We start from the raw sequence: 72,089 nt of genomic DNA, 5'->3' as shown, positions 1-72,089 counted from the left end.
AAATGTAGAGCTCAGTAAAATCAATTTAAAAAATGTAAAAAAAAGAGAGAAACTCCTTTGCATTTTTTTTTGTTATTAAGCCATGTTAATAATTCTGAGGATATCTAGTAAATAAATGATTATTTCACTAAAATAGTAAAATCTTCATGTCACAAAACTGGAGAACTTGACTTGATAATATACTATCCAAACAACAGCCATAATATAAGGGAACATGATTAAATCCATTGTGAATATCCAATTGCCAGCTCTCCTCTATGCAACACATGAACCACTCCCACAGATACTATTCTACCTGGCTTTGAAAGAATATTCTTGTCAATAGGACATAATTTGAGCTCTAAACCTTTGTAGCTGTTGCAACCAATGTAATCATATAATGGATATAAAAAGGTGATAGAATCAGAAAACTGCAATAATAAAAAAATTGAAATAGACGGCTATAGAATTTTAACTGAGTGCCTAGAGAGTGGTAGGGATAATAGGAAATGGTTTTACAGAATAGAAGGCAAGAGAATTATCAAACTGGTAGAAATGTGAGCCAGGAATGAGATAGATACAAAATAGCCAAAAAATAACAAAATAAAAAATAAAAAATAAAGCAGACAACTCACACAGAGTAGAGAATCAGAAAAAATCATAATTTATTATTTTTCTTTTTAAATGTCATCATAAACAGTAAAAATGTTTTCAGAGTCTTTGAAGAATATTGTAAGACTACAAATTGTTAAGGAAATGGAAAGGAAAATTAGAGCCGTATTCACAACCTGTCATTCTGTCGTCCATGACAGCATCGCTTCCTATTTTATTATAGCTCCAGATCATTTAATGTGAATCAATAAACAAGGAGGTGCTGCATAAGTTAAAATTAAAATGTAATTAAAATTGCACTGAAAGAATTGTAATCAGCTCAATGGTATATAAAATTTACAAAAATGTTATAACTGACGAATATTTCCCATAATAAAATTGACAGGATGGAATCTTCTCTATATATTTAATTAGTATTTTATTCACTGTAGAGCGAGTTAACTGATCACCATGTAAAAACTCATAGTACGTTACAATGACACTAATATTAGAGTGTAGAGGTAAATTCCAGGGAGGACAACTAAAGTCTATTTTCATCTTGGAAATGAGTCAGAATAGAAAAGTCTTGGGCAATTTTAGATACTTTTACCTTAAAATACAAAAGTAAAATTTGTATTATATACTTATAACTATGATACATGGTGTCAATTGAAATGTGTCCCATCCAGTCATTAACTCAAACTCTTGTGATAACCCATTTAATGGTAATTGTGGAGGAGAACTTTGAAAGGAAGTTTGGTGATGGGGATGGAACACTGTATTAGTGACTTTCCCATTTCTGTGATAGAACCGCAATGAGCAGGGCTACCACCTAGAAGAAAGTGTTTATTCTGGTCTTATGGTGCTAGAGGGTTAGAGTTCATGATGGGGACTGTAAGTTCAAAGTAGTGGGTGGCTGGAGCAGTAATTTAAAACTTATATCATGAACCACAAACAGAAAACCAGATCACACGTTCGATGGTAGAAAGCTTTCAAAATCTCAAAGCCTGCCCCAGTGAGGTACCTCCTCCATCAAGGTTATGCTGCCTAATGCTTCTTAAACTGTTCCAGCGACAGGGGGCCAAGTATTAAACATAGGAACTTATGAGGGCCATTTTTATTCAAACTGTAAGCACTGTAGCTTGGACGGAAAGGTATCCTGGAAGACAGGTGCCAAGGAATAGCACAAAGTCTCTGTAAATTTCTAAGGGAAGGGATTCCCAATGCAAATGTAGCAACTCTGCTCCAGCAAAGGTGGGGACTGGGGGTATTTTCCCAGTGAGTTGTTACAGCTCTGCTCTCTTTCAGCAAAGTGTTAAGAGATCTGTTCAGCTAGAGTAATGCATTCTAAGCAAAAGTACTATACTTCTGCTCTACTCCTTTCCAAGTTGTTACAGATGGTCTTCACTCTGGTAAAAGTGTCACACTGCACAACAAACCTCACTCAAGAGATTTATTGGGAAGGAAAAGTCTACATATAGGGTGAGAAGCAGCAGCAAACTGAACAGAGTATATACAGGGCTTCTTGGAAGGAGGTACAGAGAGTTTACAGGGTGATTTGGGATTGGGATTAGTCAGTATTTGTAGCCTGACTAGGTAGGGCAAGCTCTGGGATTGGTAGAATTTCAAGCCCTGACCCTAGGGTCAAGTTAGGGTCAGGACGTTCTTTCTTTAGCCCCTTATACTCTGCACAAACCATTACAAATACTTAAAATGGGTTCAATATTTTGTGGTACCACGAGAAAATAATGTGGAATTAGTCACTAGGTGTTTGCCACTTTTCCATTCCCGTCACCAAACACATAATAGAAACTATTTGTAAAGGAATAGAGAGAAAACATGCAGGAGAAAAGGCATTGCCTTCAAAGGGCACTCCTGATGACTTACTGCTACTAACTAGGTATTGCTTTTAATAATCTATTTAGTGGTTAGCTCAGCAGAGGAGCAGTCTGTTGGAAAAAGTAGGATCCTCATGATAAAATTGCATCTCAGTAGCACCAGCAGTGGGGAAATGAGCCTTTAAGTGGGATAAGTTAATTTGTATCCAAATAGTAATAATATTTCACTCAAGAAGAACATTCCCCCCAGAATCCAGACATGCATACATTGTTCTTGGAATTTTGGTTCATAGAACTGTGAGAAAACAAATATGTGTAATGTAAATTGCTTAGATTAGGATATTTTATTATACCCACTGGAGATTATTAAAACAACATAATTATTTAGGGTATGATGCAAGCCTATGTAACAGGGAATAAATCTTGACAAAAATTCATGGAAAGGCACCGGGAAATAAACAAAATTAACAATAATTTGATGTCCTCATGGGTTCAGAGCATAGCAGCAAAAGACTTTTAGATATAGTAGGATTTAGTTAATCATTTTTTTTAAAAAAATCCATTCTAATATTAATACTTGTGAAAGAAAAGACATGAAGATGTGATGGGTCATAGGAATTACTACAACTGCAGAAGAAATTATTGGTCATGTCAGTGGGAAGTTCTATATCAAATTGTGACTTTTAAATAAAATTCAATTCTAGATAAAATGACTGAATCGGTGTACCTGCATTGTTCAGTTTCCAAATAGAGGCTTCTTTAGCACAAATGTCATGAAGTTGTGAAATGTCTCTAAGCAAACAAGAGGATATTTGTTCATATTGTACATGACTAGAGAGCCAGTCTTTCATACAAACTTTAAAAAACTTATCTCTAATTAATCCACATTTCATCTTGCAAAAATAATATATACACTTCTCTATATATTGATGGATTACTGAATTCTAAATTTTTCCCTAATAGTTTAACTATTATGAGTACCATGGTCTCTCAATTTCTTTCTTTGCAAGATGGATAGATGTATTTTCAGCACAGTAGAACAAGGTGTTACCAAGAGGCATTCATGCAATGCAGAAACTGTATGTTTCATATGCTTCCAAACTTGGAATTTTCTTCCTTCCTTCCTTGTGATCAATGATAATTATCACTGCTAAGAGTGTACATTTATTTCTTGACCCTAACTGTCAAACACAAGATGCCAAGAGAGGACAGGTAGTAATTAATCAATTTTTATTTGTGAGTATGATTGTTCTTTTGTGTGAGTACATGTGTTTGTGCATGCACAGGTAGAGGTCAGGGGAGAACTTCTGGTTTTATTCCTTAGGCACCATCTACCATTTTTTTTTGAGATAGCATTATCTTATTATTTTACATTATCCTGAACCTGGCCCATAGGCTGGACTGGTTGTCCAGCACACTCCAGAGATCTGTTTCTGTTTCCACAGTAGTGTGCTTATAAACACTTCTTTGTCAAATTATAGGGATCAAATCATGGGGATCAAATTTGGGTCTTCATCTTTTCAAGACAATCACATTAGTGACTGAGCTGTTCTTCATCCCCATTTATGATTTATTAATATTCCTGCTATACATTTGCGAGCATAACTTCTGATACTACAAAGTTGACGATAGTGTGATCATTTCTGTTCCCACTAATTGACATTTTTGTGTATTTTATATACTGATCCAATGGATATGTAAGTCAAGGCTAGATACTTTCTTCCTTTTCTTGTATGCAGGAATGTGCAGATTAAAGTGTGCAGATCTAACCATGGATCTACCCTGCCTAGTTATTCATTTCATTTGTTCTGCTGGTACTTGCCTCTACATGTTTATACCTTCATTGACTGGGGTGTAGAAGGAATCTGACTTTTTTTTGTCAGACCTTCTTTATAATAGGGAAATCGTCTAGGGGTCTTCAATTCTCCATAGTTAGGTGGGGACTATTTATTTTGGAGCAGCCCAATATGGTACTTTTAAAAATGTGTACAATTCCCTACTAGGCAGTTGATTTTGTTCCAGCCTCCCCTCACTGTGAGTACCTTTAAAAATTTCCAGAAACTCTGTACAGCATCTGTTCTCAACAATGATCCCTCAAGATTACATTTTATAGGATCACATTGATCACTTGGCAAAGGTTCTTTTACTAGATTTGGGGGCTGCAAAACATCTTTTCCTGGTTCCAAATCTCAATATACACACATAATCTTTTTATCTTGTTATTTGCTTTAGGAACTGAAGGTTTTAATGATTGAAGGAAATGCCCTGTCATTCCCTGACTTTCAGGTGGCTGCACTTTTATGGATTTACAGGTTTTTCAAGCCTTTATTGGGTTTACATTTTACCATTGTAAACACATGCACTCTTTTATGTTCTTCAGGCTATTATTACCTCTATCATTGTTTACAATGGACATATTTATTTTGATTAAATAAATCAAATGTGATATTAGGAAACTTTCTGACCAGTTCCTATTTATTTCAAATGTGATATTAAAAAGAAGTTTTGATACAACACAGATTCCCAAGTTAGTAGATACTCTTTAAAAACGAAAATGGATTCTAATTCTAATATTACTTTTATATTGTGACAGGTATTAAAAGATTTTTCCAATCAATTTCTGTGTACCTGTACCTTGTACCTGGGGCCTTACTGAGCACATATACACATCACAGCAGTATTGCCTGCTGCACTGGCCGACCTCTAGATAGTATATGGGACTTCCCTGGACCTGCTTTTCTTTTTAGAGATCATATTTGTCTATTAAATCAAAAATATAATGAGTCTAATATCTTTGTATGACTCTTCAAGGTTGGCAATTATTTTCCATCATTATTTCAGAAAATTCCATTGTTGTGTTAATCATCTCTCTGCTGTTATGATGAAATAACTAAGGAAATCCGTTGAAATGATGAGTGTTTTTGTCTCATACTTTTGAAGAACTCACTTAAGTTCATCTGCTACTACATTTTTGAGCTTGCAGTGTGGAAATTTTCATGGTTTTCTTAGCTGTGGTAGATGAATTTCTTCACCCAAGGATAACCATAAACAAAAAGGGGGAAAAAAGGCTGGAGAATGACTTGCTTTCATGACATACTTCTTTCAACTAGGTTCTATCTCCTGCTCACCCACTCAGGTGTGGACTCACCACTAAGCTAAGCTATTGGCATACTTATAAGCACTCGAAATGAAGCATGGGATATATGCAAACCATAATTTAAAATTTCTCATTTGGTTAACATTGGTGGCTTTTACTTGGAATTTCCCACAATTACTGTCAAAGGAGAAAATTTATGAAATGATCATGTCAGTTGAAATGCTTTATTGTTTAAGCCTACAGTGAGATCGTCTATATAACATCCTAGGATATAGTAGCTCAGTCGCTCAGGAATGAGACCTGCAATTGACAAATGTGATCTCATGAACCAAAAAAAAAAAAACAATAAAAAATAAAAATAAAAACTTGCGTTCATCAAAAGTTATGGTGACTTAAGTGAAAGGGCAATGCCATAGAATGGGAGAAAGATCTTTACCAGCAATACAACTGAGAAAGTAATATTGTTAGAAATGCACGAAGACTCAACTAAATAGCAATCAGATTAAAATGTTAAGACAGTGATAAACTGGAAAGAATGTTCTCCAAACCAGTGTAAGGAATAAGTAACTTTTTTAAAAGCTCAGTGTTCTTAATCATTGGGAAAATGCTGATTAAAGCTACATTAAGATCCTACGTCTTTTCTAGTCAGAGAGGTCATCATCATGATTATTAATGACATCAAATGTTGGCATAGATGTAGGTTAAGGGTATACTTACATACCCTTGGTGACAGTGTAAACTAGGGCAACAACTCTTGAAATCATTTTGAAAATTTCTCAAAGGACTAGAAATTTACTAGCTGTTATGACTTACTATATTAAGTACCCCTATCAATACTGGGCATATACAAAAAGGATGTTATAACTTTGTACAGAGATACTTTTAAATATGTGCTTATTGCTACTCTAGTCCTAAAAAATGAAATCAATCTACATGTCCATAAACTGAGAATTTCAAGGACACATAAAAGAAATCCCACACTAGCTCAATATTGAGAATAATAGATGATTATTTATTTACGGGTAGACTCACAAATCAGAATTCTCTGCTGGAATGGAGAACAGCAACTGAATCCTGCAGCCAGAAAAGAGGCCAGAAGCATGCTTTATATCAGCATAAATAGTTTGAGGCCCCGCCCCAGTGGACGGGTAACTTAAAGTTTACTGGTTGTAGGTTTTCCCACAGCTCCTCCCTCTTTTGTTTAAATAAGTGAGTTCTAAGCCTAATACAAAATTATATACAAAAAGAACAAGTATATACAATAATTATTTTTTCTTATTGAGTTTAATTCTTGTATAATAAATAACTTGACCAAGTCATGAGAAGAAATTAACTACAACTATCTAGTCTTCAACCCCATCGAAGATCTGATAAGGGAAATAATATTACTTGAGTAAGCAGGAAGTGCGACTTACAAAATCAAGCAACTTACAAAATGTGCAACAAATGACAGAGACAACTGACTACCTGGGCAATAACCCAAAGTTTCACTTGCAATGTTGAAGCAACCAACTTTGGCTAAGGTCTAGAGCAACTGACAGACCATTTTCAGAGACAAGAAAATTTTCAAAACTGTCTTACCCTGTCTTGGCAAGATTTGACAGGCTTTTACCTTGTGTCCTGCTTATCCATTTCTGGATACCATGTACCTTGTCAGTGGTTGAGGCATGGGTAGTTCCTTGCCTACAGGCCAGTTTTGCCAAGAATAAAACAAGTTCCAAGTTCCAAGTGGAGTGTCTTTGGTGCTCAACATTCTCTCGGGAATAGATCAGTGCTGCCAGCAGCAATCCTGTCTCACTTCAATAGGACCCTAAGTTACCCAAGGTCTAAAGTTTCTCCTTTAAAGATGACACCTCATCCTTGGACATTAATTGGATAGCATGCAGATTGCCATCCTGGAGAGATCCATCTGCTAACCTATCATAACTTTTTAACAAATTTTGATTGTCAAATTCAACAGTATGAATTCTTTCAGAAAATTTCTCAGTACCTTTAGATATTGATTCAATTTTGTCTGTCAAATTAAAGTTATCCTTTTAAATAGTATTAATTTTTTCAGGTAATTTTGATTTTATATAGTATTAATCCTGTCAACTATCTGTTCATTATTAGTCTGTAAAGACTGTATCATTCCTAAAAGTTCCACATTCTTTCTTAATGATAAAATATGAAGAAAAAAACTGAGTCCTAATATCCAATAAATTGAAATATCACCATAACCATATAAGCCTTGCAGAATACAATCCATAGTGTTAGCAAAAAAAAGTTACTAAAAGTTTCAATATTAATGTATACTGCCATGTTGATTTATTAATTACCTGTTATGAGATCCAGTAAATTGTTTAAGGTGTAATAATCTTTATTTTCTAGCAGATGTCGTGGATGCAGAGTGGCGACTAGCAGCAATGCAAATGGTGGCAACAGAAATGGTCCTGAGCCACTTTAGTTTCCCTCCTTGGTACTGGCTAAATACTGAGAAATATGCTTTGATTGACAAACTAAAAGCAATTAAGTCAATTCTATACACGGAGCAAGAAACCCAGAACTCACAGGCAAGAGCACAAACCGGAAGCTACACAAGTCATGGTAAGGACCCGCCCCAGGGAACGTAGTAGTTGTGCATGCGCTTGGGAAATTTCCAGTTTGCCATGTGCAGTAAGCTCTGCTGTGGTGGGGGTTCTACAAAAAAACAAAACACACACACACACACACACACACACACACACAAACACACAAACCCACGCTTAAGTAAAAGAAGCAAGCCAAGCCAACCAGGCAGGGTTGGGAGTCTTTCTGGGCTACGGACCAGCTAGGCTTTTAGGCCATCCACCTGTTAGGTGTGGAGTCTGAATCCATGTGGGCGCCAGATGAAGAAGGACACTTAAAAGAAATCCCATACTAGCTAAGAATTGAGAATAAGAGATACATATTTATTTAGGGATATTCACACAAATCAGAATCCTCTGCTGGAACAGAGAACAGCAACCAAATCCTACAGTTGGAAAAGAGGCCAGATACCTGATTTACGTTGGCATAAATAGTATAAGGCCACGCCCATGGTTACTTAAAGGCTACTGTCTGTAGGAAGAAGGAAGGTGGACAGAGAGAAGCTATAGAGCCACTGGAGACAGATGTGCTGAAACTTTGCTGGTAGGCTACAACCTCGTGGTGCTATACAGATTAATGGAGATGGGTTAAGTTAAGATGTAAGAATTAGTCAATAAGAAGCTAGAGCTAATGGGTCCAGCAGTGATTTAATTAATACAATTTCTGTGTGATTATTTCCATCCCGGGAGGCCGAGACCAGTGAGCAGCTCCCTACCCTAAACAAGAATTAGATAATAAAAAAGGTTAATATCTACAATCAAATTCTGTTCAGCTATAAATAAAAAGGAAATCATGAAATTTGCAGGTAAATGGATAGAAATGGGGAAAACAATTATACGGAGTATATCTATCCTAGCCACCAGAGACAAATACTGCATGTCCTTTTTCTCATGAAGGCCGTAGTTTTAAATTGTTTTGGCATGTTTAACATGGAGTAAAGGCAGAAGATCACAAATGAGAAATAGCAACAGGACTACTCTCTTAAGGACTGGGAATAATAGAATGTTAGTGAAATAAAAATAGAGAGGGGTGTGACTGGTATGGAATGGTTCAGTCAGGCAGTGAAGTGGTGGCGTGATAAAATAAGAGGTCACTTGAAGGCATAAACCAAACGAAGTATAAATAAAGGCACTACCTGGAAACCTATAATCTTGCAGTCAAAGCAAAAATAACCTCGCCCCCACAAAAAAAAATGAAACAACTAAACCAAAAACCAAACAATACAGCACATGGGGTATAAATGAATAGAGGAAAATATTGGGAGATAACAGTTTAAGTGAGAATGGAAAAAAGTGAGGTGGATGGGGTGGTGAGCTAAGCAAAACTAAGTACTCGTGAAAAAGGCTCATAAAATTCCACTAATTGGTAGGCGAATTAAAGTGCAACTTGTTAAAGGAGTTTAATCAGAAGTTCCCTACAATAGTGAATGATACTACTCCCACAAGACCGAGTTATTAAATGAAATTTTCAAAGCTAGGCATAAGTTACTGTCTTAAGAATTATTAGACAGAGAGACCCATAGATACCCAAAACACTACAGGCTATTGCCAGTGCTCTTGGATGCTCACTGTAACTAGACAGGAAGACTCTGTTGCTTTGGATGCAGTGCGCAGTGGAATCAAGACTAAACTTATCAAACAACTTTCGCTGTAAATTCTGGCTTTTGTATCACTAGGTTGTGCTACGCAGATAGCTTAGTGAGAAAAAAAATCAATATTCTTACCTAAAACGAGGTCCTGTATGCTACAATATCAAGCAGACAAGCAAGACATACTTACTGGTGCAATAGGGACAAGATTGTTTATGGGGGTGTCTTGTGGTTGCTACTGTTATGAAGGGACACCATGAACACAGCAACTCTTCTAAAGGAAAAAGCCACATTCACTCCAACAAAGCCCTATCCCCTAGTAGTGCCACACCTTTTGGGGCCATTTTATTCATATCACCACTGTGGAGAATCAAATACTCTCTTTACTTGAGTCCTGCTCCAAAGGGGAGAATTCACATGTGTAAACATAAAATGTCCCCAGCTAGAGAAATCCTAAGCTCTAAACAAAAGCTTATTGATGTTGTTTTTTTTTCTAAATGGCCACGCTGTCAAACTGCCTTCTAAATATTTGTTTATATCCATAGATTTATGCAATTCCAAATTAGTGACAGAGAAGATGGTTATAGTGGGTAGTGATTAAGTCAGAGATGCAAAACTGTCCCAGAGTACCAAAACCAAGCAAGCAACTGTGAGTACTCAACTGTAGCTATTACATCTATACTAATCCTGTCCCCCAAAACAAAGTTCAAATAATATGGTAGAATGGGGAGAAGCAGAAATATGTAAGAGACAGAGGATAAGAAGAAGTGCTGTGAAATTTGTCCTTTGTACATGATGTGACTGTATTTGACATGAACTCAAAGTAGCTGTTGTTGCCAATATAAGACTGTGTAAAACTGAATCAGTTCAAAACTGCAGGAAGGATCTGAAAGGAGTTCCCTAGACCCTATCTTTGGCTGAGGAGCTTTGGCAGCTGATGACAGTGGAAAAGGGGAGTAACTATTCTTTTTTTAAAAAAAAAATGTTATTATTTTTATTTAAAAAGTCTTTTTTTTTTATTTTGCACACCATCCACAGTCTTCCTTATTCCCCTCCTCCTACTCCCCCTTCTACCATTCCTCCCATCCACTCCTCAAAAAGGATAAGTCTTCTTATGGGGAGTCAACCAACTATTCTTTAAGAATAGATTTCCAATTACTCAGGGGTAACATTTTGCCCATGGACATATCGACAACATTAGCTGGAAAAGTTGTGTTTGAATAAACAGTCAGAGAAGCAACAAACAAAAACAACAAATAGATAGACAGGCAATGGTGACACACATCTTTAATCCCAGAACTTAGGGAAGAAGAAGGAGGTGGAAATCTGTGAATTTGAGTACAGCGTGATCTACAGAGTGAGTTCCAGAACAGCCAGAGCTACATAGAAAAAAAAAACCTTTCTCAAAAAGCAAACAAATAAAACAACAAAAACAAACAGATAAATAATAAAATGAGAACATGATGTCAGTAGAAAGATATGATGGGGCATCCTAGGTGGATCTAGAGGTAGAGAGTATGGGATGAGTATGATCAATATCTGTTGCATGCAAGTGCAAAAATCTTAAAGAAATAAAATCAAAAATTTTAAATGCATAAATCCATGATTTGAGAAGTAGAGAGGAAAACAAAAAATCTTTTTATACATTCAAATTTATATTAATGGCATCATGGGATATGGTTCTCAAAATTGGAAGAAAATTTTTGTTGCTATTTAATAACAAATGCCCATGATAGACAATAGTGTTCTGAAGAAAAACAAAACTGGAAAGTTGGCAATGCTTCATATTATAATTATCTACAAAATAATGGCAACGGGCAGTTATTACATTCTAAAAGTAAAATCAAAGGAACAGAATATATGACAATTGCTAAGGTTTAGTCTGAGTTATCACCTTGCCTGAATTGCTGTTGTTCTTAAGTGTGCTTCCGGAGAAGGCCTGTGGCATAGTGAGTAGGAAACACTATCTTCCCACAGTAGCAGTGGAATCTACCAGTGAAAAGGCTGCCATGATGAAGAAAACTGTCAGAAAGGCAGAACCTCAGATGCTGATAGTATTGCTGCTGCCACCAGCTGACGTAGACTCCCGCTTCTTCCCCTTTCAGTTCCAGAAAATCTTCAGACAGTTTTCAAATTTCAGTTCAGGATTGGAACTGCTTGAATATCCTGCTTCCAGTATTAGGAACTTGTTTCTATATTTTCCTAGCATGAAGAAATTCCCTAAGGCATATTCAATAGAATAAATCTTCCGTTACTATATACAAACTGATATTCTATTGGTACTGTACTCCAGAGAATTCTGCATAATAGACTAATAAATTTATGATATTTTTAATAATTCAATACAGCAATGAGAACATGATTTTTCAAACTAATGATATTAGGAAAGTTCACGTCAACATGGAAAAAGAATTTTGGGCCTTACCTACTCAACTGTAGGACATTATCACATTTGTTATAGAATTAACATTAAAATATAGCAATATTTTATGAATAAATCACTTTATAACAATAAAACAGTTGTTATATAAAACAATAACTTTATAACAATGATTTCAGAAAATATTTCTATGTACTTGGATTTGACAGAATATTTTAACATCAATGTGTCAATTTACTAATACAATCCTACCAAAAAAGCTTTTAAAAGGACAATAGAGATTACCACTGATACACAACTAGTTCTCAAATTCTGTTGGTCACTATATGAATTGCAATAGTTACTTTAAGAAACTGCTAGTAATGTTTAATGCAGCACATGTGTATATTTTCTGATCCAGTATTTAATCCACCAAAATTTATATAGTACAAACAAGTAGATTTGAACATATAAAAGAATGTATAATATGTTTATAATGTTTATAGCAGTAGCAATTTAACCTCTGAAAACTGGGCTCTAGGCATGTCTATTGGTTGTAATGAAGACTAAACTACTAAGAGCTATTGAATATTTACAGAGATCATATGATTATAGACAATAATGTATTATTGCAAATCACATGCAGTATATCACTATATACACCACACATAACAATGAAAAGAAAACTCAGCATGATTGTGATTTGATTTATGAACACCAGAAACACATAATGCTAGTATACAATTTTAGATGTCAGAATAATGGCTACCTATTCTCAAAGACAGGTTGACAGAATAGGAGAAAAGGGAAGACTTTAGAGCCCAAATAGCTTCATCTTTTCTTATTCTATGTGACTCTACAAGGATACAAAATTTGCAAACCTTTTTCCCACGCATGTATGATTTGTGCACTCTTTCAACCTTGAATAAAATATCTTACATTAGCATAAAATGTATTTAGATCTAGAATTGTTAGATTTTAAAATCAATAGTTGCCTAATTTATGATTCTACATTGTAGTACCTAATTGATAAAATCCCCAAAGAAGGAATTGTTAATCAAATTACTCATGTTCAATGACCCTGATCTGACAATTCTTTTGGAAAGATGATCATGGTATTCCCCAGTGCTCTTCCTTCCTGCTTATACTTTCAGCATTGATACAGAAATGTCCATATGTTCTTTATGGCATATTCTTCAAACTCATTTCTAGTAATATCTCGCTTTTCAGTTTTACACCTGAGTTATTTAGAGAAACAGAATTTAAGAACAGAAAAGAAAGATAGCAAATCTTTTTCTGACTCAAGAGCTCACAACAGGATAAAAACAAAGACATCAACATCATGTTGTGTTGAAGAACTTATCCAGGTCAAAAATTATACAGCTTTGCAGACTTACTTTATTTCTATCAAAAACAAAATAAGTGGAAGCAATGTTGCTTTTCGGGCATTTTCCTTCCTCCTTCCAAAGCCTGGGGCTTGATCATTATAATAGCAGTATACCAGCATGTAAGGAGAAGGCTAAATTCAGTCCCAAAGAAAGTATATAGGGTGTGTTTAGACTATAGGAACGTGTGGTTCAAGTATAAAGGAAAATGACTCTGCTCTGTTTGTCTATTTTGAGTATTTATCTTCCTCACACAGATCAGAAATTTCACCTGCCTGGATGTTGTTATGTAAGGTCCAATAAGTCTGTCATTGTGTACAGTAATTTGGTCAAGAAGGAGCCAAATTTTCCATATTTCAGAGGGAAAAGAACAGCATTCAAGTGACAACATTCAAATAAATATTATGGAAAATACAATATGATCAGGCACAACAGAATATGAGAAAACACTCCTCAGAATAAAAATAGTCTGTTTTTTAATCCTCTTTTTCCTTTGAACTTGCTTCTCAGATTTTTAACTAAAGTTCATATGTTCTAAAGAGACTCAGTGTTTTATGCTCTACTTGAAATTTCACCCAGTGATGTAGTCACCTTTTCCATGATGTGCAAGGTCTTATGAGCATGGTGCTGGGTACATAATGCTATCAACGGCCTTGGATCCATTAGCCTTTGGGACCTGTTGGCTCTTCACCACCATGGATCACTGTGTTTCTCTTGACCCTGCCTGCCCCTCTGCTCATCACCATAAATTCAACTTACCCTACATTTCCCTGTGTAAGCTTATTCAAATAGAAATATCAGCTGAATAATTGACCTTTAAAATCCAAATATAACTCTGGTTCACATCTACATTGGCACACCCTTCATTTCTCCTTATATCTATGGGTTATCATTTTGGAAGGAACCTCTGTCTGACTGTGATTTTTTTCTAGCTAAATACTATGTGGGATCTAACAAATGGGCCAATTGATAAGATTAACATGTACATTTATGTATTTGTTTGTGTAAGTCATCGTCCATTAATATTCAGAGATCCACAAGCTGACAGAGTAGAAAGCATCACTTGCCTGGATGTTACCTACAAAGAATAGGTTCTTAAGTTTCATATACTAAGACCTCCTATATTTCCTATTATTAAGCAGAAAAGGTAAAAGCCAGCAATAGAAGGTCATTTTGAGATATCAGGGAAATAACCTGATGAAACTCTCCGATTTATTCTGATGACCCTATACTATATAAACCAATAGCTTCAGAACAATGTTTGTGAATGCTTCTATTTTTTTATTGTATGTATACCTCACCACACAAGTCATATTTTTTTCTGTTTCACAGTAGTTGAGAATAAATTGAAAAGAGAAATGAATTCTTTGGTCTTATAATTTCTGCCCTTTCAGGCCATGATCACTTGTTGCTCTGGTTTTTTGACCTGTACATGGTGAGTGCAGATCATCATAGTGTGGGGCATATTGTCCAGAGGATTGTCATATGGTGGCCAGGGAGCAACTGGAAAAGGGAAGAATGAGTCCAGAGTCCAAAGACATGTTCCCAAGGCTGTATTTCTCTGAGTCAGACCTCATCATCTCCTTATTAAGCTGTGAGTCACCAACACATGAATTAGTTGGACCTAGAGCCTCATAATCCTACAAACTTAACAGTCCCACTGTGTTATGATCAGTCCATTTACCCACGAGCCTTTGGGAGATATATTTGTTATCTAACAGTCACACTCTTACTTTTTTGGGGGTTCTCATCAAGTCCACTGCGTGGAAACAGTATCATGTGGAAAGAACAGACCAAATGCCGGATTTAAAGTTGAGTGTGAGTTCTTGAACATTTATTACCCATACTTAAAAAGGACTTATTCCTTCTCTGTATACCAAGTTGACCTTGAACTCAGAGATCCATCTGCCTCTGTGTCTCAAGTCAAGGGATAAGAGGTATGCAATACCACAATTGGAGGTAGGGTGTCTCTGAATCTTTTCTTTGCTCTCAGGGCCCTTTTACTCCCACCGAGTTGCCTTGTCTAGGCTTTATATGAGGGTTTGTACCTAGTTTTATTGTATCTTGCTATGTTTCATTCAGTAGATATTCCTAGGAGGTATGCTTTTTTTCTGAATAGAAATGGAAGAGGAATAGGTCTGGGGAAGACGGGAAGTAGGCAGAGTGGCTGGAAGCAATAACTCGGGGACTGGGAGGTACAGAGAGAGGACAAACTGCTGTCTGGATATGTTAAAAATAAAAAGTAAACAAAAAGTCTTCTTTTCCTTTATGTAGGGGAGAGGAGCTTAGTCCTGCTTTAACTTAATGTTCAGTCTTTGCTGACTCCCATGGGAAGCTTTGCCCTTTGAGAGAAGAGGATTGGGGGGCGTCTGGGTGAGGGAGGGGAGTGCAGAAGGAAAGGTGGGAAGAACTGTGGTTGGAATATAAAATGAATAAAAATAAATACACACACAAGAAAAGACTTAATCTCATCAAATGGTTCTCTATCTGAAAAGTAAAAGGGACAGCTTACTATCTTTTTTTTTTTCCTCCTCCTCCCCACCTTCCTTTTCCCTCCCCCTCCCCACCTCACCCTCCCTCTCTAGTCCTAAGAGTAGTCAGGGTTCCCTGCCCTGTGAGAAGTCCAAGGTCCTCCCCACTCCATCCAGGTCTATAAAGGTGAGCATCCAAACAAACCAGGCTCCCACAGAGTCAGTCCATGCAGTAGAATCAACTTACTATCTTTTAAATCTTTTATGCTAAATAAATGAAATTAAAGAATAATGTCAAAATGTATGTCAACTTTTCAAGGGATGCCAAAATGCACTCTTAGGCTTATTGACTAATATTTTAAAACAACAACTTAAACATAACAAAGAAATAGAGCTATAAACAAAATAGTGAAGGTCTTCTAAAGACATTGGTGATCATTTTTAAATTTAAATAAAATAAGAAATATCTTGTGTCAGTAATGTTTTTCGGAATGTCTGACATATAGGACGATGTCAAATGTTCGAGCTCTTACTGATGGGGAGTCAACTCCAAATGACTTATGCTAAGTGGAGATTTTATTTTTTGTGTAGATAAAATCTAAGGTGGCATGGATAGAGAATAGTGTCAAGTCTCAGACTAAAGTTTGCCAAATTAACTGTCCTACAATGTCAGGAGCAGAAAGATGGCAGAGATTAATCACATCCAGGAAGACTGTCTACAAGTAGCCTTGGTCAGTGAAGTTCTGCTGCTGTTCTACCTCCCAGGCAGTTGCGAACCCATTGAGACTATCATCAAATCATCAGCTAGGACGCACAGTAGCCATGGACATGTGCAAGAAGACCCTAACCCATCAGGCTTCTCAGATGGAAACAGAAAGGAAGGTTAGACAGGCAATGCCTTTCTACCAAGAGAGTCTTTAAAAGCAAAGACTGAATTTTCATAAAGAAAAGTGGATACTGGTAAGAAAATGGAATAGTAAGAGCAAGCACAGGGCTAAAGAAGCTCTCCTCAGGTTAGTCACTATTTTCTCTGTCCTTGTGCGAAAATAAAATTTCTACCTAGGGGAATTTATAAACGTGAACACCATTGATAAAACTTGATGCTGGAGGACAGGAACTTGTTCCTGCTTCAGCTTGATATGCCATGTTGTAGATACCCTTGGGCAGCCTTACCCCATCTAAGTGGAGACTGAGGAGGAAGGAATGGGGGAAAGGTTAGGAAGAAATTAGGGGGAGGGAGCAAGGAAAGGAGGAAGGGGTAACTGTAGCTGGTATGTAAAATAAATTTAAAAATTGTGAAAAAAAAAAACAAAAACAAAAAGTAACAACAGAAACTCTGTATCAGCCCTATACTAGTAATAAGGGCATTGGAGTTTGCTTGTACTACATGTTTCTTGTTTAAGCGACAATAATTTGTTATTAAGATTAAATGCTAAAATAAACATTTTTCATCAATAATGTGGAAAGATTCCTACTGCTGATCAGCTTGAAGCAGTTTGTGAGTATTATGGAAAAAACTTCACAATACTGACTTTAGTTTTTAAAGGATACTATCTGAATATTCATATTTTACTTTCTGGAAATTTAATCTTATACAAATGTTCTCTATTAATCCCTAAATTTGACATATTGTTTCCTCTAGTTTTATCATAGAAAGATTATTGATTCACTAATATTTGGAGTGATTTTATAGCTTGATATTTCTTTAGATTGTTTTAAATTGACTTTTATAATATAAATGTTTATCATTTCCCTTTTCTGTTGAGTGGTAATGAAAGTCAGGAAAGGGAGGATTGATTATAATAGAATTATGTCAAGAAAAATTATGCTTATCACACAATTCTAAGCATCATAAAAACTATCAGAAATCAAAGGCATTCTCAAAAGTGATGACTAAATAAAAGATTTGCCATGATGGTAGTGGCTTCAAGGACATGGTAATGATGTGGGATTCCCCTTTGTATGCTGTGAATGCCACTGGTTAATGAAGAAACTGTCTTGAGCCTATGATAGGGTAGAATAGAGCTAGGCAGGGAAACTAAACTGAGTTCTGGGAGAAAAGAGGCAGAGTCAGGAGAGGCCATGGAGTCGCTGCCATGTGGCAATAAACAGATTAATGGAAATGGGTTAGATTGATATGTAAGAGTTAGCGAATAAGAAGCTAGAGCTAATAGGCCAAGCAGTGACTTAATTAATACAGTTTCTGTGTGGTTACTTTGGGAGTCTGGACTTCTGGGAAATGAATAAGCAGCCTCCCACAACATGATAGTGATACACTGAATAATCCATATTATTCTATTGATTAAATAAAAATCACATAGAGGAAATATACTGTAAGCTATGCATTTCAAAAGGCAAGCTATACATTTATAGATTTAGCAAAAACATAATTTTCTAATTTATAACACGGTTTATTAAAATTGTAAGATCTTTCTCCCAATCAACACAGCATTCTGAAGTCATACCTGAATATTTTTATGCTATGTCATATTTTGAGATTTTAGAAAACTAACAATCATCAAATCTGCTGAGGCTGATTTAAACTCTCTTTTTTACAACCTAATGTACAGTTATTTCTAGTGTTTTGCAAATTAAACAAAGTCATTGGTTTTGTTTATTTGTGATTTTTTTTTGTCTGATGTGTGTGTCTGTGTGGTTCTGGTTCACAAGGATGACAAAAAATTCTATGATTTGCTTAGACAGCTTAGAAAATAACAATTTAATAAATAAATAAATAAGGAAATAGTTGATTCAAAATCACTTTCAATTGGGCTTAGTGAGGAACGCATTGTTTTGTGAGAAATGATTATCAGTTATTTGTGGCTACTCATTTATCATGCAGTTCACCCGTATAATTGTCAGAATAGATGCTATGGTTTCCTGTTGGGAAAATGCTTCTGGTGGAACTAGGAAATAGTCACGTCAGGAGTCTGGAAAGAAATAAAAAACAATTGATAGCCGCCAACTAGCCTAGCAAAGTAATGGGGAGATAAAACATTAATATGTTTTATCACATATATACAATATACATTAATGTACTATTATATATAATGTTATCCAATTGTATGTAATTATACACAAAATGTATCAAATATATATAAATATATATTTATATTATATAAGTATAATATATAAAATATAGTATATACATATAATTATATATAAATATAAGTATATTTATATATAAATATATATAAGGTTATTTTATGTATATAATATATATATATTTGTGTATATATATTATATACATAAAAGAAGACAAAGTCATGAACTTGAGACAAGAGTACCATCAGAGGAACTGAAAGGGAGTGTATGGGGTGGAGATGATGTAAATATAGTACTCATGTATAATATTCTCAAAAAATTGTTTAAAAACGTTAAATATTTTCATAGGTATGAAAAAGAAAGTAACCATAAAACACAAAACTCACGTATGTATGTAGGTGTGTGTATAAGTCATTGCTTAAAATGCTGCCTTAATTATTGACGAGAATACTAAGTAACATAAGAAAGAGTAAGTAATAGACAGACTCAAACAACCTGTGGAAATAAACTTGGTCCTCTGTCTCTGTCCTTTTCTCTGTGTGTGCACGTGCATGCCTGCTCAGGGCAGTGAGCCTGTGGAGGACAGACGACAATTTTTCAGAGTCTATTTTCTCCTTTTATCGCATGGATTCCAGAGATGAAACATCAGGTTTGGTGGTAAGTGTCTTTACCACGAGAATCCTATTTCCAGCCTATTCATTAGCAGTTTCTTTGAGATATTGCATGTTTCAGTGGACATGCAATCAGATTGGCCCTGGTCATGTGGCAGTCTTCCTGTATCAACTCCCCAAGTGATGTGATTATCGAGGGAGCCATTGTGCCAGATTGAAATTCTTTTTAACTTATTAGAAAATTTGATCTAAGGGAATCAATCATATTTCTGAATTTCAGGCATCTAAAAATACATCTAATGATTGGAGTATTTCTAGAATTACTGTGTTTTAGTTTCTCTTTTTATTCACCACTGGCTTTCACTTTTTATTATAAAATGTTGTACTTCACAGTAACATGCAGAAAGACATTTTAAAATTAATTTTGGTAGAATAATCACATTACTATTTTTTAATGTTTCTCTTTAAAATGTAAATTTAGTTGCTCTCTAAAAAGCAGCATTATTCCGCATCCCTTACCATAATATATTTCATTTTTTCGAAAATGTTTGATTATTTAGTAGCATATCAAAGAGCTTTATGGGTGTATCTGTGTCATCTAACTTCATCTGCTCTTTTTCCTTCGTGTCTTGTATGACTTTAACTCATTAGTTGTAACTCACATAAAACTGTTATTCCTGTGCCACACTGCTGATACTAGGCTCTTGTAATTTCAGAAGATACTTTTATCCACCTCTTAAAAGGGTAATTTGATTTACCTTTTGGTAATTCCTTCTGACTTTAAAATTGGCTTTGCTTATTCCTAAAACTTTTTAAGTCCATTTATTCTCATTTTAGAAGTCAAAACAATGCACACTTTGTGGTTGACTTAATAGGTAAGCCAGTTCTGACCATTAGTCTGAGGATGCCGAGCTTTCTTCTGCTCCCATTACTTTTAGGTTTTGTGACACCATGTAACCATTTTCCATGAGGATATTCTTCCAGTTCCTGATTAAAACTGTAGGTCAGCATCATTAAAGTATTGAGAAAATTCCACCAGACTCTGGTTTGACATTAGGTCAATCAAATGTTGTAGCTCTGTTTGTGAAAAACTACCTCTCTGGGCAATTTGTCTGGTTTTCACTATTGAGACCAGAAGATCATTATCTAGATAGAAAAAGCCACCAGAGAAAGGAAAATTGGATCATTCAAAAATAAAAATGAGCATTTTGTTTCATCTAATGAGAAAGTATGACCACTTTAAATTTAAAAGTCTAAATAGGAAAAAAAATACAAAATACTCTTTTTGATTATTTTAAAATGGCCTTATCAATAGGTTAAAATGAGTTAGTAGCCAAAGTCTTAACATACTATTCTTCCCAGGTATCTTTTAGGAGGCCCTACATTCAATATAGGTTGTGATATTTTTACAAAATTTGCTACAGAGTCTATGGATACATATAAACTTCTTCACCTTTCAGTTAAACTTTATCCTTTATACTTGCCTATTAATATATTATTTTTTAAAAGTAAATATAACTGTTGCTATCATTAGATTTTGCCTTTGGTTTCTCTGGACATCATGCAAATATTAGAAAATCTGATGGGGAGTATTAGCAAGTATGCAAAGGAGATCACAGGAACTAGTTGATCAGCTAGTAGATCAAACATGGAAAACATGGAAGTAACTCATGGATTTACTGCATGAATGTACTTTTCTTATGAACAAGTTTTCATAATCAAAGCTGCATTTGGCATACTGCTTGTGTATATGCATGTGATATATTTGTCTATACATGTGTGTAGATTTGCATGTGTGCATTGTGCATCTGTACATAAATACACATGTGTATGGAAGTCAAATATTGATGTTGAATGTTTTCCTCCCTTGGTCTCCCACTTATTTGATGACTAGCAAGCTTGGTTGGTCTATCTGTCTCTGTGGGCTAGCATATTTTACTTGCCGTGATTGCATGCTTATAAAAATCTTGCATATGATCAAGGTTTATAGAATATATTTTGAAAAGTATTAAGAAGGTCATAACACATCCTGACTTCTCTTAGGACTGGAGGGCGGAGTGGGAGGGAAATGGGAGGAGGGGAGAAGGTAGAAATTTTTAATAAATAAATAAATTAAAAAACAAAAAACAAAAAGAAGGCTATAGTATTTTAATCTTTTATTATTTCTTTATGAAATTCATGGAATTTATTTTGATGATATTTTTCCCATTCCCTAACTCTTTTCAGATTCATGCCTCCTTCCCTACCCAATCAACTTTGTCTCCTCTTTTTGTTTGTTTGTTTAAATAAGAGCAATAAAACATTAAATCCATATAATAGTCTTATACGTTTAGGTGTGTGGTCATTCACTGGAGCATGACTGACCTAACTGAGCAACACTCTTAAAAAAACCTGACTCTCTCATTCAATTACTAACCAGGCCGGACCCTGCTTAGTTTCCAAGATCAGACAAGGTCAGGAGCATTCAAGAGGTTACAACTAATCTACATGGGAAGTTGAAAAAGATAAGATCTTCTGAGTAAATTTGGAGCATGGAGACCATGGGAGAGGGTTGAAGGGGAGGGGAGAGAAAAAAGAGAAAAATGTAGAGCTCAATAAAATCAATAAAAAAAAGAAATAAGAGAACTGACTTTCTTTTCCTTTTAGTTATTAATTTGTTCCACAAACCCATCTTGCTTGAGCTTGTGAAGAACTTTGTTTAAAACAGCAAGAAGTGACCGATGTGAGGGGATATGTTATCTGTTTTTTAGTTGTTGTTCCGTAAGTTCTCCTTTACTTCTAAATCTTACAAGCTATTCCCAGTGCTCTTGATCACCTTCCTGAACTTCGTGGAAGAACCCTATTGCTGAAAACTTGAGTCAGAGGACATAGAGAAATCAAGGCGTACTGACACCATCCTCACTGGCTAGTTCTCATAGTGCTACAAGTGCTATCCACGGGACTAGAATAGAAAAATAATCATCACTATTACTTAGCTGTGAACCCCAAGATCTAAAATAACAGTCCAGCAGGAAATTGTACAATAAAGGCAGAAATGTCATGGAATTAACTAACCATTTTTCTGATTGAATTTAGAGAATCCTCTACAAGATGATAGCCATACTTGGCATCATCATTGATACCTAGAATTTGTAATCACACATTATTTCTCCTAAGGGAGAAATTATTCTATTAAAGTGATCATTTTTAATACCACTTTATCAGGCAAGAGAACTGGCTCAGTGTATAAACACACTTGCCTTAAAAGCCAGAATAACTGAATTATATTCCCAAAAACTTCATATGGGTGAAAGAAAAGAACAGATTCCTCAAGTCTTGTGACCTCCACATGTACGTCCTGCCATGCATACTAGTGTGCATCATTCACACACTGGTATGTGAAATAACAATATGTAAATAAAAGTTAAAACCATTGCTGACCTGATGACACATGAATTTAAACACAGCACCAAGAACGCAAAATTCAAGGCTAGCATGGTTCACACTCAGTTTCAAGAAAGAAGTGTTGCATAGGGAGACAATAAATTTTTTAAAAATTTTCAGAATCACAGGTATACATATGAATATATGTTATATATAGAATATGGATGTGTATATTCAAATTTAGTTAAGAGTTACCATTAAAATTTGTAGAAGATTATGTAACTGAGAATCATTGAAAAATCTTAATATAAAATGTCTTTTTCTCATTTCTATTTATCTCATAGACACTGAATTAAGATTCTTGATTCACCTTTAGGAAGCAATTTACGTTCCTATAACATGATACCAACACTGATATTTTTGTTTAGTAGATAGAAGAAAAAAATTAGTTTTAAAATTCATCGACTCACCAATAACAAATAAATGCAAAGAGGATACATAAATCCCACCAGCAGATTGGCAATCAGTCACAGCACAGTATTGTAAACATAGATTGTTTACAAGATCACATTTTCCATATGTATGTCCTAATTTAGTTGACATTTTTCCAAATGCACAAACTTACTGTGTGTTTACCCCAAAGCAATATGTAGCATCATGTTTAATGAATTTCATCAACCAGAATTTTGATATGAATTTGTGTTTTTCACTCTCTCTATTTTACACTAGGTACATGGCTCTGTCTTCCTTTTAGAAAAGTCAGCACATTAATTTTATTATTTATAATAAACTCAAGTATATTGACAATGTATGTGAGTTTTGTGCTAAATTCAAATTTGTTGCTGCTTGGAATACGTTAAGTACAATTATCATTCAGAAAAAAAGTCTTATCAAACAAAGTATTTAATGTCATATATTAACAAGAGAAATAGCATTTGCAAGGGTTCATGTTCTATAAACACATGTCAAAGACAAAGTCTAGGTCCCAGGACACTACATTTTTAGCTTCTTTTTTGAGAGAGGCTTCTTGAGACAGGATTTCTCTTTGTAAGCCCTGGCTGTCCTAGACCTCACTCTGTAGATCAGATTACCTTGAGCTCACAGAGCTGATTCTGGGACTCTGACTCTGCTTCCCAAATATCCCAAATACTGGGATTAAAGATATGCACTACCACTGTTGGACTATTGTCAACATACTTTTTTTTTGAATTTTCTTTTTTTTTTGAAAGTAATTTTATTAAATTATAAGTTTCCATTTATGCCCCTCTTCCCAACACCCTCCCACTCTCCCCCTCCCTCTCCTCCTCCCTCTTTGTCCCTAAGGGCAGTCAGGGTTTCCAGCCCTGTGGGAAGTTCAAGTTCGTCCCCCCTCCCTCCAGGTCCAGGAAGGTGAGTATCCAAACAGACTGGATCCCAAAAATCCAGTATATGCAGAGGAAACTAGTCCCAGTGTCATTGTCAATGGCTTCTCAGAAAGACTCCGGGCCAGCCACATTCAGAGAATCCGGCCACATTCAGAGAATCTGGTTGGATCACATGCTCGTTCAGTCCAGACCAACTGCCCTTGGTAAACTCTCATTAGATCCGACCCCTTGTATCAGTGGGTGATAGCATCCCTCGCAGTCCTTCGTCATTTTCTTCGTCCTTCTGCTCCTCATTTGGACCTTGGGGGGCTCAGTCCGGTGCTCCAATGTGGGTCTCCGTCTGTATCGCCATCCATCGCCAGATGAAGGATCTATGGTGATAAGCAAAATATTCATCAGTATGGTTTTGGGCCAAGGCCGGTTCAGGCACCCTCTCCTCTGTCCAGAGAACAATCTGGGGATCTCTCCTTGGACCTGGGATCCCATATATAATCAAGTTTCCTATAAACCCTAAAATGACTCCCTTAGTTGAAATATATTCTTCCCTGATCCCATATTCATCCTTCCTCCCTTCCCCCCATCCCGGTCAACCTAGCTTTCTTCATTCCTCCCCTACTCCCTTCTCTCTAACCCTCTCTCCTTCCAACAACCCTCCAACCCCCCCCCATGCACCCACGGTTACCTGGGACTCTTGACTATTTCCTACCTCCTGGCGGATAGCTAAATAATCTTCATCAGGTTCGTCTTCTTATTTAGCTTCTCTAGGATCACGAATAATAGGCTCAAAGACCTTTAAATTATGGTTAGAATCCACTTATGAGTGAATATATACTGTGTTCCTCTTTTTGGGTCTGGCTTACCTCACTCAGTAAAGCATTTTCTATGTCCATCCATTTGCATGCAAAATTCAAGATGTCATTGTTTTTTACCGCTGAGTAAAACTCTAATGTGTATATGTTCCACACCTTTTTTAACCATTCTTCTATTGAGGGGCACCTAGGCTGTTTCCAGGTTCTGGCTATTACAAATAGTGCTGCTATGAACATAGTTGAACAAATGCTTTTGCAGTATGCTAGGGAATCTCTAGGGTATATTCCCAAGAGTGGAATTGCTGGGTCCTGAGGGAGGTTGACTCCCAGTTTCCTGAGAAACCGCCACACTGATTTCCACAGTGGCTGCACAAGTTTGCATTCCCACCAACAATGGATGAGTGTTCCCCTCACCCCACATCCTCTCCAGCATAGGCTATCGTTGGTGTTTTTGACTTTAGCTATTCTGACAGGTGTAAGATGGTATCTCAAAGTGGTTTTGATTTGCATTTCCCTGATCGTTAAGGAGGTTGAGCATGACCTTAAGTGTCTTCTGGCCATTCGAAGTTCATCTGTTGTGAATTCTCTGTTCAGTTCAGTACCCCATTTTTCAATTGGGTTAATTAGAGTTTTAGTGTCTAGTTTCTTGAGTTCTTTGTATATTTTGGAGATCAGACCTTTGTCTAATGAGGGGTTGGTGAAGATCTTTTCCCAGTCAGAAGGCAGCCTTTTTGTCTTACTGACAGTGTCCTTTGCTTTACAGAAGCTTCTCAGCTTCAGCTGATAAACACCTTTAGTGACGTGGCAGGATACAAGATCAACTCCAAAAAATCAGTGGCACTCCTATACACAAAGGATAAAGAAGCAGAGAGGGAAATCAGAGAAACATCACCTTTCACGATAGCCACAAATAGCATAAAATATCTTGGGGTTACTCTAACCAAGGAAGTGAAAGACCTATTTGACAAGAACTTTAAGTCTTTGAAGAAAGAAATTGAGGAGGATACCAGAAAATGGAAAGATCTCCCTTGTTCTTGGATTGGGAGGATCAACATAGTAAAAATGGCAATTCTACCAAAAGCAATCTATAGATTCAATGCAATCCCCATCAAAATCCCATCAAACTTCTTCACAGACCTTGAGAAAACAATAATCAAGTTTATATGGAAAAACAAAAAACCCAGGATAGCCAAAACAATCTTATACAATAAAGGAACTTCAGGAGGCATTACCATCCCTGACTTCAAACTCTATTATAGAGCTACAGTATTGAAAACAGCTTGGTATTGGCATAAGAACAGAGAAATCGACCTTTGGAATCGAATAGAAGACCCGGATATTAACCCACAAACCTATGAGCACCTAATTTTTGACAAGGGAGCTAAAGGTATACAATGGAAGAAGGAAAGCATCTTTAACAAATGGTGCTGGCATAATTGGATGTCAACCTGTAGAAGGATGAAAGTAGATCCAAACCTATCACCATGCACAAAACTCAGGTCCAAATGGATTAAAGACATCAACATTAATCCGTACACTTTGAACCTGATAGAAGAGAAAGTGGGAAGTAGTCTACAAGATATAGGCACAGGAGGCCTCTTCCTAAGTAGGACCCCAGCAGCACAGACAATAAGAGAAACAATGAATAAATGGGATCTACTGAAACTGAGAAGCTTCTGTCAACATTCTTTAGCTTGATCCTTTGGTGTTTTTTGGAATGCATCTGACAGAAAGTGATGAAGTACCTGTAGGTATGAGAATCACTATGTTAAAATTAAAATGTTTACTGATAAATCTTTATTGTATGTGATTTTATTTTAAATGACATGAAATTTTACATTTGTCAGAATCAGAATATTAACAGGGGTTTCCATGGGTCTCCTAGTCCAGTAACTCAATTGAATGTAACCCAGTTTCACCACTGTAAGTCTTGCCTAGCTACAAAAGACGGCCAATTCATACTATATCCTCCATTATTAGGAGTCCTCACTAGGGTCACCCTCATACATTCCAGGAAGTTATCACTGTACTAGGTTTCCACACACCACAAATTTCCCCAAATTTGATCTATCTTGCACTGCACTCTCTCCCTCAATGCCTCTACCTCCACCTGAACCCTGCTGCTCCTATTCATGACTGGCCACAGTCCATCTGCAGAATCTATTCTATTTCTCCTTCTTAGGGAGATCCTACATCCATCCTATAGGCCTCATCTTTACTTGAACTCTCTGGGTATACAGATTGTAGTTTGAGTATCCTTTACTTAACAGCTACTATCCACTTATAAGTGAATACATATCATATTTATCTTTATGGATCTGTATTACCTTACTGAGGATAATTTTTTTCATATTTGACAACATTTGTTTGTAAATTTTTTGAAGTAGTCTTATTTGACAACTGAATAATACTCTATAGTGTAATTGTATCACATTTTCTTTATCCACTCTTCAGTTGAGGCACATCTAGAGAGTTTTCAGTCAATACAGGCTGATGCTAGGCCATTGGCTCACTCTCTAAAAACTAACAGTGGTTCTCCTTGCTAAGGACAGCATTCACAAGACTCATTGAACATATAAAGGTCAAGCTGATGCAGACTTGGAGTCTTAACTCCTCCATTCTAGTGTTTTTACAGTGAGAAGATACTGTGCAGGCTACAGAATGAGAAACTTCAACCACATCCCAGTTACAAAACCATGTGTCTACAATCTGTCCTGTCTACAAGATATGTGGGGCCGCAGTAGGGTGATGTGGGATTCCCATCTGTATACTGTGAATACTGTTAATAAAGAAACTGTCTTTGGCCTGTGCAGATAATAGAGGTAGGTGGGAAAGCTAAACTGAATGCTGTGAGGAAGAAGGTGGAGTCAGAGAGAAGCCATGTAGTCTCACTGGAGACCAGATGTCAGAACTTTAGCCAGTAAGCCACAGCCAAGTGGCGATACACACATTAATAGAAATATTTTAAATTAATATATAAGAGTTATCCAATAAGAAGCTAGAGCTAATGGGCCAAGCAGTGATTTAATTAAAACAGTTTCTGTGTGATTATTTTGGGGCTAAGCAGTTGGGAACCAACAAGCAGACTTCCTTACAACAGTAGTACAGAATTTTTACAAGTGGTCAGCCAATGAATGACTGGTGCAACCATAGATTCAAGCCATGAGAGAGGGAGCCTTTGCTTGTCCTGGCCTGAGTGGCCAGGAACCGGAGACTGTATAGCCCAGAGACCTAGGGTAGAACAAAACACAACAGAAAAACACTGTGAAATGATTTCTAGTGGTATTCGATTATACTCATAGACAGGTGCCTTGTCCATTTGTAATCAGAGAGGTTTTGTTTCACAACAGGTTGGAGTGGTAGAGAAAAGACCCAGACAGATAATGTACAGAGAGAGTCTAAACTAGATGTCTCCATTGGGTACCTTTCCTTGGAGATTAGGGAATTCTGAGGGAAAGGGAAGGAACGACTATAGGAGTTAGAGGATATGGAAGACACCAAGAGAACATGGCCCACCAAATTAACTAAGTAAAGCTCTCATGTGCTTGCAGAGGTTGAAAGAGCAAACACAGCAAACATCAGGCCATCATGGGTCTATGGGTCTAGGGCAATTTTTCTGCATCTACGACTTTTAGCTTGGTGTTTTTGAGGGACTCCTAACAGTGGGAGCAGTTATGTATCTGACTCTTTTACCTCCTTGTGAGAAATTTTTCTCCTGTTGGATTGCCTTGTCCAGCCTCAGGGTGAGGGCTTTTGCTTGGTTTTATTATATCCTGTTGGCCTGTTTTGCTGTTGTCTCTTATAGACCTGCTCGTTTCTGACTAGGAAACAGAGGGAGAGTCCACCTGGGGAAGAGAGGAGGTGGGGGTGGGGATAGAAGGAATGATGGAATGGGAAACTGTGGTTGGAATGCATTGTAAGAGGGAAAAATCTATTTCCAATAAAAAATATTAACATATTTAAAAATGTTATATTTACTGACCTTTTTTGACAGGGCAGAAATGGATGGGCACTTTGTTAGAAACAACACCCCAAGTGTGATTAATAGAGTAACAATATTTTTTCACTTTGTAGTAAGAGCAATTAAATTATAGAAATTCTATCAGACGCAGATGTCCAAGCTTGTACTTTGCAGCCTTCAGCAGTATATGATAAAATAAACTACTAGTTTATAAATTTTATATTCTCAAATATTTCATTACAATGTTAGAAGATGAATTAGGGACAGCACAAGTAAAACATAGTAGGATTGAATAAGTAAAGATAGGTTACCTCTGACTTTGAAAAACACCAACAAACAAAGCAAAATTCAGAAAACTAAAATATAAAAGGGCATAAAACAGAGTAAGGTTATAAAAACATCTTATTAACTTGATTCCTGAGTTGGACTTATGTGTATATTTATACTGAATTTTTACTGTGTTTTGTTAGTCATACATGCAAATAAATATATGCATATATATTAAAAAGTACAATAAAATAATAATAAATTAAAAATATTAAAATTCACATATGTTTCTAAAAACAAAGTATTTTCTATAGGCAATTTTCTTACTTTTAATTACAGATAGTACAGGAATAAAAAAATCATAAAGTGGCAGTTTATTGAACTACAGAGCCATAACAGGGATGAAAATATAATCACTCAATTAATCAATGTTTTCTACTCAAGCATTGCTTTAATAATTCTCTGGAAAGTATATGTGTCTTATTCAGTGTGGAGTTAAGTTTCCTAAGCTCTCTTCTTTTTCCTTGTTCCATCATTTCTTGAAGAGTCAGCATCAGGATGGATCAATAATGTCTGGGACAAACCTAATGTGTTCCAACACGGGGTTTGTACAGTAATTTAAGACTGATGTATAGTAGTCAACTGCCCCTCTTTACTCATTCTTGCTCTTTGTGTAATGAATGACTAGATTATCAGGGTAAATAAAGCAAAGGAAGCCATCAAGCCCGACTCATCTAACATGCAAATGATGACAGATTAGAAAACTGAGTACAGTTCTTAGCCCAGTATTTATATTATTCCTAAGAAATAATATTTTCAAAGCAGAGAAATCCCCATTTTTTCATTAGTGTGTGTGTGGACACACACATATGTTTGAAGGTGTAACTGCTCATGAAAGTGTATATATGGAGCTGAGGGCCATTCCTGGGTGTCGTTTCCTTTCATTGCTTTGATTTGGAATCTGTCATTTGTCTAGATCTTACTATGAAGTGAGGCCACTCTACACTGAACTATGGGTTCCTTCCATTCTCACCTCCCATGCTCATGCCACGATACCCATCACTTTTATGCAGATTTTATTTCAAGATCTTGACATTAATTCACAATCTATTTTATTAATAACACTCAGAATATGATATATGGCATGGTTAAATATCAAATATTCTGTCTAGTTGTCTCTTGAGCTTACTCATATTTTATTGGTTTATTATCAAATAATCCACAATACTATTCATTATTCCTATTCTAGATATTTGCATTTCATTTTTGTCATGTTTTTGTTTATCTTTCTTACATTTCTTGGCAAGTCAGAATAAGTTCAATCAATTTCATATTGTATAAAATACTACTGTTGTATGAGATTCTTATAGCATATAAAAGTCATATTACTGAATGTGTTCAAAGCGGGACAGAATTTATAGTTTCACTGCAGAGGAAGATTGTTTGCTTCTCATTTTGTTTGTCAGCTTATTGGAAGAATCCTACACTTAGCGTTTGTTTTTTACATCCCAATCTTAGCTTCTATCGCATTGACCTATGTTCATATAAAATGTCCCACAGTTCTTTGTGCCCCATGCTCTGAATTAGTAGAAATGCAGCATGACTCCGGCCTCCAGAGGTCTAAGTCAGATGGAGTCCCAGTGCAGAGAGGAGACATGGACAAAGGACTTCATTCCCGTACCCTGAAGCTATCTTCAGTCAATAACTACTCACAAAGGGAAAAGTAATTTTTCCAAAGGAGTCTCATTCTGTAGCACGACTAATCAAAACCCAGAAACAGATATCGGGGCTCAAGCTGAAGATCAGAAAAGCAAAGCCGCCAAGCCACTAGGGAGTTCTTACCTCTACCAAGGCTCAGAAAAAGGCAACCCTACCTTAAGAATGACTGCAGACTACAGTGCTCTCCATCAGTCCTCAGACTGTAATGAACTCTTCTCTCCTCCCACCTTTATTCCTCTCTCCACCCACTCATATCACTCCTGTCTCCACCTCCAGAGTACAGGGATTAAAGGCCTGTGAGTTCTATTTCCCTTTTCAGACAGATTCCATCTCTCAAAACCCTGGTTGGCCTTGAGGCCTGGGATTAGAGGTGTGTGCCACCACTCCCTGGCCTCTAGTGACTTAGCTCTGCACTCTGATCTTCAGGCAAACTTTATTTTTTAAGACACAAATAAAATATCACTGTATCACTCAGTATAAAAATAACACTTAAGGGCCGGGCCCATGCCAACAGTAGATGACCAACACAAAATGAACTCAATGGTACTTTTGGAAGATTTTTTCCATGATGTTTTGTTTGGTCTTTGTTTGTTTGTTTGTTCTTTCCTTATAAATTTTCCATTTATGTTTTCAGATTTTCTGTTTTATTATAGTTTCTGATTTTGTGTTTTAATGGTATTATGTGTGGGCAGATGGGTGTGATTCTGAGTCTGTATGTTTTTCTTGTACTTTTTCTTCAGCTTTGTTTGCTTGCTTATTTTGTCTTATCCTGTTTGTTTGTTTTTATTCTACTCTATTTTATTTATTTACTTTTTTAGGTACCTGTTTGTTCCATAATGAGAGATAAAAAAGGTATGATTTTAGGTGGATCAGGGAGGTGGGAAGAATAAGAGAGAAGTTGAGGGAGGGAAAATCCTGATCAAAACATACAGTATATGAAAAAATATCTATTTTCAATTTTAAAATGTTGGAACAGTGAGTAGTAAAGGTTTTCTTGGAAAATTTTTATACAATGTGAAAGATGCATTTTAAACAAATAGAAAACAGAGATGAACTATGTAAGTATGGCTTTAAAACAACATTAATGGCATTTGTAGCTCAATATCTTTAGACAGATAGTAATAATACCCACTGCCATGAAAAAGTCATTGTACAAAGAAGAGAATGATGGAAATCATGCTGAAGGATGATACAGAGTATTTCACTAAAATTGCAAATGGTATAACAACAGAGCTATAGTAAAACCTTGCTAAATATTCCCTTATTACTATTGGGATTGAGACTCTAGACAGAGGATAATTGCATCCCTTAAGTTTAGGCATTACTCAAACTTAATCATATTTTGTGCTTCCTGGTTAAACTACATCTGGCTATTTTATACCAATTTGTAAAAAAAGTGATATATTCTTAACTTTTTTGTTTATGCAGAAGTGTAAATCTGCCTCTGTCTCTATGCCTTCCTAGGGACTTGCTTTCACTGTCAAAAACAAGAATTTGACATTTATATGTAGTACTGTTTGGAGCGATTTTTTTTTTTATTTGTGCACAATTTGTATTTCGAAGGAATCCAGGCCCATTTGTTTCTCAATTAAGCGGATGGGCTGTCCCCTCAGTATTGCACTGTACTCTTTCCTGTCACTCAAAGAAGACAGTGTGTAAATATCTTAGCATCAATGAGGACATGGAATACTAATCAAACCCAGAATAGTAGGGTAAATTTCAGAAATGAACTAGGGACTTTTTCAAACTTGCAAACAAGGTGTGATGGCAATTTTTCAAAGATATTTGAAAGATAATTTAGATAATGAGAAGCAAAACTCTTAGAAGGATTTTCAGTGTCACTTCTCAGAGCTCCATATTAATATGGTCATCAAATATTTTGATTATTTGTCAAAACAAGAAAAGAAGGAAGGAAGGAAGGAAGGAAGAAAAGAAGAAAGGAAGGAAGGAAAGAGGTGTGGGAAGTCCTTCTGTCTGTGTGTTGCTTTTATTGGTTCATGAAAAAAGAACTGGTGGCTTGGCCTATTAGCATTGGAGGGGGAAGACAGAGTCAGAGAGATGCGATGAAGCCACCAGAGGTAACTAAGACACAGAAAGACAATTATCACATGTACTCACTCATAAGTGGTTTTTAAACATAAAGGAAAGAAAACAAGTCCACAAATCACAATCCCAGAGAATTTAGACATCAATGAGGACCCTAGGAGAAACATCCATAGATCTAATATACATGGAAAGTAGAAAAAGACAAGATCTCCTGAGTAAATTGGGAGCATGGGGACCTTGGGCGAGGGTTGAAGGGGAGGGTAGAGTCAGGGAGGCAAACAGAGAGAAATGTAGAACTCAATACAAATCAATAAAAAAAGAAAAAAATGAAACAAATGAAAAATTTTCAGAGTACATGAATCCTTTTCTATTTCCAGGTGAACGCAATTGTGAAGGTGTGGAAAACAAAGCAGCAGAAGGGTCGAGATGACCTTGCATACAGAGCTAGAAGCAAACCCGAGGGATGTACCCAGCCGTCAAACTCTCTAAGGTCCAATATCATTTCTAATTAATTGAAACCAGTAGTAAAATATAGAAATGACTGCCCAGTGGTGTAAAAAGTCAAAATTCCCCGATGTTATTGTCATGCTGGCCTTGACCAATGGCTTGAAAGATGTACGTTTCCCACTGCGGCTCTGTCCTGATGGCCTCAGCAACGCTTTCTCTTCACAGGACACGATGCAGCATCCTCATCTGATGGATCTATGTGGGCTGTCCAGTACTTGGATCTGTCACACAGTTTCTTCAAGAATCAAAGCGTCCAAGGCATGCATCGATCTTCAGCATCTGGAAAATGCTTTGGCTCATAGAGTGACCAGCGAGACTCCTCGCTCTCAATCCATTTTCAAGGAAATTGGAAGAAAGAGGAGAAGCCTGAAGTTTTGATTTCATTTAGTGTTCTTTTGAATTGAATCCTGTTATTATTTTCTGAGTTTCTACATCTTTCCACGTGTGCATCACTGAAAGGGGGTGACATTCTTATCTATGGTAAAGCTATTTTTCTCTGATTAAATTTTCCTATACATATAAAGGATAAAATAAGTAAAGACTCCATCCCTGGATAATATTTATGTGATAATATCTTTAAAACAATTCTGTCTTCTTCAGACTCAAAGCTTTCATAAGAGAAAGCAGGAATAAATATGCCAGGCCTAGGCCAATGCATGGTTTTCAGAGTAAGGCTCTCTCTTTTACCTCCTCTACTCTTTCCCATAAGAGAAGGGAATTTCCTGCATACCAAGTACTTAACAAATATTTGTTAAATATTTTATTCCCTTTGTTTAAAAATTGATGTCTATAAACCCAGAAAGCTAACCATGAGAGGTCTGCATGTGGAAGGGATCGTTTCTGTTTTCTTACCTTGACAGATTTGATTTTCTAATCTCTGAAGAGATAAAATTTATAGTTCCCCTTTCCAACAAAAATGGCAGCAAAAATGTCCAAGTATCGTGGTTCATAATTGGGACACTGAAATCTTAGATTATGTATGAGTCTCCATGGTTTGAAAATTTTCATTGAATCTTTTTTTTTATTTGTATGAACGATCAACGGTCTCTATATGGAGACGCTTTTTAGTGACACAAGATTTTATGCCTCCTTCTTCTGAATGAAGGATGAGGAAAGCTAGAAAAAAACATGGAGGAAATGAAATAAACATAGTAAAAAGGCATAACACATTTGTCCTTATACTAGCTCTGTTTCTGTGTTTCACGCCGCTACTTAATCAATTAAGGGCTTAAGTATCTATAAAATACAGCGGTTCCAAACAATATCTTCCTATCATCTCTTAATTTGAAACTCTATATTTTAAGAAAAAAATCATATAGAACTGCAGCTAAAGCTACAGTTCTTGAAATTTATGAGTTTCCTAAACTTATATGTTATGTGGTTCCTAAACCACGGGCTAAAAGGAGGTGGAAAGCATTCCTTTGCTATTATCCTCTAAGGGGCAAGTAGTAAGTAATCTAACTGAAAATTCAAGTCATTGATAAGTACACAAATAGCAATGTACTGTCAATGAATGTATTAAATCATAAAAACAGACTGACAAGAGAGCCCAGAAGGTAAATGTGCTTGTTGCTAATGCAGACTACATAAGTTTGATTCTAGAAAAAGAACTAACTTGCAATTTGTTCTCTGATGTCCATATGACAACGGTGGCACAGGTGAGATCAAGTGAGCTGTATGTGAACGGTTAATAAATAACAGAAGCATTAAATTCTGAAAATGTAAATAATTAATAATGATCAGGTTTTTCAATATTTTATAAATTAATGTACTTTGTTGATTTCAAGAGTTGAGTGTTTTATACTCTTAATTGTTCTTAATGACCCAGTCAAAGATTCCAGTGGAAACTCAAAAAAAAAAATACTCAAGTGCTCATCATTTTTTTTTTTCTATCCATGTTGATTACTAAATGAGTAGTAGCCTGCTTTCCACATAAGTAAACATAAAACTACAGGTCAATCAAGTTATTGTCATCAGGAAAAAAGATGGATCTCATAAAACAGAAATCATAGATTATTTCCTTTGCCATATTTTTAAATTTGTAAACAAATATAGAAGAATATTGATATTGAGCATGGAATAACTTTCCCCATTTCAGTGAGTGTAATTTATTCTTTAATATGCACCAGGCTCCCTCTTGATGTGATTTTTTTTTAAGCTGGCTGGTCAGTTGAAGCACGGCAGGTTAGAATTTTGTGTTACCAGTTCCTAGAGGCGGCATGAGTAATGTTGTCGTGGGTACCTTCTTTAGTTCTATTTTCCTGTAATTTAATTTCTGGCTTCAATTATGAATAAATGCTAAAAGCAACTTTTAAAAGGCAAAGAAAAGAAAGTGAAAGTCTAAAGGAAAGGACATATCCTAGACTACATGTTTCTTAGATGTTGTGAATGTGGAATCTTTTCCTTCTCTTTTGTTATTTTAGGCAATGTTGGAGACCAGCTTCGACAAAAATACCACTTACCAGAGGAGCGGCATGGAGATTAGAAGAGTTAGTTAAGGTTACAAAGATGCAAATGAACAAAATAAAACAGCAGACATAGGGTAGTACCTGGAGGGAGTTCCAGTGAATACTAAAATTGCCCGCATTTTATTCCCAATTGCTTAAAATTCCCTGGAACCCAAAAGGTAGGAGTAAGATTTAAAAAAAAAAAACTGCATTATTTTGATACACAGAAGTGAACAGACCAGTTAAAGGTTTCTGGCTAAATTTTTAGTAAAACATTCTGTTGCTGGAATAAGACAAATCATGCTCACACCCTAGATCAAAACATTCTGTAGGCAAACCATTCTCTGGGTGGAAACCATTGTTATCTCCCTAAGGGAATAGAAACTTAATTGGATCCTTAGAAGTTTGTCTGGGGAAAAAACATATCTACTTCTCTTTTTCTGACATACAAGATCTGGATATTAGCCTTACCTGTTGACAATAACCTGGAGAGAGCAGAACTCTCTGTTCTAAACCTAGGTGAGACCTTTGAAGTAGAAACAGACAATAGCCTTGAAGGAACAGAAGTTCCAACTTTCTGACCTTTAGTCAAGGTGAAAATAGGCTCACATTTTTGGGCATCCACAAGGCAACAATGTATTTGAAATAATTGTGTCACCTTCCAAGAAAATCATTCCAGTGAAGTGAGGCCTGATTCAGTTTTCACAATGTACCGCTTACACATTCTGTATAATTAAATTCCTACAAGGTTTTTCAGCATTGGTCAGCACATTGGTACATTTCTTAGAACCCAAGATGCTTCAATCTACTTTCTTTTATTCATGATGAAGAAAAAAACTGGAGATAGTGCTTTGCTAATAATCTCTTGTTCTCAAATGTCCAAAGAACAAAAATTTTCTAGCATGTAAGGAATTAGATGACTTCTGAAAGTTTTACTATTATCTTCCATACAGTGGGAAATGTTCTCGTTGACCCAAAGACACTAAAACAGTGGATGTGATGATTTCAGGAAGTCAGGTGGCAGATTTGGGATTAAAGAAACACTTCCAAAGTCTTTTTCATGTCTACTTAGGAAACCAAAATGGAAAACAAGCTGTCAAAGGTTATATAAATTTAACTAAATCTATAAAAATACAGTTTTTATCATAGTTTCCAAATTAAATTTATTTTAATAAATCACATAAAGGAACAAAGGGAAGACACCAACAAAGTAAATCCACTTTCAAGCGTAATAATTGCTCTGAATAGAAAACAGCATGTTACCTCTTTAGTCTGAAATGGGAAGAAATCAGGAGGAATCAACCTATGATGAGGTGAACACAAACTCACTAGCCCACAGCTCAACACTGTTCATATCTGCAGTCTTGGACTGCAGTGAATACCACAGTAATGCTGATACATGCTTAAAATTTAATTTAGTACTTTTGATAAAATACCACACTTGTTATTCAGATTCTCTTATGCTTTGCATTAGGTTTGTGGCTTTAAATGATTCAATCTCTAACATCTAGCGGTATTTAAAACTGAATATAGTCAAAGCTATTATCATGACAAGTATCTTGAACAGAAATCTGAGGAGAAAAGAAAGTTCTACCTATTTCTTATAGAACCTTGTTGAAGTCAAGAGCACAGATTTGAGATGCTCATAAACGAAACACACCTGAGTTTTCTGAAGTATAATTTGAAATGCCCATCTTTCAATCAATGACCAGTGATGGTGCCGAAGGGAAAACACCAAAATGTATCCATAAAAGCATAGTTTAGAGATAAAAATTAAGTTTATACACAATGTAAACAATTCTTTTCATTAACTTAATATTTTTATATTAATCTCACATATTCTTTTATGTTATGACTTGGAATTCCATAGAATTCCTCAGCATCTGTCACTTGTTTGCTCTTTTGTATTACTTATTTGAGTGTGTACGTGTGTGTGTATGCCAGCAGGCATATGCTGTAGAATGCAGGTGGACAACCCAAAACAACTTGGCTAACTGGTTTTCACCTGTGTTTTCAGGAGTGAATTCAGTGTGCTAGACTTGCTAGTGAATACCTTTACTTACTGAAGCATCTTATCAGGTGCCTCATTTGTTTTTAAGACAGGTACCACCAGTTTCAATACTTTTCGCTTTGCTATATATTTAAATGAATGTACCCTGTTCTCGATATATTTCCATTATATAACACACAACCCATGATATAGTAACTTCTCATTCTATTTTTCAATTAATTGAATGTATCACCTGATAAAAGAAAACTTTATAATATGTTTTAAATCTTCAAAATAATATTTAAAAATTAGCAATAAAACAAATTTACCAAAAATGAGAAAATATTACTATGTGATCAATACATTTTTGTATATTAATATACACTTCTCAACATTATTTTCTGTGAAATGTAATTCAATTTAGACATTTCTGTATAATTATCTGTGGGTAATAGTATTAAAGAGATTTAATACTAGGTATTTTCTTATTGGACTACTGAATCTAATATTAAGAGAAGTTATTTATTAAAATTTAGACAAAGGTTGAAGAGATGTCTCAATGATTTATATCACATGTTGCTCTTGCAGAGGACCCAGGTTCAGTTATTAACATGAACTTAATTCACAACCCTCTCTTCCTCCAGTTCCAGGGAATCTGGTGTCCTGTGCTTTAGCTATGTGGACACTAGTTATACATACCATACACATACATAAATGTGATCAAAATTTCATGCAAATAAAATAGGTAATTCTATTTGCTTCAGTTGACCAAAAAGTTCACTCTGAGGCTATTAAGATTCAATGCATTTTTTGATATTGTCTTGGAATAGGAGGTCCTTCTGTTTATGAGTTTCTTCCATTGGTTACTCTGCCTTGGCCGAGTTGATTGGGGAGAACTTAGGTAGGCAGGGAAGACAGAACTGAATGCTGGAAGGAAAAGAGGCAGAGTAGGAGAGAGATGCCATGAAGCTGCCAGAGACAGATATGCCGAATCTTTCCCAGTAAGCCACTGCCACATGACTATATACAGATTAATAGAAATGAGTTAAATCAAGATGTGAGAGTTAGCCAATAAGAAGTTAAGAGCTAATCGGCCAATCAGTGTTTTAATTAATACAGTTTCTGTGTGGTTATTTCGCGTGTAAGCTAGTCAGGCGGGATGGACAAACAGGCCCCGTCCTTGCAACATTGTCTACACTTGAGAAATTTATTGTCCAGTGGGGTTCAGAACATTTATTACATATCAAATTATTTAGATTTGTGTCTTCCCTACCTTCATTAATTCTTTCATATGGCTGAGCCACAATAGTCTTTACCATTTTGATATTTAATTGAACTACTTTGTTTCCTTTCTAACTTAACATTTTTTTTCTGAAATTTAAATAATTTTGCCTTTTACCAAACAGTATAAAAGAAAGAGTTTAAATAAAATTGCTCTAGGAAACAAGATATGAAAATCAAACCTTTAGTTCTTCATACTTATTTGAAATTTTTGTCACAAATTTTCAAGATTTTCATAAACTTTTCTTTTCCAAGAGCATGTTTATATTCATATTAAGCAAAGATTCCCTTAATCATGTGCCATACCTTGAAAATGGGACTATTTTTGCATTCTATTTAAACCATTGTAATTTACTGGGTAGAAAATAAAATAGTTACATTTCAGTAATTGCAGGCAACTGCCATTTTCTCATTGGAAATCCCGCTTAATTAACAACTGACTACAACCACATAAGTTCTGTAATTTTTTGTTTGTTTTTCTTTAAATAAATTTCATTCTAGCTCTTAAAAGTTTGCTCCTTATTATTTAAAAATAATCTAACAGATATTTTATCTACACCTTCAACCTTCACTATAGATGAGATTTATAGGTATGTCCCTTTTTTAAGTTATTCTTTCTATCCCTTATCTATATTTATTGGAAAATACAAATAAAATAATTATATAAGCTGTTAACTGATCTCACAGGGTTAACTTGTTGGTTTGGTAGTAATGTTCATTGTTACCCATGATCTTGGTCTATGGTACCATTGGAACATAGTTAAGCACTTCATTGAGTCTCATGAGTGAAGATTAGGCTTTGATTCATTAAAACTCAGTGAACTTAGTAGCCATGTAGCTCATCTGGACACCTAAATGCCCACAGAGTTAAAGTCATATCTTTATTTGAAGTGACATAGGACTTAAAAATATTTTTACCTTTTACAAAATATTTTTGGCTCCAAGCTGTAGTATTCCCACACTAGAAGTAAGGGTCCAACTTTTAGCATATGGAAGTTGTTCACAAGGGTAAAATATAATTTGCCAAATTGACAGATCAGAAATTCAAATGCCTTATGTCTTAGAAGTTGTCCACTGCCATAGGTTCCTCTTTGTTGTACATTCAACTCGTTGTAATGACACAAGTGAAGAACTTTCAAAGAAGTTAATGAACATAAGATTTAGATTTATTTTCCCAAGAGAACATGAAACATTTCCTTTTTAAATATAGACTCAAAAGATACCCCATTTTGATAATTAAATACAATTGTCTCCCATGACCTCATAAGGAGTGACAATATTAGGAGGTATGTCTTTACTGGAGTATTTATGGCCTTGCTGGAGGAAGTGTGTCCCTGTGGAGGTAGGCTTTGAGGTCTCATATATTTGGAAGCCATACCCAATTTCTCAGTTCACTTCATGCTGCCTTCAAGTCAACATGTGTGATTCTGAGCTCCAGTACCATGTCTGGTGCATGCCTTCATGACTCACTGTTAAGTAGAGACTGCTCCCAGACAAAAGTAATCAATAGCAACTTTATTAATACAACATTGTTTGACCTATTAGCTCAAGTTTCTCATTAACTAGCTCTTACATCCTAAATTACCCCATTTCTATTATTTTATATTTTACCACAAGACTCATGGTTTGTTACCTCTTGCTTCTTGGGTGGCTACATGTCATCACCCTGATTCTATCTTCTTTCTCCCTGAATTCAGTTTAGTTTTCCTGCCTACCTATATTCTGCTCTACCATAGGTCAAAGCAGCTTCTTTATTAACAAATGGTAATAGAACATACTCAGATCATACAGAGTAGAATCCCACATCAACCCACCAACATGATAATGGACTAAACCTCTGAAAATGCAAGCAAATCACCACAATTAAATGTTTTCCTTTATAAGTTCAATAGAAGCCTGAACTAATATAGAAGTTAGTACCAGGGACTGGGGTTTGCTGTCATAAACCTGAGCATGTTTTTTGTTGGGATAAAGTTGGATTTTGTCACTTTGGGTTAGGAAAGCAGTGAAATGCTTTGAGCACTGCTTAATGACCAATGCTAGTAAGAGCACTGAAAAGAATGGTGCTGAAAATGACTGGAACTGGGGAGGGTCCATGAGGACTGGCTCAAGTGGTTTAAGAGGAGAAGAATTTTAGTATGTTGCCTAGAGATCATTCTTGTGATATTCTGATGAAGAATGTGGCTGCTTTTTGGCCTTTTCTGAAGAGTCTGCCTGAGGCTAAAGTGAAGAGTTTTGGATTAATATTGTTGGCAGAAGAAATCTCAAAACAGTTTAATATAGACACTGTTGTGTGGTTATTAGTGGTAACACTAATGAAGGTTGATAATGAAAAGGAACAAGCTGAGCAGGGTAAATTAGAAAATGTAAAATATGAAGAGAAAAGGAACACAGAAAGTGGACTGGAGTAAAACCTGTGCTCAAGAAGATAAACAAAAATTTGAAAAAAGGGAGTGGTAACCTCAGCACAAGATCCCACCCAGGTAAATTTCCAACTTGTGAAAAGAAATTAAAGAAACATTTAGAACTAGTTGTGGTGGTACATATCTTTAATCCCAGTTCTGGAAAGGTAAGAACTGGAGGATCTCAGAGGTTCTGCCCAGCCTGGTTAACAGAGCATGTTCAAGATCAGTCAAGTTTTGGCAGTGAAGGTAATCATCAAAACTAGAAAGTTGGTGAAGATGTAATTGAACAAGGAGGGCATGTTCCAACCCCAGTAAGCAACAGAACTTGGCAACTTCAGCATGTGAATCTGACTTTAGAATTAACCATATAGAAGAAATGGGGGTATGAAATTTTGCCTCTGCTAACTCAGGTTACCCAGCCTCTGAGGCCAGACATGCATCTGAAAGGAGGCCTAGTGAATGATATTTAAGTGAATTTTAGTTAGAAGAAATGATGAATTATATGCTTAAAAGGTTTGTATTCAGATTTTTTGGAAAAAATCTTACCTTTTTGTTGCTCTTGGTTTATAATTTCTGAGTTATTTCTTAAACTAATGTTTGTCAAAATATTTAAATGCTTTTAAATACATTAAATATCCAACAATAAGAAATGTTCTAATCATGTAATTAGGGTTTTTTTCACTCTTTTAACATTGAACACATGTCTGCTGAGGCCTCTTCTTAGTTTTCAATTTCATTTTTTCAAGAAACTAACAGTGAGCACTTTTTCTATGCTCATTCTCAATTATGACATATAGCTAGTAAATGTATGGTCAGATATTTGTCCATTTTCTTAGTTATACTGCTTATTTCATTGTTACTAATGTTTTACAACTATTTATTCTACATATAAGCTTTTTTTCCAATTGAATTTTTGAAATATAACAATAAGAGATATTTTAAAGTCCATGTGTTGTAGTTTTTCTATTTTCTAAAACAGACAACTTTACTTTTGATAGAATTCGCTCTATAATAAATTACCAAGCTTTAGTTTTCTAATATATCTTATGTACTTAGGAACATATGTTGTTTGAGTTAAATAGCATGAACATATTTTTCCAATAAGTGATGCTAATGTTTGGAAGGAGTCCAAACAGATAGTCAAATATAGTGATATACTCAAGAAGAGTTGCCTCCAAGAGAGTTGTGGCTTTATAGAATGTCCTTCAGTGAAAACCTGCTGCCTCTCCTCTGAAAATTTTATCATGTGAAATTTTCCCTTGTTATAATTACTGATTCACAGTATATTTCTGTAAAGAATGAGTAGACAAGATTTAAGGTATGTTTCAGATTTATCATTTTTATTAATGTGTATTTGTGTGTCTTTGTATATGTGTATCTCATGTATGTGGGTAACAGAAAAGGCTGAAAGACAGTGTACAGAGACCCTGCACCTGGAATTACAGGTTGATATGGGACAGAAAGAAATATGAGTTTAGAAAACATCTTTACTTTTCTTCATATCTATCATACCTTCATTAAATATATCTATCATGTCTCTCATTGAATATAGGTATTCATGTATATGTCTATATAATTAATGTTTAAGTTTCCACAATGAACAATGAGTTTTTCCTACAGTGACATTTGAAGTTTCCAGGAAGAAGATGGGGCCCCATAACAACAACTCCACCTGGTTGAGATGACATCATGATACTGATAGCGCTACTACAAGACCTGTTTTGGGTACCAGCTGCACAAGACGATGCCAACGTGGTTAGCTGAAATGATGCACATCTTGTACAACATTCTGGCCAGACCTCCACAAAATACTCAGAGACTATTTGCAATTTTAAAAGACATTGATCTTGAAATTTAACCATCATTTTACTTTCACAGGATCCCCCAGAAAGAACGTCGCCCCCATGACAGCTGGAAGTAATTCTAGAGAACGACATCCCCTTTCCCAGTAAAGTTTGTCCTTGGGTTTAGGGACATCATTTAGGGGTTGGTTATAATTAGTATAGGGTTGAGGGTTGGGGGAGGAATTTTATAAGTGCAGGAATCTAAAAAAAAAAAAAAAAAAAAAAAAAAAAAAAAAAAAAAAAAAAGGGATAATTGGATTATGGGATAATAGCTTTGTACTTGTGAGTTATTGTTTTTGACAAATGTATTGGTATTGATTCTTATATATTGATACAAAGTTAAATTATGTTGACTATTTTATGCATGCATGCTTCATGCTTCTACCTCTGTTTAAAACATTTTTATGTATTTGTATATATATATTGTACTGATATATGTATATTTACCATATTGCATTGTACACTTCTACCTCTGATTAAGATACTTATATATTGTTTATGTATTGATATATATTTACCATATTGTAATGTATACTTGCACATTGTTTATATTTGGAGGTCACATTGTCCTCATTTATTGCACAGTTGTTTATTATCTCAGTCTTTAAGTTAGACAGATATTGAGAATTATATAGATCAACAGTCATCTAAGTTTGTCATTTATAATTAGACTAATCAGGTTCTTTAGATATATAGAGATTATATTCAGTATAGATAGATAATCTTCAACCTCTTCAAAGAGCTGTAGAAAATGGCCTTTAATCTAATTCAGAGTTCTGTGGTAGGGAGACACAATCGCTCCTGGCAACACAGATCTATGCCCGAGAGAATGTTGAGCACCAAAGACACTCCACCTGGAGCCTTTCGTCTTGGCAGAACTGGCCTTTGGGTAAAGAAATGCCCATACCTCAACTACTGACAGAGTTACAGAATATCCGTAAATGGATAAAACAAGACTGCCATATCCTGGCAAGACAGGGTAAGATAGTTTTGAAGTTTCTTGCCTTTGAAAATGGTATGTCAGTTACATCAGGCCTTAGCCAAAGTTGGTTGCTTCAACGCTGCAAATGTGACTTTGGGTGTTTGTCCAGGTAGCCAGTCGTCTCTGCGATTTGTTATATGTTCTGGAAGTTGTTTGATTGCACTTCCTAATTACTCAGATAACATTATTTCCCTTCTCAGATCTTTGATGGGATTGAAGATTATATAAATGTAGTTACTTTCCTTTCATGACTTGGCCAAGTTATTTGTTATACAAGACTTAAGCTAGTTAGAATAGGATATTTGTATTTATTGTATATAATTTCGTAGGTTTGTACTTATTGTATATAATTGCGTAGTAGGCTTAGAACTCTCTTACTTAAACAAAAGGGGGAGATGCTGTGGGAGTTCCTTCAGCTCCTTCAGCCAATCGCCGCTGAGTTACCAGCCCATTGGGGCGTGGTCTCTCTCCCTTTAAAAAAAGCAGCGGCTGTCCTCCACTCTGTCTTTGTCTTCCGGCTCCGTTTCCGGCCCCTGGACTCCTTTCCTGTTCGCGTGGAGGGGCTGTTGTCTGGGACGGTAATCTGTAAGTTTTTTCCCCTTTGAATAAATAACCATTCTATTAATCATAATTCCAAACTGGTGTGGGATTGTCTGTGACTTACGCCTTCAACAGGTGGTTGTGAGTAACTTAATGTGGATACTAGGTGCCTAAGTCAGGTCCTCAGTAAGAACAGTGAATGCAATTCACTGCCGGGTCATTTTTTGAGCCACCTCCAAACTTTAACGTTCTTAAAAACCTCCATCAAGAGCTTTTATGAAATGGATTGTCTTTAATATACCTTATAAATAACTATTAATACTAGCAATTCCTTAAGTAGTAAGCAAATTAAAGGTCATCTTGCTAAATGCTAAGTACAAATAAACATTTTATCAAGGAATATAGTGATTAGAACTGTAACATTGTCATACCCCAAGAATGTTTACTACCTGTGCTATTAGCATACTAATCAAACATTCTCAGGTAAAGTTATTGGATCCCTGTGGGGGGAAAAAAACCACAGCTGTAACATGGGAGAGCACTAAGTACGATTGGGAAGGGCAATAAATATGATATTAAAAGATGGGAAGAACTATTTATAGTAGATCATTATGCATATTATACATGCATAGAGAAAATGAATGACATTATTCATTATTATGCTCACTTAGACAATTGTCAAGTGTTGAGATAAATACATCTCAAAAGTATATTTTTAGAGAGTCCATAATTGTTCTTTGGGAAAAATTGGGAAGAGGGGCGGAAATGGAAACTTTTATAATTTAATAAAATTTACTAAAAAAAAATTTTTTCATTTATTTCACATCCTAAAAGCAGTTTCCCTTCTCTCCTCTCCTACAGTTCCCTCCCACACTCCTAGCTTTGCCTTCTCTCTACCCCCATTCACCCCTTCTTCTCAGTTCAGAAAAGGGCAGACCTCCCACGGGGGCTTCAACAAAGCATGGCACATCAAGAGGCAAAATCAAGCTCCTTTACCTGCATTAAGGCTGAATGAGGCAACAAAGCATGGGGAAGAGGTTCCCAAAGCCAGTTTAAGCACCAGGGACATGTCTTGATCCCACTACTGGGAGACCCACAAATAGAACAAGCTATACAATTATTATACACATGCAGAGGGCCTAGGTAGGTCCCATGCAGGTTCTGTAGCGGTTGTGATAGAATCCATGAGCTCGGAGCTCAGGCCAAAATTTGTTATCAAAACATTTTTAAATCCTAGTGGGAAACATGAATCAAAAAGAAAGCTTAAAGGGTAATGTAATTTGGTCTTTGATCAAGGCTTCAAAAGCTAAATGCATCTAAATGGATACCATATACATAGTTAAATGAAAGATTAAAATATCAATGCAATAGTTTCCTTTGTTTTTTTTATTTCTGCGAAGTCACATAATTAACAAATTAGCTCATCAATCACTCTAAATATGAGAGCAATGCACAAAAATGTTGAATTGATGTGACCAAAAATAAACAGAGAAGAAAGTGTAGCTGTCTAAGTCATTGAAATTAATTATCAGAATTGCTTTCCCATCTAGCTTTGAAGCTTTATCAATGTCAGTCAAGTCTTTAAGTTTCACTTTTTAATTGCATTTAACATTTGCCTTTCTTGATAAAAAGTATGTTTTTATCATTAATTATTTGCTAAATTAATGTGTCTACCAAGAGCTCTGAAATTCTGATTAAGAAACACGGAGTAGACTGAATACTTTTCAGTAATTATATACATATACATTCCTTATATTTAAAAAATAGATTTAAAAGTCAGTAATTTCTGAGTTCTAAGGTAGGGCAATTTTAGTGAAAAACAGCAATGTCAGAAATCTGAAGTCTATGGAGAAGGAGACATACAGAGAAAGGAAACTACACTATTTGTCCCATCTCCGCATATGTAATATTTCTAATATTATGTGATGGCAAGCCACAAAGTATCAAGATTTTAGAGAAAGTATGTTTGCTGCTCAGTATTGGAGATTAGACCCAGGGACTCCTGCATAGTAGGAAGGCACTTGTATCCCCCAACTTTCAATATTCTTGGTAGAAAGAAATAAAAACTAAACTTCTGGGTTATGCTTAATCCCAACCAAAAGGTCACCATGCTATCCACAAAAAGGATTACACAAACAGGTTATTGGCTAGTAAATATTTTCCTTTTTTTTTAGTATTTAGGCACAGCAAAAGCCCTCCTATATTGTCCGTGATATAGTACCAATATATCAAATATGTTAAGGATTAAACAATACCTACATCTACCATAGAATAGTACTCCTGATTTTTACAAGACAGATGCTAAAGATTGACAATATTTTCACCTATTTCCACTGGTGTAAAAAGCAAACACAAATTATAACCTCTATATGATGTATGTTTTAGAGTAAAACTGCATTTGATTTATGTTAGGGAAAACGTATGCTGAATCATAATGAAGCAGCGGAGCGAATACTCTCTATTCTACCTAGTGTTTTTGTTGCTTTCATATAAAAGCACACATTTTGACCCGGCCACTACCTCGGTAAGATAGAGTCATGGACTTTGGGGATAGATGAGGTTAATACACAATGGAGAATAATAATCTGTCTTTATTTGCCCTATCTTATTTAAATTTGGAAACTTCCCACGCCTCCCTCTTCGGGATGCCTATTAATGAGAAGGTCAGAAGGATCAATGTACTAGCTGGTCCCCACGAAACTCATCAATAACTTTAATGGTTGCTCATTTTAACACAATTTTATTGTGTTACTCAGCAGTACTAAATGTTATCAAAGGAGTTGATATTAAACCCGTGGTGTCATCTGATGTTAAACCTGCGAGTAAGAGCACTGTGGTCTAAAATTTATAAGAAGTCATGAACTACTTTTATCTGTCAAAGTTGCATAAAATATGACACAACTATGCAAATGTAATGTTCCTATTTCTCAGGATTTTTTTGGTTTGGTGTTTAGTTAGTTATTTTTTTTTAATTTTTTTCTATTTTTCCTGGTGTCTCAATGCAAGACTGAGTGAAAATTTCAGGAGTCGAAGATCTCTTCATTCTAAGTTTAGATACTGTTAAACACATTTGGGCACATGTGACATTTTCAAAGAGATAAAACACCCAAGCCTCAGTTTATTCCCTCATGTAAAAGTAATAAATTTCAGTATAGGGCAGGAATACTGGAAAATGCATATTCGATTCCCATCAAGGCACTGTTTCAATGAGAGATGTTTTTATACTATATTTTAAACATCAGTATTGAGACTATTTAAAAACTTCTAGAATTGCATATTTTATTTGATGTGTATGAATGTCTATCTGCTTCTATATATGTCTACCGCGTTTATGCCTGGGTTACAGGCAGGATCGAAAATGGCTCTGGATTTGCAGGAATTACAGTTACATAAGATTGTGAGCAGCCTCCAAGGCCCAAATGAGGAGCAGAAGGAAGGAGAACATGAGCAAGGAAGTCAGGACCGCGAGGAGTGTGCCCACCCACGGAGACGGCAAGGCTGATCTACTGAGAGCTCACCAAGGCCAACTGGACTGGGACTGAAAAAGTATGGAATCAAACAGGACTCTCTGAACATGGCTGACAATGAAGGCTGACTGAGAAGCCAAGGACAATGGCACTGGGTTTTGATTCTGCTGCATGTACTGGCTTTGTAGGAGCCTAGTCTGTTTGGTTGCACACCTTCCTTGACCTGGATGGAAGGGGGGAGGACCTTGGACTTCCCACAGGGCAGGGAACCCTGACTGTTCTTTGGACTGGAGAGGGAGGGAGAGGGAAATGGGGGGAGGGGGAGGGAAATGGAAGGTAGGGAGGAGGTGGAAATTTTTTAATAAAAATAAAAAGACAAGAAAGCTAACATACATTTTTAATCCTAAATAGACCTTGATTAAAGAGTTAACATTTTTAATGCTTTTACCTTTTCATATAGTTTTCCATGTTGTGTTTATCCTCCCATTACATTTTTTCCATTGTTATTCTTCAACTACATTGTTATGAATCTCAATTTAAACATCTGACAAGCAGGTGGTCCAAACCTGCCCCTTTACAATCAAAAGAGTATTTAAACCTATGGGTTGCACCAAGCCCTCTATCAAACTGCCCAGTTCTTCTGCATCACAAGAAATGAATATTCAGTTTCTTGTTCACATTTTGTGCTTATGGCTGTTATCCTAATTTTTAGCTTTTAATTTAACGTCCAAATATCTATAATATAGCACAAATGTCCCTTAGTCTTAACTGTTATTAAAAGAATTAAAATCTCTTAAATATCTTTATGCAATATCAAAAATGAAGTAACTCTTTGGCCCCATCTTTGATGGCATATGCATTCCATGTCTTTTTTATTTCAGTCTGTTCTATTTCACTCTACCTGTTGCTTCTGGTGACTATCACCTGGCACTGGCATTTGAAAAACAGTTAAGGTTCTTTCTTCCAACTAAACATTACTTAGGAGTCTAGTACTGCCTCGAATTTGTAAACCTCAGTTGCTTCCTATATCCCCTTTATGTCTTTAAAACCATTATCACTGGAGTGACTCTTAAGTTAACAAAGTTTATCTGGCAGAGCAAGTTACATTTTTGAATATAAAAACATTGAGGTGTAGCTTCTATTTATATTTTTAAAACCTTGTTTTTAGAATGGAACATTAGTCATCATGTTAAAATCTATCCCAATCCAAACTATCTTGGAGATCTGTTGCTGGCTTTTACTTAGGTCCACTTCACATAGTCACCTTTAATCAAGATGGTCAAAGATGTTGGTGAAGTCAAGTGACATATATTTTTTTTTAAATTCTAGAAAATAGCAATCCAAAATTCAAAATGGAATCATGCCTTATGGTCTCCTTAAAATTTCGATGTATAGATTTAGATATACATGCTATAGATAACATTAGGAGTTATCAATCCCCAATGTTACTAAATAACTTTTAAGTAGTTTTATTTTAATTTTAACAGATTTTTGACTATATATAACAAAATAAACTTATAAATATGAAGCTAAAAAAAGAGTCAATATAAGGATTCCTAACTCTATTCTGATAAAATCATAGATTGTTTCCTAGCCCAACTGTAAACAAAGGTCCTTCCTTTGAAAATTGATTATGGCAGATGCAAAGAACTTCACTCAATCACTAGCTGAAACACTTGGAAACAACAGAAATTTGGGTGAGGATTTTTTTGAAGCCAGAGGTGTGAAAGACAGCAAAACCCCACAATTTACAGAATCAACTAAGCAGGATCATAAGGGCTTACAGAGCCTGACAGAGCAACAATGGAGCTTGCAGTGTCTGAGTTCTATCCTCTCAATGTGTACTGCGGGTGCTTGCATGGTGTTTTTGTGAGACTGCTAACTGTAAGAGTGTTTCTGACTCGTTTTCTTGCTCTTGGTACTATTTTCCTTCTCCTGGGTTGTGTAATCATTCATGAATATGAAGGTTTGTGTCTAGTCTTATTGTATCTTGTCATGATGTTTGTTGCCATTGCTAGGAGGCCTGCTCTTTCTGAAGGGAAACAGAGGAACAGTGGATCTGGGACAGTGGGAATGTTGGGGAATAGGAAGTTTAGACAGGGGTGAGGCTGTGGTCAGGATGTACTGTATGAGAGAAGAATAAATAAAGAGAATAAACAAAAAGTAATGCAAAAAAAAAGATTGTGAGCAGCATGTAGATGTTAGGAACTGTACTCCAAACCTCTGAAAAAAATATAGGTGCTCTTAACCACTCAGCCATGACCCCAGCCTCTATTTTAACTATTAGGACCATCACATAGTTTATATACATTTACTCTGAAGACCCCAATTAATTTAAAAGGAGCTGTTAAACAGGCAATTTAAGCTAGGATCATCACAGAAGCAATAACATTGAAGTTAGTGGCCAACTATTACATATACTCTTCATGACTTTTAGAAAATCTGAGCATAATTCTGAAGGACCCATACAGAACTGGATACAATTTTGACTGTAATTTCATGTAAATTGAGACATTTAATGCTTGATATAATTTCTTATTAGTACTTGTTTGGAGATGGAAAAGTGCATTATCCATTCATAAAAGAGTAAAGAATAAAAGTGTGTTAACAGTAATTCTTACCTTCTTATTAAATGAAAAGTAGATAGACATGGTGCATAACTTATTTAATATTTAAGTTGTATCTTCAAGAGATAGCCCAGTGACTAAGAGCAGGTACCGATCTTACAAAGGACTGAAGTTTGATTTTCATCACTTACATGGAGGGGCTAACACCTGTATGTAATTCCACCTTCGGGGCAATCAGTGCCTCTGGCTTCTGAGAAAACCTGGTCATGAGTATATAGCCCAGTCACATACACATAGCACATAATTAGAAATATACTAAACTTTCTGAAAAAATTGTATCTTATGAAATTAATGTAACTAATGTATGATTAAGTAAATGGGACCTCCATATGAACCGATGCAAAACAACATAGAAACAATTCCCTTTTTCTGATTTTCCAAGTCAGGTTTACAGAGAAGAAACTGCCTTTGTTTCACACAGCAAATCTTAGACTTTTGACTGAACTTGATTTGAATGCAAATGTCTGAGAACCTCAAAATTGTTTGAATGGGAAGGTGCTATTAAGAGTTTCAAGAATGTGTTTTAAGAAATGTGTAACAATTAAAATACATTTCCTCAGAATTATTATCACTAAGTGCTTGACATTGTGTGATTTCATTTTGCATGACCTCACATTAATAACTAAAATATTCACATAAAGCAAATGTTGGCTTAAAAGTGACAGAAGGAAGACATTTCATATCATATTAGCAAAGTTGGTCCTGAGTTCATCCTATTCCATTAATGTATATGCTAACAAATTTATCACAATCCACATAAAGATTAGATAAGATAATCATTTGTCTGAAAAGAAAAGAAATATGAATTACAAAAAAATCATGCATTCAAATTTGTGCTAAAAATAAAAACAGGCAAACAAAGTTCAAAGCATCTCGAAATCCTGATATTTTATTTTGAATCTTATTAATAATGTTGTAACTTCATAAACGCTTATTTTATTGGGTTAATTTAGTCATTTGAAATATGAAATATCAAATGTAAAACACATATCTAATATGGTCACGCTGCCTGCATGACCAGTCTCTTAATTGTTATAATAGCATTGTATAACAACAAATTATTCTAGTTGCTGGTTGGTCTGGCATATCATTGCCTCCTTCTGTTTGACAAGACGTTCTCCAGGAATGGAGTAGTGCATTGGCTGACATGGAGTTCAAGCTTCTTAGGCCTGCATTAAGTTCTGCACTCGAAGTAGTGTTCCTTTTCCCCAGTCCACTTACTTCAGTAAGGTACTTCCCTTTGACAACTTGCAAGAAAGCTTAACTTCTGCACAGACTTCGTTTCTTATTCTTTCTACTAGATTTCTCCTTTTCAATGTGCTTTGATATATGGTCTATAGAGTAAAGTTTAGAATTCAAAAGCACCATTTCTACTTAGGGGCTCATAGCTTCTTTTCATGTGGCATGATAATGAGACTTTGATTTTATTCAGTATGCAGCTCATACTAGCTTAGCCACCACATTTCTCATAATTTATTTTTGAAACTTACTATTGATATAAAGAAGTAGTGCCGTAGTAGCCTAAAATGATCTTGAAAACTCAAAATAATTTGTCTGTGGCTAAATAAAAATAAGAGACATATGGGATAAATGAGTCTTCAATACAGTTTTATGTGTATAAAAGCACAGGATTCTTCTCTTGGATCAGGAGTCTGCCAGAACTGAGTACATTAAAATGAACATAATTTGTAATATGTGTCTTGATTTATACATTTATTTATTCTTCTCCTGGATAAGAGAACAATAACTGTGCCTAAACAAGATTAGACTTTCTGTAGATTATGTATAGCCAAAAATTTTTAAAAGAAATAAGAACAAAGCCTGAAGCCCTAGTTGATAATCATTGACCTCTATACTTTTATACATACACACAAGTGCACAAATGTATGTACATACAGGAGAAAATACCTGTGCACATTAATTGGTTTGAACTCGTTTGTGTTAGGTGAAGGCTGTACAAAATACTGAATTGTGCTGCTATATCCAAGTCTCGTTTCAAAACCTCTAAAATACAGTAGATTCTTTTCAAACTTGTAAAAGGGGCAGCGGGCTGTGTTCCCGCCTGGATCCCGGCTAGCTTACCCCGAAATAATTACACAGAAACTGTATTCTTTTAAACACTGCCTGGCCCATTAGTTATAGCCTCTTATTGGCTAACTCTCACATCTTGACTAACCCATATCTAATAATCTGTATGTCACCATGAGGTCGTGGCTTACCGGCATGAGTCTAGCCAGCATCCTTCTCGGGAAGGGGAATCATGGTGTCTGCCTGCCTCTGTTCTGTCTTCCCCGCCCACCTATGTTCTGACCTATCAGGCCAAGCAGCTTCTTTATTAACCAATGAAAGTAACACAATAGACAGATGACCCTCCTACATCGCAAACTGAATTTTGTATGTATGTAAGAGTTTCTGTATGTTCAGGAGCATGTGTATGCATATGCATGTGGAGTCCAGAAGCCATCAACAAGTCATGGTGTTGTTCCAGAAAAGCTGGCCACTTAAGTTTTTTTTTTAAAGTATGTATGTATGTATGTATATATATATTTATATATACATACATACATATTCTAAATTTATAACATAATTATGTTTTAAAGATATTATTGCTTATTCTTTTAAAATGATTTTTAAATTTTTTATTAATGCGCATTGGTGTTTTGTCTGTGCATTTCTATGATTTCTGTGTGAGAGTGATGTATACCCTGGAGTTACAGATACCTGTGAGTTGCCAGTGTTCTTAACCACCGATTATCTCTCCAGCCCCTATATTTTTTCTCTTGCTTGAGAGTTTTCCCCAACGTATTTTGATCACATCGTCTATCCTTACCCCTCACCTTCATCTTCTTCCAGACCTGCTTATGCTCCCCTGACAAATTTCATATTCTTTTTATTAACTCACGGAGTTCAATAGTTGCAGATAATGCTTCTCATATGTTTATGAATGTGATGTGACCTACTGAAGTATGGTGAAACTACCAGGGTCTACTTGTCTGAATAAAACTAACTCCTTTTCACTACTATCAATTTATGTTACCTCTTAAACTAGCAGTGGCGTTTGAGCAGGACTTCCCGCATTCATTTAATAAGTTTGCTTGGGTTAAAGTTGTACAGTTCTGAGGGCACAAGTCACAAAACAATCTCACACCAGTTTTGAATTATGATTAATAAAAGGGTTATTAATTTAAAGGTAAAACTTACAGATCACCGTCCTAAACAACAGTCCTCTGCTTGACCAGGAAAAGGGGTCTAGTAGCTGGAAGCTGAGCCCGAAGCAAGAGAGCTCACAGCTACCTCTGCTTTAAAAAGCAACAGAGACCTTGTCCAAATGGGCTGGTACCTTAAAGGCTATTGGTTGAAGGATCGGAAAGAGCTTCCACAGCACCGTTCTTGCAGACATAACCAGAGCCACTCTATATGTCCATCAAAGAGGAAGCAGAAGTATTGCAGTTTTAGGAGGATGAGGACAACTTATTGTACAATGATGTCTTCCTGACAGGAGAGGAGAGTTTTACTCATGAAACCTTCTTGATTCTTGGAACCGTGTATTTTCGTGGACTGAGATTTTCTAATTCAACAAGCGTCAAAGATCTTCCTGTTGATCTCCCAAACTCTTGGATTCCATGTTGACACCACTGCATCAGGCTGTTTTGGGAGTTCTAGGCACAGAGTTCATGTCCTCAGACTAGCACGCTAGGCAATTTGCCAACTGAATGATGTCTCCAGTCCCTCTACCAGTACTCTAGTAAATTAATTTATTTAAATGAACTTTAGAATTATTAAAAAATTAAACCTGACTTCTTTACTTACATATAATGAGTATTTTGAAGAGTGTTTTCTTTTTACATGGCTATAGATCAGGAAGTATTATATCTTGAAATGACTGACTGATCCAGTGTTACTAAAGAGAATGACTCCCAAATAAAAAGGAATAAATATAGTGTCACCGTTAAGTATGTATGTGCACACACACACACACACACACACACACACACACACACTCACACACACTGACTCTCTCCTTTTCTCCCCCATTAGTAACTATTAAGACTTCTGGTTGCTGGGATGATTGCGTTTTGTCTAAATAGAAACTGATGACCCAGTTAAATCTTTATCATTTGCACAATTGCATTTCCATTTATCTAGACATATGCGTTCATCAAACAGCAGTGGGCTTCATCGTTTATACAACTTTTAAGAAGGTATAGCGTAAGAATTTCAAGATGACAGTAAACCTTTTAATTTCAGTAAATTGTATAAGATATCTGGTTGTAGCATTTGTATCTGTAATAAAGCATATGTTAACTCCACATTAAAATCTGAGATATGCTGTATCTGTCGCCTCGTTCTGCGTCAGGAAGGAGTGCACAAGTTATTACCTGGGGGAACAGTTGTTCCTGTCTCCTGTGCAGATCCATATCATTCTCAAATTTGCATTCTGATAGAGAGGCAACAAATGTTTCTCAAACCCCATGAAGTGTGTTAATTACACAAAGCTCTGTGAAATTATGGGTGAGAGTGTCAAAAAGATTTCTGCAGCTGTATCCTGGGTCTCTTGAGCATATCTTGTCAGATTAATGTCTTTGTCACTTATATGATAACCCTAAAATCGTTTTTTTCCACTAAGTGGTATTTCCAAAACCTCAGAGATAGAGGAAATCTCACCCAGTTTTAAGTAAGTAGCAGATGCATTTTGGTGCCGTTTATATAAATAATGCTGATATCTTTAGAGAAACAAATTTAAATTCAATTCCAAAACTAAATTGGATAAGTCTATCTTATCAGTTTATTTAATTCTGCTTATTTTTTCTTATTTTCTTTCTATAGAACTTCAAGGATAAACATGGAAAAGAAAACAATCTCACATCATTTTATATGATTATAAAAGAGTGACTGTTGGATATATGCCTGGACTCTGAGGAGGACATTTGATGATCGTTCTATGCATTTATAAAATTGAAATGCAGAATTATTTTCCATTAAGTATTTCAAGATTATATCCACCTCAAAAAACCATCTGTGTGAGTATATAAAACACTGGATTTAATTTTTCTCAATGTGATTTTTAAAAGTAAGCAAAAGAATTGGATAAAACACATAAAGGATGTTTAGCTTATGCTCTTTCCTGTTTGCTTTCTGCTTAATCTTGTTGGTGCTCGTACAGCATAGGGAATCCAGGACAAGCTTTCAGGAATTTGAATCTTAGCTGAGTTTCCAAAATTAGACAGCTTGCATAAGTTTGAATTCCCCCTCCCATTCAGTCACTTGTCACTTGCTAGTTCTAAAAACTTTGAAAAATTAATTAACAGTTCTCCTTCTCTTGGACCATGCATAGGATGATAATATGCCTTGATTCATATGGTTGCTGTGAGGAAAAGAAGCATTAAAAATACATACAGGGTTTAGACCAAGACTTGAAGCGTAGCAAGTGCTATTGAAATGTTTTCAATCGTTATTGCAAGAATCTTGAAGCAGCAACTTTGTGTAGCAGAAATGGAAATGTTCTAATTAAGCTTAGTTCGATGCCTGAAAGACCATTAGAGAGGGAGTTCAATTCTTCATAGAAGAGCACACTTATATGCAATATATTGAAGTGCAGCCCCCTGTAGAGGTTATTCTCTACCCTCAGAAAGCAGCGATGTTTAGAAAGTCACCCTGTGACTGGAAAAACTTCACCCCATTGGAAATCTATATCACATGTCAGAGCCATCAAAGAGACAAATCTAATCCTTTTGGCTCAAAAAATAGCTTGCAGCAATCTTCTGTGCAAAGTTTACTAATATTTGGAAGAATGGTTCATTGTGGCAATCAATGTCCTAGAGACACCCAAGACCTTGACTTTAACACTTTTTCTTTGAAGACATAAAGAGAATTACTACAAAAGCAGATACTCTGTAATTTTATATATCAAGCTGCCGTTTTACTTGTCATTGAGTTTATTGTTCTGGAAGCATACAGTCCATGTTTCTTAAAAATCCATCTAGAAATTTTTGTTGAGAAGAAGCCAGGTTTTAAAAATAAAACAAGATTTTGGTAGCTATAAAAGTATATTTTTTTTAAAAAAGGTGTCACAAAGAACTTGCAGAATATTTCTTCATATCTTAATATTCTGTCATCTACCAGTTCCTCCACATGCATTGTTTCATGTGATTTTAAAATTTACATATAATCCATCAAGAGTAGTGATCTTCATTTGTACAAATTAATGTATATATGGAAGATATCTTATGTGTTGCCTTAACTTATACAGTCACTGTGTTCAAGAACAAAATCACCAGTCCACATAACCTGTTATTAAATTTCATAGTAACTATATGAAGTAAGAAAGGATAGCTGAAATCAAAAACAGAATTCATAATATCCAACTTGTAGTGCTCAAAATTTCTACCTCTTAATATACAAAAAACTTTTAACATTCATTACTTTGATTTTTAAGTAAATTTATGTATTATTAATAACTCAGAATTTTTAGGTTTGGAAGTTTACATTACTAATAACTATATTAATATTTTATATTATTTTTAAAGCACTTTTTTATTTTATTTTACGTATCAATCCAAGTTTCCTTCCTTCCCCTCCTTCTCTTCTTCCCACCTATTGCCACCCAACTCCCATCGGTTCCTCAGAGAGGGTGAGGCCTCTAAAGGGGAGTCAACAAAACATGTCACATAATTTGAGGCAGGAACAAGGCCCTCCTCCAGGCTGAGCAAGTTATCCCTCATTTGGGAATGGGCTCTAAAAAGTCAGTTCATGCTCTAGAGATAAATGGTGGGTCCATGGCCAGTGACCCACAAACTGTCATACCACACAACTGTTAACCACATTCAGAGTGTCGATTTTGGTCCTATGTAGATTCCCCACTGTCAGTCCAGACTCGGTGAACTCCCACTAGCCCAGGTCAGCTGTTTCTGTGGGTTTCCACATCATGGTCTTGATTTTGCTCATATTATCACTCCTCCTTCTCTATGACAAATTCTAGAAGTTGGCCAAGTGATTTGCCATGGATCTCTGCATCTGTTTCCATCAGATGCAGAGATGGATGAAGGTTCTATGATAACATTTAAGGTAGTTATCAATCTGTTTACAGAAGAAGACAAGTTCAGGCACCCTCTCCACTACTGCTTTGATTCCTAGCTGTGGTCATCCTTGTGGATTCCTGGGACTTACCCTCATACCAGGTTTCTTGCTAATTGTACAATGGCTCCCTCTATCAAGGTACCTCTGTCATTGCTCTCAATTTCTGTCCTTTTCCCCACTTGACCATCTCAACTCATCATGTCCCCCTACCTTTTTCCCCTTCCCACTTCCCTTCCACCCTCCTCCCCTCCCCCACATGCCCAATTTCCACAAAAGATCTTGTCTTCCCAGGGGAATCCATGTATGATTCTCTTAGGGTTCTTGTTTCCTGGCTTCTCTGGGTTTGTGAACTATAGGCTGATTATTCTGGTTATCCTTTGCTAAAGTGGATGGGGGACGTTACAGAGAACCACAACTGGTCAAACCAGACAGCAAGTAACTATGGAGTGTCAGGCTCCAAAAAAGGGACAGATATTGGATTACCTGTTTTCAAAACATTCAGGGAACATCTTGGAAAAGGGATGGGAAATCATTAAAGTCAGAAGACCTTGTAGATTTCTACAAAATATTAAATTCTAGACATTACAGAAGTGTTACAACCATAATTTCCCAACAACTGTGGTTCAAAACCAAACCAGTCAATCTTCTTTCATGGATTGGTGAAGGGTTTAGATCATCCCACTTTCTGTTGAAAAGCTACACAAAGTCAATATAGAATGAGTTTCTTCAGGAACATGGCACTTTTTCCATACTCCAGTGGTCAGTCATAGACTAACATACATTTGGACAATAACTACTGACCACAGGAGGCACAAATTTGAGAGAGGATAGAGACAATAGTGAGAAGGCAGCATGTGTTTTAGAGGGAACGGGGGTTCTATAAAATCAAAGTATTCATATATGAAATTTTCAAATAATATAAACAAGAGATAATATGGTAGGGAAATAGTCAGAATATGAATAAGAGCCACAGAAACCCAAGGATAGGAAAGGCAGAGAGATCAGTCTTTTTAACACATAAAAAGCAAAACATGGTAAAAGGTTGATTTTGGAATGTGCTGTGTTGAGTTTATTTTCTTAAATAAGGTAATAGAGATGTCATTCATATTTGGGACTGATTCAAGAATAAACTGGAGTCTAGATCAATGACAAATAACTGGGCAGGGTGGCATATTCATGCCTAAATCTCAACAAGCTGGGATCTCTGTGAATTAGAAGCCATGCTGATCTGAATAGAAAGTTCCAGGATAACCAGAGAACCAGCGATATATATATGTGTGTGTGTGTGTGTGTATACACATACATACATGTATATATACATACATACACATGAGAGACACTGTTTCAAGCAAACAAGTTAAAAGAAAAGAAAAAATCTGTAGCAAATCTCTCAACACAGTAGAAACAATAGGGATGATGGACCATGAAGTTTAGGATTCTAATCTCTAGAAGGTAGCAGAGGTGTTAACAGCATCTTCAGAAATATACAAGATGGATGTGTTTGGGATATAATATAATAAATACATTCTTGTTAAATATCATGAGATGGCCTTGAGTGAATGAAGAAAACATCTTACAAGAGATTTGTTTTATAATATAGAAATTAAAACATGGTACCCTTAGCATCTATGATACACATTTTTATATTATAATCTTGAAAGGTCCTGTGTCAGAATCACCTACGCTTCTTGAAAGTGAGGAATTGAGCATTTCAGGCAAAGATTTAGACTCAGAAGTTCTGCGAGGGAAAATAAGTAATGAGAAATGACAGTAACTGTGCTGTCCAATGGAGAGAAGATAGGGTGAATGAGCATGAGACTGAGAGAAACACTGATGTTCATTAACGTATCAACAATCAGGATAAATATAAAGCAAATTGCAAAGAAATCTAATTTTGTTTTTAATGATAAACATGTAACTATTTTGGAAAAAATATCTTAAGGAAGACTTGTGATAATGATTATAGAAATAGACACATAGTAGATTATCTTGTGCAGTATTTATCCATATAGATGTATAGATATACAAATCAAAAGTTATGCATAGCTGTGACTGTGATATGACTATACAGAGAAAAAGCTAAATCATGACATTAGTCTAAGCCTTTCTAAGAATTAAGAGTGACATTTTTATTACATTCTACATTTAAAGATTCTGTTTTATCCTCAACAACAAAATATGCTGTTTCCTAATGAAGCATTGAATACTTTCCAATTTCTAGGCTGATGGGTTATTTGTATCTTAAACTCCATTGCACAGAGCAAGACTCTTAGAATCCTTTGGAAACAATAAAAGTTGTTAGCAGGCATATGCTGTTTAAGAATATTCTCATGGTTTACTCAACTATACTTTCCTTGAACAGACCACAAATACTTATATTCTCAAACTAAATGTCTGGATTCATTTCAGAAGACAATCATATGAATGAAATATTTATCATATTTAACAGTCATGAAAAATTCTTAAGGAATGAGAACAGAAGAAACATTTTACTTGTAATAACAAATATATTATTCTATATACTAGTAATGTAAAATTAGTATCCTTGGAATATGGATTTTTCCCTTGTTGATACTTTAAAAGCTAGCTGACTGAGGCTTGATGTATAACATACAGCGAGATAATAATGATCTATCATTTTATAATTAATACATCTGTTGATATTATCTATTCCATCACTCTTGAGGAACTAAAAATAAAATAAAATGTGTATTGAAATACCACTTCATTCCTTTCTCCTTATTTCCCTTTTCTTTTATTTATATTTTTATTAATTTTACATACCAACCACAGTTCTTCTCCCACCTCTCCTCTCACTCCCCTTCTGACCTCCCCACAACCCTCCACACATTCATTCCACCAAAAGGGCAAGGCCTCCCATTGGGAGTCCTGAAAGCCTAGTACAATGAGTTGAGTCAGAACAAAGCCCTTCCCACCTGCATCAAGGCTGAGCAAAGCATCCCACCATAGGGAATGTACTCCAGAAAGCCAACTCATCCACCAGAGACAGATCCTGCTTCCACCATACACGTTACACCTTACATGTTCTCTTTAGTGTTACGTGTGTGTGTGTGTGTGTGTGTGTGTGTGTGTGTGTGTGTGTATGAATTTATGGCATGGTGTTGGATAATCAATCAATGGAATTAACCCTGGGGAAGACTATATCTCTGAGACTTTGGCAGTGATTCTTTATTTAAATATATACTATAATTAAAATATAGTTACATCACTTTCCCCTTTTTCTTCTTCTGACTTATCCTAAATGGCTTCATTCAAAACCTTTTTCTTTAGCCACTTACTCCCTTGCAAACTAATTACCTCTCTCTCTCTCTCTCTCTCTCTCTCTCTCTCTCTCTCTCTGTATATATACCTCTTTATCTCTCTTTCTCTCTCTATATATACATAAATATATATATATTTATATATATATATATATAGAGAGAGAGAGAGAGAGAAAAAGATATCTTTGTTTAGCCTTGTCTAGAGTTAAGACCTCAATGTCTCAACTCTAAACTCTGATTTGCTGTCTTAGCATGTCTACTGACATCGTCACTGTTTATATTTATGTTCAGGCAGCCATTTTAGGAGACATAGTCTCTCAGAAAATATTCCTGAGTTCAGATAAGTTTATCAGTAGAGAAAATATATTATCAGTACCCTATGCTAGTATTTGAAGCCTTGTTTATTGGTGTTTTCTTCATAAATAGGTGTGTTGTTTCTATAACTACTATTTACACATATTTAGATTTCTTTTTTCCATGAAAACTAAAGTAATCAACATAGAACTAAAGATTTTTCAAAAAACACAAGGTAAAAATTTCAAGGGAGAGTTTATTATCTAAAACAGATATGTATCACAGAGAACTCTTTCATCTAGCATTCATCAATCAAAGAATTTTAAGGCAAAAATATATCAATAAAATATAATTTTTGTTAATCACTGTCTTAAATATAAAATTAACAACCTTGAAGAAATGAAGTTCGTGTTTCAAGTCAGACTTTATTGAACTAATGTTTAAAATATTATGTGCAAGTTACTGTGAAAATGTTTCAAACATGCACATTTTTCAAACCCACGTAATTTATACCATTGCAATTCTTTTGGCTTCATAATAACTGTTGGGATTTATAGAAATATGAAATGTATCCTGATATGAAAGTCTGAAAATATCATATTTTGTTTTGAAATTAGATCTTTTTGATTAATCAGAATCCAAGTGAGAATTAAAAATATATTTATTTTAATTCATTTCATATAGTTGTTTCATACTCTTTCTTTATACAGCTTTTTAATTAGACTATAAAACCAAATCATGTTAAATATGTAATCCTGTGGTAGACTGGCCCTGTAAACAATTTAAACAAGATACATAATGTTTAAACACTGTATTATAAGATGTACATTCTTTAAACAACGTTCTACATACTAGGTCACATTTTAGCTTCTTCTAAGTATGTTGGAAAAGTGTTTTGTAAAATTCTTAAAAGTAGAAAAATTATCAACATAATTTGAAATGACATCTTTTTCTTGTAGTTTTGGAATGCTGAATCATTCTAAAATTTCAAATCTATGCATTTTTAATGTGATTCACAAATTCAATAGATTTTTTTTAAGATCATGACTTTTAAACAATAGGAACTTCAAGATGAAATTTTAGCTGGTATACACAAACACACATTGGTTTTTCTGCTTAACATTTAAAATCATAATTATCTGTTAGTACAAATACTCTAAAACACAGGCTGATCTTTTACATAAAAAGCTTGATATTATTTAAGTTTAATCAATCAACTTTCTTCTGTTTGGTGGAGGGGCCAACTTAGATATGTCAATCTGTTCAGAAGTAAAATCCAACACTTATTATAAGTCTTCCATTAGAAAATTACATGATATCTTCATAATTCTCAGTAGGACACCTTAATTTTAGCTCAGCCAACATTACATTTAATTTCTCACCAGTCTTTCTGGGTGGTGAATTTGTTATGTTAGGAGTAAAAGTCACAGAAAATTATGCTAGACTTAATAATACGAGCATTGTTTTTGAGTGAGGGGGCTTAGAGGAAAAGGAGATAAAAGGAGAAAGAAAATATTGGTTTCACTTTGTGAGCAATAATTGTTTAAATTGTTTTCCCCTCTTAGTTTTTCTATTTTTGAACAAAATTAAGACCATATTTCTATCTTCGGCAGTTGCAGTAAGTAAGGCAACACAAAATACACTTGCAATTTAGCTGTCAATCAACACTGATGCCTACAAAGGTCACTACAGTGCAATATTTATTAAAATTCACCTCTACCGTGAGCTATTCATAAATCTTGATCTGCACTAATACAGCTGATATCTGTGATAGATAATGATTTGTTTTTTCTTCTCTCTTCTGGAATCACTGTAAACCTGGGCATCGCTGCAAGGTAAGGTCATATAACACTTGAAGCCTTATTATAATTGACAGCTACACCTTGGCTTGGACTGCAATTTATACAGATTCTTTTCAATTTATAACAAGTTTTCCTTCCCATGTTTTTCTCATATATTAGGTAAATAGAATGTTCTTACAACCTTAAATCAATCAAAAGGCAGATAGATGTGTTGTACTGCTTCCCTACAAATAGTCTGGCAAATAGCTCAGCCTCAGCAGCAAGTCCCAGATCACCCTTGGGCAGGAACATTTCATCATGTTTTACTCAGGAAAGGGTAATATGTTTAACATCTGTATAATCAGTGAAAGTTATTTGATGTGTGCTATTAATTAGTATCAAATGTTGCCTGCAGGACTGTCATTGATCTTGTAAGGTGATTAGATACTTATTTTTGACAAAGGACGTGTAAAAATGCCAGTGCCAATTTGCTTCTCAAATCAACAAAATAATCATCAGTGTTCTTACTTATTGGTGTGTATCAGTGGGCATAGGCTCCAGTGCTTCAGTTTGTGGCTTTCCTGGCCTTCATGTTCTGGGCGTGTCATTTCTTCACAGCCTCGCACACATGATAACATTTAAATTGTGTCATTTTTATACTAATCATTTTACTTTAGTTCATTGTTGACTCCCAAGTGTCTACAATAATACCTACTTCACAAAATGACTCAAGGTGTCACTTTCTTAAGAAGAAAAGGATATGCTCTTTGTGCTTTTGAATAAAACAAGTGAAATTTCTTGTTCGGTTTCCTTTTATTTATTATGGATCCTCCGAATCACAGTTGACACTGATGGCTCAGGATATCTGCTGTATGATATAAAACAATGGGGCTTTACTTACAGAACCTGGTTTCTATAAAGGATGTCCAGAAACTGACATTCAGTGATGGTTGTGGTCCTGTGTGAATCATTATCTCAGAACTGCTAAAGAAAGAGCAATCAATATTGTTAGCTAAAGCATATAAAAGAATATCCCAGTCCTGGGACTCGGATAGGGGCTACTGCAAAGGACTCTTGAACTAGATAACGGAAATAGAGCTCAACTTTGACAATGGCATATGCAAATGGAAATTTATAGCCAAGAATCAGTATCAGAGTGAGTGGATGGAAATGAACAAAGAGGGAACATCAAAGGAAACGGGGGTTCTGATAAACTAACCTGCCCTTTGCCAAACACAGGGCAATGGAATTAGGCATCGCTAGTGAAGGAACGATGACAAGTAACCTGGCCTGGAATTGATGAGGATCACATAGACAGAGTGTAAATTCTTAACTTTACTGATTTAGTGGGTTCATTGTGCTAAAATGAATGTTTGTAGAGAAAGTGACAACACACAGAGCAAAGATTGTCAGAACCCAGCCGAAGTTTGTCCATGCAGAATATCTTCATCACTGTGTACCTTTTAATTATACTTTCTCTTTTCAGTTATCCTTTCTGTGATGAAGAATTTGAGAAACAATCATTAACAGAACTTGTGAAATATAATGTTTCATTTCCATTTCTTTAATTTCTTAGAAAGTATTCCTTGGAATGTATTTCAGGAGAGAAAATTATTTAATACTAATTTAATAACTAGTATATAATTTATAATTTCAATTCATGTATTTACATAAAGGAATCATTTTAAAGTTCTATGCCAAATGAATATTCAAATATGAGAAAACATGAATCTTATTTGTATTCTTTTAACCACCACAGTTAAGCATGCACATAAACTTGGTAGTTTTACAGAACCATGAGTGGAATTTGAGGGGAAAAAAAAAGATATGTCTGTTTGTGCTTTTTGTTGACCTAGAACACACCTAAGTATTCTAAAATGACTTTGAAAATTATATGTCTATCACTAATATTATTAATTTCTGTATATTTGTATGTTTGTGTATGCATGTGTGTGTAAGAGATCCACATACAATTCTTTATATATGCATGTGGCACCCAGAGAAGAACCAGGGTGTTATTGCCTATGCAAACTATACATTTTTATTTTTATTTTTATATTTTTTATTATTAGTTTGAGACAATATCTCTCACTGACCTGGAACTCAAGCAATAGGCTAGGTTACATGGACAATGAATCCCACAAATTTTCCCGGCTCTGCTTTTCCTATGGTGGGATTTACAGAAAAATCTCACCCCTCCCTGTATCTTTATATGGGCAAAAAAAGATTATTAGTAAGTTTATTTTCTAGTTTTCACCAAATTAGCACAAACTAGAGTTACCCGGAAAGAAGGATCTGCAATGGAGGAATTGATTAAGACTGGCCTGTGTGCCACATATACACCTCAAATACACACACACACACACACACACACACACACAAACACACACACACAAAATAAAAGAATAAGTGAATAAATAAATAATATAAACTGAACTTTAGGAGTTCTTTACATTTTGGGGTACATGATTGTAAAGGATTACATCATCCCATTCTTGCTTTTTCTGAAAGCAATTTTCCCAGGCATTGCTCTGCTGTCCCAAACAAAAGACTCAAAAAAGCCGTTAGCTTGGTTGTGCAATGGGATCGCCAAATTCATCAACAAAATAAACATTTTTTTTTTCTCAACAGATAATTTGCCTTCTGGTTTAGTGAGAAAAAAGTAAAAATACCAGAGTAAGAGTTTGAAAGGACAATAAAGCGTTACTAACCACAAAAACATATATTGATATGACCAGAAAGAGAAAACAAAGTTCTAGAAAATAAAACACCTTGTAACACAAAAATGACACTAAATAAAGAAAGAAAGAAGCATGCTTAAACTCTGAGATGTTCATGTGGAATACTCTGCCTTGATTACAGGGACTTGTATTGATTCCAATGTGAAATGCTGAGGTTCAAAGAGAGGAACACTGTCTACTACAACAGATTAGTGAGAAAAAAGTGACTTCCTGTGTCCTGCATGTTCTTCACATTTATCTCACCATCTCAAGCACTCTGAAATAATTTATGGCCTGGGAAATGCATTCCTCTCATGTGCTCAAAAATAGTGGCAGATGGGACATATGTTAGCTGTGGTGATGATTGGGGCACCAATTGGAAATAAATAAGTAAATGGCTAAATTAATAATCCATAATTGGGAGATATAATTAGAATTCTGTGCTATAATTCAGACATTTTTTTTCGTGTACAGTGGTAGATAACAAACGTTTTGTGCCACATGTTCCCAGAAACTTTTGAGTCTGGTTCTTTCCTCAGGTTTCCGAATTCAGTAATAGAGTTTCAATATCTTTAAATTTTTTTATTGCTTTCTAAAGCTTTAGCCTTCTAAAATTCAACCTAATGTTACATTCTTTTTGATTCCTTTCTTGACAAATATTGTCATTGACCCATAAATATCTTTTTCCCCTTGCCCTTCAGTTCACTGAGAATACCATTCCAAATTCCAAACCAAGGCTTTGTCCAGTGCTTCAAATATACTTTGTCACCTGCATCCAAGCCAAAAGTGGAAAGGAACCAACAGCTCCAGGGAGAACTGTCCTATAAATACTGTAGATCTGGGATCTATAAATACCACAGGTTCCTTCTCTTCCAGTTCAGATCACATTGCTGTGCATACCTCGCACGGGAGAAACACTATGATTTTCCAGCAGACTTGAGCTCCACTTTCCAACACACACAGCAATTTATGTGATGTTTTCTTAGAGAACAAACTCTCCATCCATCCACTGCGTTCATACCGTGTGCCACTTTCTCATCTTAGACCAATAGTCTAAAAACGTTTTTCAAATTAAACCACGTTAGTCTTTTCTAAAACAGCACCAAGTACAGTGACCTCTTCTAAGTTATAATTCTCTATATAGTCTTATGTTTTTCCATCTTCTCACTGCATTTTAAAAGTTTTTACTTGTTGAAAATTAATATAGATATTATTTTACCTCCATAAGAGGAAAGGGGAGAACAATGATTGTACAATTGTTAGCACACAACCTAACTTTCTCAATTGACCATATGGACATTTTATAATATTTTTATGCACATTTAGTAATGTATTATCTATTTTTGTTTTGTACCTTATATAATTAACATATTATATACTATATAAAATGACTCCAAGTTAAAATATTATATGTTAATATGTTCTTCTGCAATTTTGTATTTGTTGCTTGCATGTAGGAACAATATTAAGTTAATTTCAAAATTTGATAATGAAGAGTCAAACTTGAATAGAACTTCTGCCTTTCAATTACACCATGAGCTATTTATTCTTTTTTTGTTTATTTATTTTATTATTTATTTATTTATTTATTTTGGTCTAGGGGAGGAATGGTTTATTTGGATTATACTTCCATACCCTTGTTTATTATTAAAGGTACTCAGGGCAGGAATTCAAACAGGCAAAGAATCTGAAGGCAGGAGCCAATGCAGAGGCCATGAAGGGGTGCAGTTTACTGGATTGCTCACCATAGATTGCTCAACAGGTTTTCTTATAGAGCCCACAATGGGCTCAATCCTTGCCCATCAATCACTAATTAAGAAAATGCCCTATAGACCTACCTAAAGCCTGATCCCATGAAGGAGGCATTTTCTCAGCTGAGGTTTCCTCCTCTCAGATGATTCCAGCCTGTATCAAGTTGGCACAAAATTATCCAGCCTGCACTCCTGTGACTAAGCATTCAACTATATGTATCTCTGGGGGGTCATTAGTGCTCACATGCCCTCCTCATTCCAAAGCATACCTGTATAATATTTCTGATATAGCACTTAGTCACGAACCCCTCAACCATGGCTTAATGTTCTTATTATGTTTTCAAACACAGAAAATCCAAATGATACTGTATGGTAAATTACATGCATATACATGATAGGTGGATTACTAGATCAAATTGCTTAGAATCTTTCCTTTTCTTCCTTCAACACTTACCATCATCGCTCCCTCTAACCATTCCCCTGACCTCCCATTCCCTCACAAATTGATGTCCTCTTTTTCCTTGATTATTATTTTAACATATATATGTATATGTAAATATATTAATATACATATTATATTAATAAGCATATAAATAAAACCTTTGAGTCTATTTAGTGTAGCTACGTTATGTATGATATTAGGGATGATCACTTTGTATTGAATAAATAACTTGGGACCTCATACCTGGAAGAGGAAAATTCTTCTTTTAGCAGCAGTTAGTAGTTGCCTGATGGTGGGGTCTCTGATTTTTCCCTTTCTGTGTTAGCATGTCTTTTGATGATATCTTGTTTAGACAATCACATTGCTAAAGTTCCATGGGTGTATGTTCTTTGTCATTTGTTTAAAGTCACAATCTCACAACAGACTTTCTTGGTTATTAACTCTTAAAAACTTTTCTACTCACTTCTTCCTAGCTCTTTCCCGAGTCTTAGGTACAGGAGTTGTGTTATCAATGTATCTAGTTCCATAACATCCTCTCTGCTGTCTGTATGATGGCCAGATGTGGTTTCTGTAATGTTCTCTGTCTGATGTAAAGACGAGCTTCATTGCTGTAGGTGACAGTTACTCTTCTCTGTGGGTAGATGCATAAAATTTAGAATGTCATTAGGAATTAGACCAGCCTAGAAAAGTGCCAGTACCAGGTTCTTTTCTAAGACCCATGACCTCTCTAGCCCTGGGTAGTTGGAACTATTCATTCTACAAACTTTTTTTAATGCATAGTTTTCCTCTTTGTTTGTCTCTGTTCTCTTGTAGATAAAATCACTTGGTTTTGAATTGGATTATTAATTTAAATCTAATATTAGAAATGAAGTCTTACTCAAAAATCTTGAGGGAAAAACCCAAATTTCAAGAGAGAAATGTGAAATGAAGTAACTAATACCTAATGTGTTTCTTCTTTTTAGCTTATATGTACAAATAAAAATTATATATATAATAAAAACAGTTTTACTGTTAAATATACAACATACGTATCAACAAATATGTATAAACAGTATTATAAAATGAGATATATCAATTAAATGAGAAGGAAATAGAAAAGTAATAAACCATCATGAAACCTACATTTATCAATGCTATAATTTTATAACTAAGAAACTCACTTACTACCTTTATGCTATATTTTTAAAATTATAAATACAATAATTAATGAAAACTGTTCTGCAATATATAGCAAGTTGGCTTTCATATTTTACTCCTTTTCTCTTTCACTGATTTCCTTATTATTCTTAAGATACCTTTATTTTAAATTCAGAAACAAAATGGAAGCATTCCACTTGCTTTCAGGGAAACAACACACTGCTGCACTCTTTTTGGATGGGCTGAATGAGATAAGTAACACTCTGCACTTACACATCTTTCAGTGATAGAATATAATACAATAAAAGTCAGAAGTAGACAATGTTACATTTGACTGTGGCAGGAACTCTGAGTTAAGAGCTGAGACTGATCAATGCAGAACCTATTAATTTTGATCCTAGCCTGATGATTATTGCCCCTCCCCTGGTTTTAAATTACTTTGAAACAGCAAAAAACCCACTCTGAGAACTTAGTTACAAACCACACACACACAAATATGTTCTATTTCTAACAGTCCAGTTATCAGAGAGTTACTTCCAGTGAATGGATGGGAATTTGGTTTTATAGTGTATGCTTCCTGCTACAAGACCCCCCCAAAGTGCCCCGTAATGGGAGTAAATATCAGTCGGAGTAATTCAAGGCTCTTAGGTGAGTGCTCTACTAGAGTTTGCCTTGAGACATTAGGGCCCATTGTGTTTGATGGGTAGAACCTTTGTAGCACCCCAAGGGCACTCTTTCCCATTTCTAGAAAGAATTTTGGTTTTATTTTTCCATTTCAGATGGGAAGTCATAAGCAGAGTTTTCAAATAACTAATATGTATTAAGAGCCAACAGTGGGCACACAGGACATGCACTGTGATTTTAAATGGATCTTGTTCTGCAGCTGCTCATTCTCAAGTCACTTTTGCTGCAATATAAGATGCAATTATAGTCAGCTCTGAGACTTGGGAATTCTTAGTCTGGCCAAAGATATCTGCACTTGAGTCTGCAGGAGATGTTTATCAGATTCAGTATGGCCATTAGATTTAAGAAGTTTAAAAAAATGCATCAAAGGAATATATAGTTTGAAAGAGACAGGTTTCAGTACATGTGAGAAAAACTGCTCTTAATTTAGAAGTTCTGATTAGAAGACAATGAAATTAAATATGAACAACTTAGACTACCATTTTAGGCTAAAAGAGTGAAGTTGAAAAGTGGTAGTATCTGATCTGTTTCCATAACATTTCTCACAGCAATATAAAATGTGCTTCAAAAGAAGAGACAATGAAACCCCAGAGGGCTGTAAGGTGCCGTCAAGATTAATAACAAGAAACAATAATGATAATGCTGATAAAATTAGCAAAATAATAATAATAACAATGTCAACTCCAGGAACTGAGAGAAAATGAAGTAAGAGACCTTAGGAGATGCTGGGAACTACAGCACATACTGGAAAAGTTGTGTGGAATGTGGAACGCTTATCCCTTGCTGCTGGGAGTGTAAACTTGTACAGCCATTATTGCAATCAATGTGAGAGTTCCTCTGGAAGCTGGGAATAGATCTACCTCAAGATTCAGCTATAGACTCTTAGTGAAATAGTGAAAGGATCATGCATCCTACTACAGGTGTACTTGATCATTAATGTTCACTGATGCCAGAAATTGAAAAGGGGATAGATGCCCATCAACTGATGAATGGATAATGAAAATGTGGTTCAATTGCACAAAGCGATATTATTCAGCTGTTGAGAAAAATGAAATTGTGAAATTCATAGGTAAATGTTTGTGGACAGAAAAAATTATCCCAAGCGAGGAAACCCAGAACCAAAAATACAGACACTGTATGTATTTTTGTATATGAAGACGTTAACTTTTAATGCTTTGATTTTTATTATAATTTGAATAACTATAAAGGTTAGGTGCCTAGTAAAGGACTGGGGCAGAAGCGGATATCCCAAGGAAGGGAAAAGAGAATATATTTTTGTAGAGAGACAAAGCAGAAACAAGAATAGCAGGGTTAAACATTGAGGGGTTTGAAAGAGAAGGTGAAAAGAAGGGAATATAAGAGAGACAACGAACACTGAAGCCTATTTGTAAAACCATATGGAAAGCTCCTACTACAGGATCTTTCTAAACTACATATGTGTCTGAAAAGATTCTAAACAAAGTCACCGAAAGAAGGAACAAAGGAAGGAACGAAGGAAGGAACGAAGGAAGGAGCAAGTGAATACAGTGCCCCAACGAGATACCTTTTTTTACAAAAATATTTATTTATTTATTATGTATACAATATTCTGTTTGTATGTCTGTAGACCAGAAGAGGGCACCAGACTTCATTACAGATGGTTGTGAGCCATCATGTGGTTGCCGGGAATTTAACTCAGGACATTTGGAAGAGCAGACAACGCTCTTAACCACTGAGCCATCTCTCTAGTCCC

Source organism: Myodes glareolus, chromosome 12 (assembly GCF_982192425.1).
Source record: "Myodes glareolus chromosome 12, mMyoGla1.1, whole genome shotgun sequence".
Taxonomy (NCBI): domain Eukaryota; kingdom Metazoa; phylum Chordata; class Mammalia; order Rodentia; family Cricetidae; genus Myodes; species Myodes glareolus.
The sequence above is the reverse complement of the archived record's forward strand: the minus strand, read 5'-3'. Positions refer to the sequence as shown.